Source organism: Humulus lupulus, chromosome 5 (assembly GCF_963169125.1).
Source record: "Humulus lupulus chromosome 5, drHumLupu1.1, whole genome shotgun sequence".
Classification (NCBI taxonomy): Eukaryota; Viridiplantae; Streptophyta; class Magnoliopsida; order Rosales; family Cannabaceae; genus Humulus; species Humulus lupulus.
Window position 1 is genome coordinate 73,664,457 of NC_084797.1, and position 72,089 is coordinate 73,736,545.

Below are 72,089 nucleotides of genomic sequence, written 5' to 3' on the forward strand. Positions count from 1 at the left end.
TATCCCCCAGATCATCTACATCAGACTCATTAGTTCCTGAGGAAGATTCCCCCACTGAGGATCCTCAAGAGACTAAGGAGATCTTTCCCCTTAACAAACAGAGTAAAGAAGCGCAGGATGTTTTAGGAGACAATGAGCCACCAACTTCAGACTTGTTAGTTCCGGTGAAAGAAGAACCTACTAAGAGGCCATCTGAATCTTCTAACTGAATGGTGTTTCCGTTTTGATTTTCATCCCAAGTTTGTGCAGCATTGGTTGATTATGATTTTTTATTTTTTGTTTTATTTTCCCTGCATTTGGGGAGGGTAGGAATGGTTTTGCCGTCAGTTATTTTATGTGTGTAACAATTCTTTTTCATGGTTTGTTTAGTCTGGTTCAGTGTACGATGAATCTGAAGCATATATTTGTCAGTGCTTTCCTTGTTCATGAGTTCATAGTACTTGTACGTTGAAGAGTTTGCAATTTTATAGAAAGAAATCAGAGTAAGAACTTTGAGTAGATTACTCTTGAACTGCGCATGCCATTTCAAATTATTTTCCTTGGGTAAAAAAACGCAATTTTCATATAACCTTTTTGGTTCACCCCCATAATTTGTTCGCATAATATTACTCCTGACATCCAACATCAAATAAGCATTCTAACCGTAATCTTCATAGATTTGATGGCAATAATATGAAATATTTCAAAGTTTTCACTCTAGTTCCCCTAATTAGCACTAGCAAGTAAACTTTCACTTGAATGCGAAATGAATAAGTTTGAGTTTGAATAAGGCATGTTTCCATTCACTTATTTTCGTTTCTAAGCTTAACCCTAAAACTAGAGGGCATGAAAAGTTTGGAGAGAAAAATGAAAAGATGAAAAAAAAAAGTATGTTTGATTAGAAAGAAGATAGTAGAAGAGAAGAAATAGATGGATAAAAAGTAAGTGGACCCCACCAAAAATTGAGTAGAAATTTTTTAGAGATTATATTAGGAAAACTTGATGTTTTATGCATCATAAGATGCCCTATCTTTTTGGTATGCCAACTTTAAAGAATATGACATAAGTATGACTTTTTTGAATAATTAGACAAGATTGCACTTTCGCTCCCTCTCCTTCAACTTCTCTCTCTTTCTCTATAACCACGGCACCGCCACCACCTTCCCACGGTGGCAGTGCACACGACCTCTCCACGCCGCCACTTTCATCGACGCTTCCACCTCCCACCACCATTGAAGTTGCCACCTCCTACCACCATTAAAGTTCTTTCATCAATTTTTTTTATCAAGTTTAATAATGAGAAATTCAATCAAAAATTTAAATCGAAGGAAAGATTCACCTAAGACACTAATTTGTGGATTTTGAACATTTATGTATAATATTTTTTATTTTGTTTGCATTTTTTTTAGATCTAAAACTTAAAATTTCGCAGGAAAAAGATGTTTAACTATGCAATTGCGATGGAGCCTTAAAAACATGGTTTTAGGTCAAAACGATGTCTTACGATCCATTAACAGTGAAGTAACAATGTGTTTGCGATTGTGGCTTCCTAACGATGCATTAATGGTGCATTAACGATGTGTTTGCGATGGTGGCTTGAAAACATGTTTTTAGGCCAAACAATGTATAACGATGTATTAACGATGCAGTAACGATGCATTTACGATTGTGTCTTGAAAACATTATTTTTAGGCCAAAACGATGCTTAACGATGCATTAACGATGGGTTTGTGATGGTGGCTTCTTAACGATGCATTAACGATTTTTTTGCGATGCTGGCTTGAAAACATATTTTTAAGCCAAACAATGTTGAACGATGCATTAACAATGCGATAACGATTCATTTGCGATGGTGACTTGAAAACATGGATTTTAGGCCAAAACGATGTCTAACGATGCAGTAACGATGTGTTTGCGATGGTGGCTTCCTAACGATGCATTTGTGATGATGGCTTGGAAACATGTTTTTAGGCCAACACAATGTCTAACGATGCGGTAACTGTAACACCTTGCGTTTCGAGCACCTACTAGCAATTAGGAACGGGGTGATGAGATATATGTAGGTATTATTATAAAAAAATAATATATTCTTGAGAAGCAAATTTCATGTTTCAAATGTTAGCCTAAGTGTGTAATGTGCGGTTTGGTGACAAACCGAGCAATTAGGTCCCGGACCGAAATTAAAAACCCTAACTAGGTAAATTCTCGAATAATTGTTATTTGAGAAGCATAATTATGGAAAAGTAATATTAGGCATTTAATTATTGGATTAAATTATATTATATAATTTTTTTTTATTTTTGTGATAAAAATCTTTAAAAATGCATTTTTGTGAAAAATGCACATTTTAGCCAAAAGTGAGATTTTGGCTAATTAAATTATTTTGAGTAACAAATATTGGAATATGACCACTTAATTAAAATAGCAAAGTCTATTTAATTTAATTAGCCTAGGTTAAAATTTCAATTAGGAAAAGTAATAAAAAAATGACCATAATAGTAACTTTTTTGGAAAATTACCATTAGACTAGGTTAATTAACTTGAGCTAGATTAATTAGGGAATTAATCAAGAGGTAATTAGGCTTGCGATGGGCGGCAGCTAGGAGGGGTAAAAGAGTAATTTTGTGTTTATTTTTACCACATATAAATAGGTAAAAAGTCTTCATTTGTTACAAACACTCTCTCTAAAAGCTATCTCCCTTCTCTCTAGTTGGCTGAGTATATCGTGTGATTCTCTCTTAATTTCTTTCATCAACTCCCACCTAAACACTCACATCTCATCTCATTCTTATATACACATAGCCTTAGATCACTTGAGTTGGGTTTGGTGCTAGTGAAAAAGCTAGAAATCAAAGGTAAGTCTTAACACTACTTTGTTAAAATTTGAATTTTTGTTATTAGTTGAGTTTGCATGTTAGTGTAAAATGATTTGTGGTATTATGGGGAGTACATAAATGTAGAGAAAAGACTAAGCAAGGGTTTGAAGAGCTAGAAGTCACCTAGAACACAACCAATGTCACCAAGAGGTATATGGTCACCTCCCATGAGTTTTTATTCAAAATTTTGTGAAACCTGCTGTGTTTAATTTATTTGATATTTTAAATTATATTTTGGGACTGAAATAATGTTTATTCACAGGCTGATCATGTATGCAAGAGTGTTTGTATATTTGTTAGAGTTGAAATCCAACATTGCATAGACAAAACTATGATTTTGCAAAAAAAAAAAATATTTAAGTCTTAACTTCTAAGGGGTCAAGTTTATTGTGTATTGATCCGATTCTGGATTTTCTTGTTTGTATGATTAAGTTTGAGATGTGTAGATATTGATAACGTTTAGAAACATGCAAAAATAATTTAAAATGGCCAAGTTATGATTTTTTTACAAATTTTGTGTATAATCTGGGAAATTGTTTTTTAAAAACTGGGTAAACAACCGACTTTGAGTTATATTTTTCATAAGCAAATGATTGATTTTTTTTTCTTCTGATTTTAAGAATGAGCCTTATTTTGTTATTGTTAAATTAGCCTGTAAAATTTCAAAGAAAAATAATGAATAGGGTGAGAGTTATGGGTTTTCAAAGTTAGATAAAATTTCTGGAAATCTCAAAATAGCTTTTGGACAGTCAAGTTTGAAAATATGTTTTATTAAGTAAAAATGGTTCAAATAACCTAATTTTTGGTATGCATAACTTTTAAATATCCTAGTATAGGTCTATTAAATTTTAGACCTAAATAACAAACCAAAATGATTTTATGAACTTCCAAAGTTCACTAAAAAGATTGGTTTTTCTTTAGGCACATTTATAAGGGTTTTTTTTCCAGCTGTGGTCCCCATTCTTTACACTTTGTAACACTTAGGTCTCAAAAGTTGATTTTGTATCAGCTAGGTCCCCAACATTTTCAAATCGTATCATTTATGTCCCTAAATGCTATTTTTGTTTTTTTGTTCTTTGAAAACATAAAAATAATACCAAATAAATGATGAATCATTCTTAAAATATTTAGACGTTTAATTTATGACAATATCAAACATAACATGAGAAAAAAAATATTTAATGGCATTTTTAAAAATATTTAATATTTTTATAAATTAAATAAATTTTTTATTATAAAAATATTCTTACCTACATTATTGTTTTATAATTAATATTAATAACTGTATTATCTCGATTATCTTGATATTATCAATTTTTATTATGTTTATGCTTTTTTGTTTCATAATTTTTTTAAACTTAATAATAGTGTATATAAAGTTATTTATGTGTATATATATGATTAGTTATAAGTTATATTATAGAAAAAAATTACAAAATAAAAAAATAAATATGCACATTATAAATATTGAAAATCACGTGATAATTCAGTTATTAATATTAAAAATTTGTAGATAAATTTTTTTGAATGAAAAATTTATTTAATTTATAAAACCATTAAATATTTTTTAAAATATCATGAATTTTTTTTTCAATATCATATTTGGTATTGTCATAAATTAAGTTGTCCAATTTTTTTTTTAAGATTGATTCACCATTTTTTATATTTTATTTATGTATTTTGAAATAAAAATAGCATTTAGGGACCTAAATGATACGATTTGAAAAGATTGAGACCTAATTTATACAAAATCAACTTTCAGAACCTAAGTGTTACAAAGTGTAATGAATGAGGACTACAACTGAAAAAAAACTTGATTTGTAATAAGATTTTTGAAAATAGTTTTCACCAAGTAAATTTTTTTTAATTTTTAATGAAATTTTGCAAGAAGTTTATTGGATTAGCCAAGTTTAATTCTGAAAAGTTTGAAGATCATTGGAGTTATAGTTCTTAAAATATAAAATTTTAAACTAGGTTACCTACAACTTAAATTTATAAAGTTTATACTTGAGAAAAATAATGGAAAATAATTCTAAGTATTTGGCTAAATGAAAGTGTAGCCTCCCAAAACTTCTAATAAGGGTTTATAGGTTGATTAGTGTGTGGGGAGGGCATAAGTGAAATCATGTGGTTTTAATTAAATATATATGTAATTATGTGAATTATATGAGTTATATTATGATATATTTGAGATATTCAGCATGAGTGAATCCTTTCGCGCATTTTAGTGAAAAAGTCACAACAGATTTACCCGGCTCGGAGTGAGCCAAATGTATTATGGTAATTTTACACATTTCGGGACTTATTGATCAATAATGTGTTTTATGGGAAATAATTGTATTTGATGGAATAGTTGATTAAATTGAAGATTTGAGGTACAATTTGAGGTTTAGAGGGAAATGGAGGCTAATGATGATTTTGCCCTTGGGTATATTTTTGGAGAGGAATTATGGAGGGAGGGCATAATGGTCTTTTGACCATGTGACTAGTGGAATATAGGCTAAGTATCAACAGGCAGTTGCCATTCACGTTCACACACACTCCCTCTTTCCTATGGTTCTTCAAGAACTCTCTCTCAAGAACATATACACAAAGGCTTAGCTCATGGCTTGAATTAAGGACTTTCTGGAGAGAATTGGAGCTATTGGAGGGAGTAGGAGCTGCCCAAGACACAAGTGCATCTAGGAATTTTTGAAATTCAGACGTATCATTGCCTATGTAGTATCCGCTTCTACTTGTAAGGGTATTTTGGCAATTTGGCTTGGGTCAAGGTATTATTGTAGCGTCCCAAATTTGCTAATAAGACTTAGGGCCTTGATTAGCGTGTTGGGAGGGAAATAATTGATTTAATTATGCTAATATGTGAATTAAATAATTATGTGATCAGAAATGCATGTTTAGGTGAATTAAATATGCATGTGGGCCCCATTTGGCTAATATTTGTAGTTTTGGCTAGTTGAGGGCATAAATGTGATATATATTTGTATGTTGTACTTGATACCACAAGAGTGTGGTGATATATTCATAATGTGTGATCTGAGATGATCCTAGGGAGCAGATTAGCTAAATGGTCATAACGGGGTCGAATACCTGGTTCGGGAGGAGCGTAGGGGTATTTTGGGAACATGGATGGTGTTCAAGAATTACCGGGTAATGGGTGGTGATTTAGCGTTGTTTAGGTGTATCGAGGATTAAATGGGGATTTATAGGAACACTCGAGTATTTAACGGGATGTGGCAATTGATGAGTTTGCCCTTGGTGACACTAGAGGATTAGGATAGTCTTGAGGGAATTTTGGACTTTTGAGCTAGGGGATAAACTTAAACCTTAGGCAGCAGAGACTCTAAAGTCACTTGGAAGGAAACAGAACTCTCTCTAAGCTCTCAACATTCTCTATCTCGGTTCTCTCTTCCTCTCTTTGGTGCTTGGAGGCTTGAAGAATTTTTTAGGACATTAGGTTAAGGAATTGAAGGATTGGAGGCTTGAGGTGTTTGGGAGTTAGCTCAGGCCGAAATTATCACAGAGGTAAGAATTTTGTACTGAGTTTTCTAAGTTTTTGCTGTAATTTCTGGTATGATGGCTTAGGTTCAAGTTTGGTTGGACTTTTAGTGTTTGATGAGGGTAAGGAAATTGTTTCTGGATTGTCATGATGCCTAGGCTATGTGGATAGGAAATATAGACTCAATTCTGGGTTTATATGATGTTTTGGGTGTGAATTATGGAGTTAGGCTTGGGGAAAACGTAGAAAAATGCATTGAATTTCTAGGTTTTGAGGCTCGAGTTGTGACCCTGTTCATCAGGAGTCATGGCCCGTTAGAACGCAGAGGCCTGGGGGGCTCAGAAATTTGCCGAGGCGCCGCGGCGCAGGGTATAGCGCGTTGCGGCTCGTGTCCTTCAGCAGAGAGGGCTTGGTCCTCTGACTTGTAGCGAGTTGTGGCCCTAGGGGGCGGGCTGCAACTCAAAATAGGAAAAAAAGGGAAATGAAGGTTTAAAGCTCGAGAACCCAAATGTTAAGGCTCAAGAAGGATTCTACTACCCGATTTAGTAGAATTCAAGGTCCTGGAGGCTAGATTAATATTCTGAAGTTCTTATTTGGTTAAGAGCTTGATGGATGGTTATTATGAATGCATTGTGACTAGGTTTTTGTCAAAGCTCGGACTAGGGGATCGTGCTCGGGATCGCAGTAACCAATAAGCTCAGGACATAGGTAAGAAAACTGTTGTACCCGTAGAGTAGGGCATGGCCCTATTGTTTGTGTTACAAGGTGTAACACCCTACTACCTTAAAGTTGTTACTGTGTGAGTTATAAATGTGCCATTAGCTCGCTAATCGAGATTTTAGGTTAAAAGTGTGACTAAATTGAAATAAAACTTGTTTAACAACATTAATAAAAAAAAGATTTGGACATTCATCGAAATCATAAAAAATTTATACACTTGGGATCCCAAAATATTGTTTAGAAAATGTATTACAACTCAGGAATATAAATATGGTCGACCTAGGCGACAAAGCCGTTCATTACAGTACATTCCCAAAATAACCCTGGCCATGACAGCCAGGTAGGCCGAACATGTACCCGTCGCTCAACGCTCTCCGTACTCATGGTTGGTTGACCTTTCCTTTGCCCTTACCTGCACCATAGAGCACCCGTGAGCCGAAGCCCAGCAAGAAAACTCAACATATAACATATCCTATATCAATCCAACAATATACAACAAAACAGTCAACAGAATAAACACGTAGTGGCCTACGCCGACCCAAGTGCTTTACCAGGCCATGGGTTCGCGGTCTTCACTGAACGGGTGGATACATCACCCTTGGAGGGTCTCACCCTAGCGGCCTGCACTCAAGCATGCTCAACATCGATCATGGAGCCTTGCCGTACCAAGCTTCTTGTCGTTCCCGTCCTTCGCCGTTCTCGGCCTTTACTGTTCCCGGCCTTCGCCGTTCATTCATAAATAGGCATAACACAACATAATATTCATAGATATTCACACATATATTAAACATAAACATTAGTGCCACGCCCTGAAACACAAACAATAGGGCCATCCCCTGCTCTATGGGTACAACTGTTTTCTTACCTGTGTCCCGAGTTGGTTGACTACTGCGATCCCGAGCACGATCCCCTAACCCGAGCTTTGTTGAAGACTTAGTCACAACGTATTCACAATAACCATACATCAAGACCTAAACCAAATAAGAACTTTGGAATATTAATCTAGCCTCTGGGACCTTGGATTCTACTAAACCGGGTAGTAAAATCCTTCCTGAACCTTAACATCTGGGTTCCCGAGCTTAAAACCATCAAACGGTCATTATTTCACATTTGAGCTGCGACCCAGCCCTCAAGGGCCACGGCGCTCTCAAGTCAGAGGGACTTCCCAGGATGGTATAGAATATCACAGTCGTAATCCTTTACCAATTCCAGCCAATGCCTCTGGCGCATATTCAGATCCTTCTGAGTAAAGAAGTACGTCAAGCTCTTATGGTTGGTGTATATTTCACACTTCTCACCTACAAATAATGCCTCCAAACCTTTAGTGAAAATACCACCACTCCCAATTCTAGATCATGTGTGGGATACCTCTGCTCATGCTCCTTTAACTGTCTCGATGCGTAGGCTATCACCTTTCTAGCTTGCATCAATACACACCCCAAACCCTATCTGGAAGCATCACAGTAAACTACTATCTTCAAATTGTTTGACGGCAGACTCAATACTGGAGCGGTGATCAGTCGCCGCTTCAACTCCTTGAAACTATTCTCACACCTATCTGTCCACACATACTTAGTATTCTTACGTGTCAATTCGGTCAAGGGTGTAGCTGTTCTAGAGAATCCCTCAACGAACCACCCATCCAATCCCAAGAAACTCGTAATCTCTGGTACACTGCTCGGCCTGGGCCAATCTCTCACTGCCTCAATATTACTTGGGTCCACCAGAATCCCCTCCTTACCGACAATATGGCACAGAAATGTTACTTGGGGTAACCACAACTCACACTTGCTGAATTTAGCATATAACTTGTGCTCTCTCAACTGTTGTAGTACTAGGCGAAGATGATGCTCGTGCTACGCCTCTGATTGAGAGTACACCAGTATGTCATCAATGAATACGATCACAAACTTGTCCAGATAATCCCTGAAGGTCCTATTCATCAAGTCCATAAAGGCTGCTGGGGCATTGGTTAATCCAAAGGACATGACCAGAAATTCATAGTGTCCATAACTTGTGCGGAATACGGTCTTTGGTATGTCCTCCTCTTTAATCCTTAACTGGTGGTAGCCTGACCGAAGGTCAATCTTGGAGAACACTGTCTTCCCCTGTAGCTGGTCAAACAAGTCATCAATTCTAGGTAGCGGGTACTTGTTCGTAATGGTCAACTTGTTCAACTCTATATAATCACTACACAATCTTAAGGATCCATCATTCTTCTTGACGAACAACACTGGAGCACCCCATGGCAAAATACTCGGTCTGATGAATCCCAAATCCAGTAACTCCTGAAACTGATTCTTCAGTTCCTTCAACTCTGCTGGAGCCATTCTATAAGGTGTCCTAGATACTGGTTCCGCCCCTGGTGCCAATTCTATGACGAACTCGATCTCTCAGTGTGGTGGCAACCCTGGTAGGTCTGTTGGGAACACATTAGGAAATTCACATACTAATTTGGTCTCATCCGGTCCAACCAAAATAACTCTAGAAGTATCCAAAATGTTCGCTAGGAATCCTATGCAACCCTCTTCCATTAGGTATCTAGCCTTCAGTGCCGAAATCATAGGTACTTGCGGTCCACTCACTATCTTCACAAATACAAAGGGTACCTCCCATTCCGGTTCAAAGGTCACCATCATGTGCTTGTAGTTAATCGTCACCCCGTACTTTGATAACCAATCCATCCCCAAGATCATATCAAAGTCATACATCACTAACTCAATCAGGTCCACAGATAAATCTCTATGATCAATCTCCACTGGTAATGTAACGCCTTACTACCTTAGAGTCGTTACTAAGTGAGTTTAAAATGTGCAACTAACTTGCTAAACGAGGTTCTTAGAACAAAAGTGTGATTAAACAAAAAGTCAAGGCTGCAATCTTTGAAAGTACTCTATTTCATTTAAAATTCCAAGTGTCTAAAATTTGGGATCCCTAAATAAGGTTTATAAAATATTTACAACTCAAAATAGGTTTACAGATAACTAACTATCAAAATCACAGTTTAATACAACCATTTCTCAAAACGCCCCCAACCAAAGAAGTCGGGCAGGCCAAACATGTACGCGCCGCTTCATGCTCTCCGTACTCATGGCTGGTTGACTTTCTCTTTGCCCTTACCTGCAACACAGAGCACCCGTGAGCCGAAGCCCAGCAAGAAAACTCAACAGCACATAACATATGCATATTATATGATCAACATATCAGATAATCCACAGATAAACAAATAGTCCATCAGACTAAACAAATATAGCCATGCCATCCCAGAAGCGTTACCAAAGCCTGGGGTCTCGGTTCTCACCGTAAGGATATCCCATGTGTTGACCCAAGATTTGGCCAACTGACACGGAGTCAGAATATGCTTGATATGAATGAATATGATGAGAAGAACGTAATGACAAAAAATGAATAACAACACGATATTTTTATAGTGGTTCGGCCCCAAGGTTTGGTAATAACCTACGTCCACTTAGACTATTATTGATATAGAATCAAAGGGGTGATCAAAGAACAAGGGTTCAATGAGTTTCACTAACCTCTGAAGAACAATATAATATCACTAGGAGAATTACTATAGTCTCAAATAATTCAAAAGCCAAAAGTCCCTTCCTTGAGCTATCTTTTGCTATTTATAGGCTCAAGGGGGATTACAAAAGATTGTTACAGATATTCTCTCCTGAATAATCGGATATCCAGGAGATTGTGCGAGATAAATTTGGGATTCACAAAGATCTTCCCGTAAATGTTGCTTTGTATGCAGAACTATCGACCAGACTGGTCGCAGGTAAGATTGGGCCGCACTGCTTCTAATGTGTCTTCTGGTCGATACTCTAACAGAACGTTTCCAGGTGTCAGCTACGTGTCCAGGGATCACTTGCCACGTCATCAATGCTAATTTTTTGGATGACACCATGTATCCATTGGGGTCTCACCCTAACATTGAGCACTCAATGTGCTAAGTGTTATTCCCGGCCCCACTGCCGTTCTCAGCCCTTCTCCGTTCTCGACTCCTTGCCGTTCCCGGCTCCTTTGCCGTTCGTTCTACTATAACCACATATAGCATAACTCAAACAACATTCAAGCATATAATAATTCAATCCAGGTTACACCCTAACATGTAATACAATCTAGGGCCGTGCCCTGCAACAACATTATGGGCTCATGCCCTGCTCTACGGGTACTACAGTTTTCTTACCTGTATCCCGAGCTTCTCAATGCACCAAAGTCACGAGCACGGCCCTCTAACCCAAGCCTCTTCGAAAACCTAGCCACAACACATATAAAACACCCTTTAATTCTAACCAATCCAAAACCACTTCCCGGGACCAATCCCGTACTCTAGAGACCTCCAATTTCCCAAAACAATGTAACGGAGACATCCCCCGAGCCCTCGGGGCAACAACCCAAAAATGCAAAATTCCACTGTTCTGAAAATAGCCTAGCGTCGTGGCACTACCCTCTGAGGGCCGTGGCGCCCTAAAATTTTCCCAACCCTGATACAGCCTCGCTCCGCGGCGCCAAAGAACAGGGCCGCGACGCCCCTTCGCGAACCCAGAATTCTGGGTTTTCCCCTGCATTTTCCCCGAGCCAAAACACCTCTAATCCAACCCAAACGCATACCTAAACCCCAAAAACAATTTAAAACCCCAAATGAACCATTTAACAACCTATAAACACCAACAACAAGGTCAAACACACTATCACACCCATAATCCACACTTTGATTTCAGATTTCAGAAACTTAGCTTTTAAAACTTAAACCAGAGCTTGAAAAATGTAAACCAGGCTTCTAAATTCTTAAACCACATCAAATTAGAAAATTCAAAGATGTTAAAAACTCTTACCTCAATCAAGAGTTAAGCTTGAACTCTCTCCAATCCCAGCTTCAAGCCACTTTCCCCTTGATTACCAAACTGAGTTTCCATGCAAAACTAGCCATACTATCTTTAAATTTCCACACTTACTCTCTAAAAAACCAAGCTTAAACTTAAACAAAAACAGAGGATAAACTCTTACCTCTGAACAATTTTAGCCTATACTTGTTTTTAGTTGCCTCAAGCCTCTTGATTCTCCTCCTAGGTTCCAAATTTCAGCTTCCTTCTTGTTTCCCTTTCCTTCTAGTTTCTCTTTCAAATTCCAGCATAAACCAATATATGACTAAGTGTTGAACGTGAATGACCCCTTTTCCCTCAGCTGAAGTTTATCTAAACCTCTGCCAAAAGACCATTTTACCCCTCCTTCAAAATCCTTTCCTAACTAAACCTCAAGGGCATTTTTGACATTTCATCTTTCTTACAATTCCACCATTTTCTCATCTAAACTTGTTACTCTTAATGGTCACCATTGGTTACTCAAGTTAATCAATTACCATTAACCATTAACTCACAAACTCAAATTATAAAATTCCCAAAATACCCTTAGGCTCCTCCCGAGTTGGGTATTTAATCTCGTTGTGACTTTTAAACTAATTAGCTCCCTAGGACTGTCTCGGCACGTGCATCACAGTAATGACACCACTCACACGTGGTAATAATCATATAATACAATTATCACATTTATGCCCTCAACGGGCTAAAATTACCAATTTACCCCTAACAAGCAAACGGGGCCCACATGCATATTTATTCCACCTAAACATGCATTCTAATCACATATTCATTTAAAATCATATATTGACATGTTTATTCACTTATTTCCCTCCAGGCACGCTAATTAAGGTCCTAAACCTTATTAGCAAATTGGGGTGTTACAGGTAATGCTCTAACCCATCTCCTAGAGACTACTAGTTCCCCAGTCGGCAACAAAGTCCTAAATCCCCTAGCATACAAATCACTAGGTCTACACAATTGATCTATCACTCTAGCATATACAAATGAATGAGTAGCCCCTGAATCAATCAATGTAGTAAATGAAGAACCGACACTAGAAATCTGACTTGTCACGACCGAGGGGCTAGCCTCAGCCTCAGTTTGGGTCAAGGTAAATACTATGGCAGGAGTGAGGTTGTCGCTCTGCTTCGGTTCTTCTTTCCTCGCTTGTGGGCAGTCCTTCCTCAGATGACTAATGCTCCCACAAGTAAAACAGCCCCTAATCATGCACTCTCCTTGATGTCATCGCCTGCACCGAGGACACACTAGGAAACTCCTCTAGTTGTCTCCCTCGCCCTGACGGCCACTGAAATCACCATATGCCCTCCTATCTGAGCTAGGATGAACAAAAGAATCTAGGGCCTTTATCTTCTGTTCATTGGGGCCACTACCCCGGCTAGATCTAGTAAAAGGAGGCACCATCCTCCAAGCATCGCGCCTAGAGGTGCCCTCTCTCCAAATCTGATCCTCGGCCCCCTTCGCTGTAAGGGCCTTCTCCACTACCTGTGCATAGGTGGTTGTTCCCGGATCCAAAGTTATCTTAATGTCACAGGAGATCATAACGTTCAATCCCCGCACAAATTGATCCCTCCGTGCCATATCAGTAGGCACCAAGTACAGCGCGAACTTCACTAATCGGTCAAACTTCAAGGCATACTTGATAACCGTCATCCGGTTCTGAGTCAGATTAACGAACTTGTCCACCTTTACCGCTCGGACAACAACATTATAATATTTCTCATTGAAAATGTTTATGAATTCTTCCCATGTCATAACTGCCACATTCCTCCTCTGGAACATGACATCCCACCAAATCTGGGCATCCTCTCTCAACACATGAGCGTAGGCTACTCTCTCATTCCCTTCCACCCTCATGAAATACAGGATGGAAAAAATCATATTCATCCACTGCTGTGCCTGTAGTGGGTCTGGGCCACCCTCAAAGGTGGGAGGATGCTGCTTCCTGAACCTCTTGTACAAGGGTTTCCACCTATTTTCCATAACAGGCTGGGCTGGCACTAGTGCCACAGCTTGTGGAACCTATAACCCAATGCCCCGAGAAGGGGCCTGTTGCCTCAACTGTAAAGGCTCTTCTTCTGTTCAATGAAGTCTAGCTTCCATCTCAGCAAACAATTGTTTCCAATTTGGTGGGGCAGGTGGGGGGTCCTGACCCTGGTTGTCATCCTCGACCCTATTACTGCGAAGTCTGATTGATCATTGAGGCATTACTACAATATGCCTACACTCAATGACGCACACATCAGACATGATAACAACATCCAAAACCACCTCCCAATCTCATCAACCAGCCACAATCAACAAATTCACATTTCACACATAACATATAACAGTCAAGGGGCCATGCCCTAGCATCATGCATATATCAACACACTCATCATGCTCTATACATTCAGACAAATAGGGCAACTTAAACCAACAGTTAAGCATATAATTCATTAATTACAAACCAACCCTGAGTCAAGCTTGTCATTGGCAGTGAGCGTAAAAATTCAATCAATCTCCAGGAACCATAAACCTTGGCATGCTATGATACAAAGTTGTAATGCCCTACTACCTTAGGGTCGTTACTATGTGAGTTATAAATGTGCCATTAGCTCGATAATCGAGGTTTTAGGTTAAACGTGTGACTAAATTGAAATAAAACTTGTTTAATGACAATAATAAAAAAACAGATTTGGACATTCATTGAAATCATGAAAAAGTTATACAGTTGGGATCCCAAAATATTGTTTAGAGAATATATTACTACTCAAGAATATAAATATGGTCGGTCTAGGCGACAAAGTCGTTCATTACAGTAGAATCCCAAAATAACCCTAGCCGTGGCAGCCAGGTAGGCCGAACATGTACCTGTCGCTCCACGCTCTCTGTACTCATGGTTGGTCGACTTTTCCTTTGTCCTTACATGCACCATAGAGCACTCGTGAGTCAAAGCCTAGCAAGAAAACTGAACATATAACATATCACATATCAATCCAACAATATACAACAAAACAGTCAACAGACTAAACACGTAGCGGCCTACACCGACCCAAGTGCTTTACCAGGCCATAGGTTCACGGTCCTCACCGAGCAGGTGGATAAAACACCCTTGGAGGGTCTCGCCCTAGCAGCCTGAACTCAGCATGCTCAACGCCGATCTTGGCCCCTTGCCATACCCAACTTCTTGTCGTTCTCAGCCTTTGTCATTCCTGGCCTTCGCCGTTCTCGACCTATGCCGTTCATTCATAAACATTCATAACACAACATAATATTCATAGATATTCACACATACATTAAACATAAACATTAGGGCCATGCCCTGAAACACAAACAATAGGGCCATGCCCTAGTCTACGGGTACAATAGTTTTCTTACCTGCGTCCTGAGCTGGTTGACTACCGCGATCTCAAGCACGATCCCCTAACCCGAGCTTTGTTAAAAACCTAGTCACAACGTTTTCAAAATAACCATCCATCAAGCCCTAAACCAAATAAGAACGTCAAAATATTAATCTAGCCTCCGAGACCTTGGATTCTAATAAATCGGGTTGTAAAATCCTTCATGAGCCTTAACATTTGGGTTCTTGAGCTTAAAACCATCAAACTTCCATTATTTCACATTTGAGCCACGACCCAGACCTTAAGTCATAGGGCAAAGCCCTCTCTACTGAAGGAAACGGGGCGCGACGTGCGATACCTTGCACCATGGCGCCTGGGCAAGTTTCCGAGGCCCCCGGGCCTAAATGTTAAAATGGGTTGCGGCGCCTGATGAACAGGGCCGAGGCTCGAGCCCCAAAACCCATAATTCTGCATGCATTTTACAAACTAACCTTCCTGAAACTCACCAATTTTGAGCCTTAATCCTAGAATTCAGCCTAGGATTCATATCCAAACAACAGAACTGATAAAAGCATCCAAAAACTCAACTAAAACTTGATCACAACCTAAGCTCGACACTTAAATTCAACCAAACTTGAACCTAGGCCATCATACCAAAAATTACAGCAAAATACTTAGATAATTCAGTACATAATTCTTACCTCTATGATAGTTTCGGTCTGAGCTAATTTCCTAAGTCCTCAAGCTTGTTTTCCCCAACAAATCCCACCCTTGAATCCTCAATTTTTTGGGAAACTTCCTTCAAAATTCTCATTCCATTCCAAGGACCAAGAGAGGGAGAGAAAACCATGAGATAGAGAGAGAGTGAGAGTTTCTATTTTCTTCTAAGTGACTCTAGAGTCTTAGCTTCCTAAGGTCTAAGGTTATCCCCTAGCTAACAAGTCCAAAACACCCTCAAGACTAAGCTAAATCCTCTAGTGTCACTAAAGGCAATCTCGTTGTTGATGGTAAGAACTTGTCAACTAAGTTAGATCAAGAAATTTTAGAGTTATAAAAGAAGTGAACTTTAAACTCACTAACTTCAGGCAAACTTCCTTACGATCTCAAGAACATCAAATGTAAATGCTGGAATTCTAGAATGAAAAATGGAGAGAATGTTGAATATCTCTTTTCATTAGAAATAACTGGTTATAAAATTCTCCCAAAATCTCTCCCCCCCCCCCCCTTTCTCAGGTGAAGGGAGGTCATATTTATAGTAGAGCACTATTGGCTCACTGTACATGGTGGTCCCTGGAACATGACTTTGCATATGTAGTCTATAGATGGTAGTGGTGCTAGGAGCGTGGTGGTCGGCTCCAGTACATGCCAAGGGTCTGCGAGATCACCTCCACTTTAGTACCTAGTTGAACCTCCACCATCTGTTTAGTACGAACGTCAGAGGTTGGCTGGAAAGGACCACATCAGGTACCTTACTCGTACGACCACTAGTTGTCTGGCGTGGTATTTAGGGTCAGACACCTGGGGTCTTCATCGCCGTACCCCCGTACGTACTTTATATCCGTATGATCTCTTTGACTCATTCGTAGGTTTTCTTATCCTCACAATGCATCCTACTCTTTTAACCTTTAAGTGTTGAAGTCTTTATGGGTCATCATGGGAGACACAATCGCAATAGGCATGGGAGGACAGAGCCTCGAGATGCCCGTCGCGGGGGGAAGGGCCATGTGCGATGTTATGCCTTGCAAGATGTTGGAGCGTAGCAGGGGCCTGTGGCGCGAGGTGGGGTCGTGAGGCAGAGTCCTGGGATGCGAGACGATGCCTAGCGAGGTTTTGGCACACAGCATGGGCCTGTGGCACGAGATGGGGTCGTGAGGTGGAGGCCTGGGGCACGAGATGGTGCCTCGCGAGGCGTTGGTGCGCGACAGGGGCCTGTGGCGCGAGGCGTTGGCGCAAGGCAAGGGCTTTTGGTGAGAGGCGGGGTCGCAAGGTGGAGGCTTGGGGTGCGAGATGGTGCCTCGTGAGGCGTTGGCATGATTATGAGGTGCGCAAGGCACCTGATGAAGGCCTCACGAGGTGTATCGGTCGGGTGCATGAGGCGCGAGATGAGGGGCCTCGCGGGGTGCATCGGCCGGGAGCATGGTGCGCGAGACGGGGGTCTCATGTGGCTAATGGGGCTTCGCCTGGCGAGGCTGCCCAACACTGATCTAGGGGTGTAGGCACATGTACGTACTTAGGCATTCACGGGACCTTAGGACGAGATATTGGTTTTTAACAAGTGTAGAATTTTTAGCATCCACACTTGCCCCCCAGTCTAGGAGAGGGCCTTTAGGCGCTCTGATAGACTCTTCACCATGGTGTCTTCAAAGCATAGGGGGCATTAGTGTATTTCTTTGCTTTGGTGGTATATAAAAACACACTTTGGAGGTGGTGATCTTCATGATCCCTTGAGATTGAATGTGAGCCTATCATTTGGTTTTGCGGATCCCAATGTAGGTGCTTGGCTTCATTTTTGGCCATAGATCAAGCATTGGATTCAACAACTAGGATGAGTTTTAGCTTCTTATAAATAGGTCTTCTTCTCAAAGATAATTCCTACACTTTCTTTTCTTAGCTTGGTGGTACTTATGTCTTCAAATCTTCCAAGAGGTAAATGGTTCCATCCCTCACAAGGGCACTTTGTCTTCCTTTTCTCCTTTTTTTTTTTATATGTAAATGTCTATATATGTGTTAGGAGTCTAAAACACATTTCCCCTTTCTTTTTGTAGGTGTGTACTTTTGATCCCTAGTATTTCTTCAGCTGCGATGGTGTGCGACTTTACCCACTCAAGGTACGCTTTCACCTTTTCTTATGCTCAATGGGTTTAAATTAGCATTACTTGGGAAGGTTTATCTCAGCCAGAGCTCCTCGTGAGCTAATTAATGTATATGCACCTATTTTCACATATACCCTCCCTTGTACCCCGTAGTTGGTTGTTTCGAGCACTTGTGTCTAGAGGTTTTGAGCTTATTCCTTTGTGTTTTGTAGTACCCTTTCCACCTATACTTGCACCCCTATATGCGACTTTATGGCATGCGAGGGGTCGTCTAGTTTTCCTTCGGGGGTCGAGTTTGTAGACTTATCCTCAGACTTAGGGTTCCCTGAAAACAACCCTTACCAAAACTATGACACCTTGAGGAGGGCCCGTATATGTCACCTTGAATGTATGGCCGAGCTTAGGCATAAAAATTGGGTGGTGGAGAGCGAGATAGATTCAGCTTTGAGGGGTGATGGAGTCCCTTTCTCCTTTGACCTTAATGATCACATTGCAAGCCTTAGAGTGAGCCTTTCTGATCTACAAATGGAGCTGGAGTTCATGGAGGGAAACCTCCCTCCTGAACCTTCTACCTCATTTTCTCCCTATAGTAGCCCCGAGGTCACCCCTGGTTCCCCTTGTAACGCCCCACGTCACTATGGCTGCTTCCTAGAATGAAGACTGACCCTACAAACCAACACGAGTCTTTCCAGCGTGCTTTGTCCTCACTCGCACGCTTCTTGGGAAAACTTCCCAGGAGGTCACCCATCATGAGACTACTCCAGGTCAAGCATGCTTAAAAGACTCGTGTTGGTTTGTAGGGTCAGTCTTCATTCCAAGAAGCAGCCATAGTGACGTGGGGTGTTACAAATGGTATCAGAGCCTTGACCTAGCCGGAACTGTGGCTGACAGGGACATCGAACCCTTAAGGGGGGTGATTGTGACGGTTAGAATCTCATGATCTGCAGGGGGAAAGACTGAGTAAAAATTTGTGCAATCCCACATCACCTGGGACTGGTCAAGTGTGATGAGTCTAAGATTGTGTAGGTGTGGGACTGCACAGTTGAAGAGGGCTTAAATGGATTGATGGGTACTACCTATGCCAACAAGACGCATCTTCTTTTCGGTAGCCCATCACTTGAGAACTCCAAAGTTAAGCGTGCTTGACCTGGAGCAATCTTATGATGGGTGACCTCCTGGGAAGTTTTCCAGCGTGTGTAGAGTCCCATAATGTTTACTTAGCCTAGCTCAATAGTAGTAGTAGTAGTAGTTTTTAGTATTAGTTAGTAGTATGTTAGTTACCGTGGATTTTGGTTCAAGTCGGGACTTAGTTGGAAACTCGTAGAAACAGTTATGAATTTTATAATTTTAACCTATAGTTTAAGAATATTAATTATAATATAAGGTTTGATTGATATTGCTGGTCCTAGATATATTATTTATTATAACCTAAGGTTTAGATAAAGCAAATAAGAGCATGACACTTGTCATAATCATGATTATTAAGGAATTAAGTATTTTTGATTAATAGTTTTAATAAAAGAAAGATCTAGAAGCTCTATAGCCTTCCAGGAGCTGTTAGGATCGTATTATGACTCAGTCAAAGCTGTTTCTCCAATTTAAATTATGCTGAAAAAGTGCAAATACGTGTTTGATATATCTACGTATGCCGATATATCGCAGCATGAGGGTCGATATATCGCAGCATAGGGGCCGATATATCACCTACAGAAGACACAGAAAACACGTTGACTTTGCATGAACGATCGAACAAACCTCAGGAATACAGGGGGAGGCGATATATCGCCTATGGTGGGAGATATATCGGCTCCATGAGTATATTTTTGAAAGTTTGACTTTTTTAATTTTAAAAATACCCTTAACCACTTAGACCTGCCTTTGAACGATTTTGACCGAGTTCTGAGCGTCAGTTGAACAAAAATTCAAATCTTTTTCATTTTATAATCATTTATTTATTCAAATTAAAAGGGTTTAGTTTCACTCATTCAACTCTATAAATAGGACCTAGTACTCAGCCATTTTCTTCATTCTTCAAGCATTTGATCAGAGCCAACGATCCATTTGCATGAAGTTCTCCTTGATACTCACGCTCAAGCTCCGAATCTAATCGCCAAAGTAAGTGATTATGTTATAGTTATTATGTTTATGTGTTTAGCTAACGTTTTAGCCTTATGTTTTTAGTTACAAATGGTATTAGAGCCTTGACCTAGCCTGAACTGTGGCTGACGGGGACGTCGGACCCTTCAGGGGGTGATTGTGACAGTTAGAATCCCGTGATCCGCAGGGGGAAAGACCGGGTAAAAGTTGTGCAATCCCACATCACCTGGGACTGGTCAAGTGTGATGATTCTAAGACTGTGTAGGTGTGGGACTACATAGTTGAAGATGGCTTAAATGGATTGATGGGTACTACCTATGCCAACAAGATGCATCTTCTTTTTGGTAGCCCATCACTTGAGAACTCCAAAGTTAAGTGCGCTTGACCCGGAGCAATCTTATGATGGGTGACCTCCTGGGAAGTTTTCCCAGGAAGCGTGCGAGTGAGGACAAAGCACGCTGGAAAGACTCGTGTTGGTTTTCAGGGCCAGTCATCATTCTAGAAAGCAGCCATAGTGACATGGGGCGTTACACCCCTCAACCCTCGTCCTTAATCCACCCGTGTTCGATGCTTCCACACTCAATGCCTCGGTGGAAAACTCACGCAAGAAGATGAAAATAGAGGGTAAAGTGCCCTATTTTGACCTCACCTTTTTCCTTTGATTTTTCAGACATGTCAAAGAGAATGAGACGAATGGTGGCTCCCGAGAAGCCGGACTCTGGTCCTTCATTGGCGCCCACCATTATTTCCAACGTGTCGGAAAACAGGCTATTAGAGTTGTCCGAGAAGTACCACATCAGTAAAGAGTGCAAGCTGTATGTACCCTCAAACAAGTGTTGGACTAATAATCCCCCCTAGGGCTATGTCACTATGAGCAAACATATCTTGAAGGCGAGTGGAACCATTCCCTTACACCCATTCTTCTTCATGGTCCTGAATCACTTCGACCTTGCTCTGCTTCAGCTGGCACCTAACAACTGGTTGACCTTAAGCTGCTTGTATATGGCATTCGTGAAGCTTAACGGTCACGCTCCAACATCCCAGGAGGTGCATTTTATGTAAAATCTCATGCCCATTCCTAAATCCGAAGGCTTCTACTTCTTACAGAAATCCAACTCTCAAGACTCCTTGATAGAGGGTTCTGTGTCTAACCCGGGTTCCTGGAAGCAGGACATTTTCTTTGTGAAAGGTCCCCTTTCCGTCCGCGAACATTTTTGCTCATCCCCAAGTAAGTACTTCAAGTATTTTCTTTTATATTGAGTTTTCAATTGTGGAACCTATACTCATATTGTTAAATGAGTTGATTGTTCAGAGGGCTTCAGTATCCCCGACGTTCTGAGTCAAAGGCGGCGCCGGTAGATGTATTCCTTGACGCAAACCCTGCAATGAAAATGGCTTCCCATCTCTTTACTGTGGCCAACCTCAATCACTATGGTCTATCCAGGGTTTTGGAGCCCGGCCTGCTATGGCACATTTCTGAGCAAAAGAAGAAGGTAAATCCGGCAGAACCTCACTCGGACGAGGGTGATGTTGAATGGGTGCCTGAGGAGGTTTCCCCTGAATCTAAACGTCTAGCTCGGCTGTCTCCATCCTCCATGGGGTGTCCCTCTTTTTCTCCTAGGGACCGCGACATGGCTTCTCATTCCCGCGGTCCACAGACCATGCAAGGGCGCTTCGTTCTGTCTTTCTCCAATGAATTTGATAATCTTCCATACGTTCCCACTAGTCATGGTCATTCGAGGTACCCTTTGTCCGATGTTCCTGCGCCTCTTCCTCCCTCGGCGGGTGGATCATCTATCCCTACTCACCCAGACGCTCCTGATTTGGAGGGAACATCCTGGGTGGGTCACATGTCAGCCCCTTACGTGCAAGGGTATGCCCAAGTTGCTAAGGGTATTCCTGAGACCGAGTGGAGAGGTCTCAAGAATTTTACCATGGCGAAGCTTGGAGAGACCCTTCTGCACTCCACAACTTGGGTGAGTTCATGTGTCTTACATTGGTCTTTTTTTGTGTTTTGGGTTCCTTGTTTGCTCACTTTTTTCTTCCTTGTAGGCTTCTCTGGTGGCTCAACGCTTCGTGGACTCGGAACATGGCCTATCTTCATCCAACGTCGAAATGGATCGTCTAGCGGTCAGATTTTAGGAGCTCAAGGGATAGCTTGCCGATGTCAACCTCAGGTTGGAGAAAGCCTTAGCGAAAGCCTCTTCCTCGTCAAAAAAGAAGAAGAGAGCGGAAGCTAAGGCTGAGGTGTTGCGGGAGAGGGTCACTCTCCCGGAGGCTAATTTGGTGGAGGTTGAGTATAAGTCCGTAAAGCGCACCCTTAATGGAATGTGAAGGCAGAATCCTAGCTTCGACTTCTCCTCCTTTGGTGACCATGTCGTTGCCAAAGTGGCTGAGTGGAATGCTCGTGGCCGGAGGCCTTGAGATTTCGCTTCTGCAATTTTTATCTTTCACTTTGATTTGGTTGTATGCTTATTCGAACCTTATTATACTGGAGAGGTTTCCCCTGGTTGGTTTTTTTTTCCTTCAGGAACTTTTCTAAGTCCTGCCGTGGTTGATGCCGACTTTATCCTGCAACATTATCACAATTTTCTTCTTTTATATATATATATATGTGTGTGTGTGATCATTTATTTTTGCTTCTTTATGCTTGGGGTCCTTTACAAGGGTCTCTTTTAGGACCCTTTTTGGCTAGATGGCTTAGTGGCTGCTCTAGGCTTATTGGTGGATGCTCTCCCTGAGGCCTTTCCTCTCGTGGAGGTATCAACCTTTATTAGGAGGTTTTTCCTGTAGGACATTTTGACTCTTTTGATGTTCATAAGGGTAGCTAATCCTTGTGAACTCAAGAGATGCTTTGAAAGGTTTTCTTCTATATTTCTCTTTTTTTACAAGGGTCTCTTTTAGGACCATTTTTGGCTATATGATCTGCCCCCCAAGTGGTTGGCGAGATTTATCTCGTCGGACACTTTGATCATTTTGCTCATGCATTTTGATTTAGGACCCCCCCTTCTTTTTTTACAAGGGTCTCTTTTAGGACCCTTTTTGGCTATATGCTCTACCCCTAAGTGGTTGGCGAGATTTATCTCGTCGGACACTTTGATCATTTTGCTCATGCATTTGGATAATTTCAATTGGGGATAGGTACCCGAGAGTTAGATGTGTGGTTACGTAAATGATGAGTGTGACATGCCGATAAGAAATATATCCATTCAAAATGAGGAGAGTACATAGGTATTTATGGCAACAATGTTCCTACTTCGTACCAGGGCATCTAAGTTACCCCTCTAATTCATAGCTATTACACTTAAACTTGCATGTTTAGTTAAATGCCCCAAAATCCCTAATGAGGTATAATGGTTGGATTAGAAGGTCGGGAGGGCCATAATTGATTTATTATGCCATTAAATGATTATATGCATGTTTATGTGAATTATATTATTATATGATGATAAATGCATGCATGTGGGTCCACATTTCATTATAAGGGTATTTTGGTAATTTGGCCCATTGAGGGCATATTTGTATATTTGCACGCATGTTGGTGATTATTGATGAGGCCACATTATAATGTGGATTTGTTTGAGCTATTCGGCATGAGACGATCTTTGAATGCAAGTTAGCAGTTTGGTCATGACAGGGTTAATTTCGAGGCTCGGGGTGAGTCTCGGGATAATTTGGTGATTAGTACATTACCAGGAATTAAAGGGTAATGGGATATGATTTATTAGTATTTGAGAATATTGGCATTAATAGGAATTGGAGGACATTAATTATAATTAACGAGATAGACGGGAAATGACGATTTTTCCCTTGGTGGTTGTTAAGGGTTTTACTTAAGCTTGGGGGTATTTTGGTATTTTGACCTAAGGTTATATGTGAACTAAGTAGAAGGCTATGGAAAGACTTAAGCTGAACCAAAACATAGCTCATCTTCTTCTTCTCACGATCACCATTTTTTCTTCTTCTTTCTTTGGAATATTTGAACTCCAATTGAGGATTCAAGCTAGGGAATCAAGCCTTGAGGGTCAAGGATTGTGTTCTACCATTGAAGAGGGTGTAATTCTGAGCTTGAGGTAAGATTCTAACCATAGAAACTCTGGTTTATACTCTGTTTTCCTATTGATTTTCAGATGGAACTTTGGATTGGATAATTGAGAATTGATGGAAGTTTTTAGTAAACATTGATTGGGTTTTTATACTTAGGACTTGTAGAATAGGTATTTTTGGGTTCATTTGTGAGTTTGGTTGAAGTTTGGAAATAGGTTTTGAAGTTTGGAAAGTGGAGAAATCGAAGGGGGGAAAAACCAGGGCTGAATCACCCGAGTTCTAGCGCTACAGCGCCCAAGGGAGGGCGCTACAACGCTGTCCCGGGAAAAGCATCCCTGCTTGTAGCGCCTAGGCGCTAGGGGGGCATCGCTACAACGCTACCCTATTTTTCCAGGGTCCTATTTTGGGAACTTTTGAGGGTTTTTGTCTCGGGGTTCAATTCCTAAGGCTCGGGATCGAATCTATTAGCCGTTTGAGTACGATTCGAGGTCCCGGGAGTGAGGTTTAGGTCAAGAAATTTCTATTGTTGATTTCATTGATGGAGTTCCATATTTGGTTATGACTAGGTGACCGCTAAGGGATCAACAGATTGATCGTTCTCAAGGGTCGTTCTTTTATTATTTCTCAATCGAACTAGAGGTATGAAAATTGCACCCAGTATGTGACATGCAAGGTTATTGATGTAACATGTTGAGAGCTCTATTTGTATATTTGGAATGCATACCAAATGCTTAGAAATTTGCTTATCTGTGTATGGCACTGACCTATGAGTCAGGAATCGGCAAAGGTCTCAGTATTGACTGTGAAGCTGTGACTCATTAGTCAAGTTTGGCAGTAGTACTGAGCACTGGTTGTATGGTATTGGCTTATGAGTCAATAACGGTTTTAGCGTGTATAACGCAAGCCGAAAAGATTAGATCTAATCGAGATAAGCATTATCGTCATAAGCATGAAATGCTTGACCGACCTTAAGTTCAATGAAAATAAAAGCGCTTGTCTAGTCTAAAGGCTAGTTACCTAGAGCCAGGGCCAGAAGGCCTAGGTGACTACATCATCACATGGCTAAGGGTGCAGATCCCAAGTTCGTGACTCACTCATCAGTCACTTATTTGATTCAAGTTTGTGACTCAATAGTCACTCATCTGGTTTAAGTTCGTGACTTACTCATTAGTCACTTATCTAATTCAAGTTTGTGACTCCATAGTCACTCATTTGGTTTAAGTTCGTGACTTACTCATCAGTCACTTATCTTATTAGGGCTACAAGCCCCAGCATGGTTACTAGAATATTGAAGTGATATTTCACTTATCTGTTTAGGGCTATAAGCCCAGTATGATTATCATAATCATCAATTGATATTGTATACATGCAGTAATGAGTTTTCTTGCTGAGCCTTGGCTCACAGGTGCTATGTGGTGTAGGTAAAGGGAAAGAAAAGCTCACCCAGCCTTGAGTGGAGAGCTTAGGTGGCGATGTGTACATATGTGGCCGCTTGACCACCACGGCCAAGGTGTTTCCTAGAGGAACTAGGGGTTAACCCTATTTTTTCCGCTTAGGTTGGCGGGTTGTAATTTTTACACTGTAATGACCATTTTGGATTGTAAATAACTTGTAAATGTTTTTATGGGCCCATGTATAGTTTTATGTTTTAAATAAAATATATCCTTTCCTTTTGATCAGGACTTTTCACCTTAGCCTATTAATAACACCTAGATGCACATTTATAACCAAATGACTCATTTAGCGAGTTAAGCATGGTTTAAAGTTCACAATAACGGTCTTGGAGTAACCAAGGCGTTACAACTTGGTATCAAAGTGTGCCAAGATTTAGGGTTCCTGTAGACTGGCTGGGCATGTACACTCGCCACTAAAGTCAAGCTCGACTCATGGTTTGGTAACTATTTATGTGGTTATATATTTAACTGCTTAAATAAAGTATAAATGCTTAACCTGTCTACATGTGATATATTAATAAGGCTGGGCCTTGACTACTGCATCATAAGCAAGAACGTGCTTATTAGTACCGATATTGCTAGAACATACTTATTAGAATTGTTCATTGGTAAATTATTAACTGATACGTGTTATATACTAAATGTTATGATCATGTAGCCATTTGTATATCTATATAATTGTGGAATATGGGTGATTATCTGTTGATCTTGGACCGTGAGGCGGCAAGAGGTTTTGTTATCACTGCCTAACTGGCAGCATTGACTATTGCAGCAAGGTTTAAGTTATAAGAATGAGTCCAAGACATACAGATTCACAAGCTGGCCAGGAAGATCAAGGCCAGAATAACAGAAAGGGTCAAGAGAATGACCAGAATCAGATTCCACAGCCAGCTCCTGATAACTGGCAGTAGTTGTTTAATGACTTGTAGGCTAGAGTATTGAGGCAGGAAGAAGAAATTTGCCTCCTGAGACAACAACAGGTTCCTGCAGGGAAAGTTTTACCTAAGGCGCCACCTGTATCGGTGCCAACAGTTGAGCAGCTGCCTGACGTTGGAAGCAAATGGGAACCTCTTTATGAAAGGTTCAGCAAACAACAACCTCCAGTTTTTGAGGGTAGTGCAGATCCTGTTAAGGCTAAGCAGGGGATGAGTATGATTACCACCATCCTCGACTTCATGAGGGTGTCTGGTAATGAGAGGGTGGCCTGTGCCACTTACATGTTTCAGGATGATGCCCGAATTTGGTGGGAAGTTATATCCCATACCAGAAATGTCAATGCCCTGAGTTGGGAAGAGTTTTAGACTCTGTTTAATGAGAAGTACTACAATGATGCCATCAGGTTTGCTAAAGCTGAAGAGTTTATCAAGTTACTTCAAGGGCTTTTATCAGTGACTGAATATGCCCTGAAGTTTGATAGATTGGCATAGTTTTCCATGGAGCTAGTGCCCACTGATGGGACCAGAAGGGAGAGATTTCTCCAGGGGCTACAACCTAGATTAGCTCGGGATATTCGTATCACCACTGTGGCTAGAGTTACTACTTATGCATAGGTGGTGGAGAAGGCGCTCACAACTGAGAGCACAGAGAACAAGATCTGGTGGGACAATGCAGCCAAAAGAGAGTTGAGGAGGACAAGTCCTCCATTTGTGGGTTCAGGTAGGGGTGGAGGCCCCAGTGATCAGAAGAGGAAGGTCCCTGATACCTTCTCAGCTGCAGCTCCTGATAGGCGACCGCGTGGTATTTCAATGGGCTGCTAGGGTGGTAGTGAGGCCTGGAAGACATATCCTGAGGGCACTAGGTGCAAGAGGCGCCATTTGGGAAAGTGTATGGCAAAGGCCTGCTTCTTATATGGAGTAGTGGGTCATTTCAAGAAAGATTGCCCAAAAGCAAGAAAGGAAGAACCCAGAAAGGCGGACAGCTCGGCCCCAGCTCGAGTGTTCGCATTGACTCAAGCAGAAGCTAAGGCTTCACCCTCAGTAGTCACAGGTCTGCTTCTTAGTAATGGAACCCCTTATACTGTTTTGATTGATTCTAGTGCTACACATTCTTTTGTTGCTAGTAGAATTATTGATAGACTGTGTAGACCATGTGATTATTATGCTGTGGGGTTCGGGACCTTATTACCCACTTGGGAGTTAGTGGTATCCAGGAGATGGGTCAGATTTTTGCCAGTGACAGTGGAGGGCAGAGAGTTATTAGTGGATTTGATATTGTTAGTTATGACTGACTTTGACATGATTCTGGGTATGGATTGGTTAGTGAAGTATGGGGAAACCATAGATTGCAGAAGGAAGATGGTCACCTTTGAGCCTGAAGATGAGGATCTTTTTGTGTTTGTTGGTACTGTGCATGGACCTCATATACCTAAGAGATCTGTTTTGAGGGCTAGAGATCTATTGGAAGGAGGTTGCATTGGATTCTTAGCCGGTGTGGTTGACACCACTCAGGTTATGTCAGTGAGACCAGAAAAGACTAGACTAGTCTGTGAGTTTCTGGATGTGTTTCCAGAAGATTTACCAGGGTTGCCACCACATAAAGAGATTGAGTTTGTGATAGAACTGGCACTAGGGACGGAGCCAGTGTCTAGAGCACCTTACAGAATGGCCCCAACAGAGTTAAAAGAATTAAAAGTACAGTTGCAAGAGATGTTGGATTTGGGTTTTATCAGACCTAGTTTCTCACCTTGGGGTGCACCAGTTCTGTTTGTGAAGAAGAAAGATGGTTCTCTGAGGATGTGTATTGATTACAGAGAACTGAATATGTTAACAATTAAGAACAAGTATCCTCTACCCAGGATAGGTGATTTGTTTGATCAGTTGCAAGGTAAAAGGGTATTCTCAAAGATAGACCTTCGTTCTGGTTATCATTAGTTGAGGGTCAAGGAGGGAGACATACTAAAGACTGCTTTTCGCACTAGATATGCTCATTATGAGTTCTTATTCATGTCCTTTGGATTGACTAATGCCCCTGATGATTTTATGGATTTGATGAACAAAGTGTTCAAGGATTATTTGGACCAGTTTGTGATCGTCTTCATCGATGATATCCTAGTTTATTCTCAGTCAGAGTCAGAACATGAGCAACATCTGAGGTTGGTTCTACAGAGACTAAGGGAGCACAGATTGTTTGCAAAGTTCAAGAAATGTAAATTATGGTTATCTCAAATATCTTTCCTTGGACACATTGTCAGTAAGGAGGGGATTAAAGTAGATCCAGCCAAGATTGAGGCAGTCAAAGATTGGCCAAGGCCAAAGAATGCTTCAAAGGTGAGAAGTTTCCTTGGGTTGGCAGGCTATTGCAGACGTTTCGTGGAAGGGTTCTCTAAGATTGCTACTTCATTGACTGAGCTGACACACAAGAACCAGAAGTTTGTGTGGTCAGACAGGCGTGAGAACAGCTTCCAGAAACTGAAACAGAGGTTGATTACAGCTCTAGTTCTGGATCTTCCAACAGATCAGGAGAAGTTTGTGATATATTGTGATGCCTCACATCAGGGTTTGGTTTGTGTTTTGATGCAGTCAGGGAAGGTGATTCCTTATGCTTCACGTCAGCTGAAGGAGTATGAATAGAGATATTCCACTCATGATTTAGAGTTGGCAGCTGTGGTCTTTGCATTAAAGGTATGGAGGTATTACCTTTATGGGTAGAAGTGTGAGATTTATACTGACCACAAGAGCCTGAAATACTTCTTCACACAGAAAGACCTGAACATGAGACAAAGGCGTTGGCTGGAGTTAATAAAAGATCATGATTGTGAGATCTTGTATCATCCAGGAAAGGCCAATGTGGTAGCTGATGCTTTAAGCCGGAAGGGTCCGAGACAGATTTACAGTGCGAGGCTGATATCTAGAGAGTTAGCAGAGGATATGACCAGAGCTTGTATAGAGTTGCTGGTGGGCCAGTTGGCCAACATTATGCTACAGTCTACACTGTTGGAGAGAATAAAGGAAGGCCAGTTGGGTGATCCACAACTGACCAAGATTAGAGAGGATGTTTTAGCTGGAGTGTCCAGAGATTACACAATGTCTGATTTGGGTTTGTTGAGATACAAGGGTTGGATATGTGTTCCGTTAGACACTGCTATGAGACGGGAGATTCTTGATGAATCTCATACAACTCCTTATTCTTTGCATCCAAGCACCACAAAGATGTATCAGGATGTGAGATCATTGTATTGGTAGTCGGGGATGAAGAGGGATGTAGTGGAATATGTGGCTAAGTGCTTAACATGTCAACAGGTTAAGGTTGAGCACCAGAGGCCAGCAGGGTTATTGCAGCCTCTAGATATCCCAGAGTGGAAATGGGAGGACATGACGATGGATTTCTTGGTGGGATTACCCAGGACCGTGGGTCAACATGATTCAGTATGGGTTATTGTGGATCGCTACACAAAGTCAGCTCACTTCTTACCAGTGAGGACTACTTATACAATTGATCAGTATGCAGATCTCTATGTGAGAGAGATCATGCGCCTCCATGGAGCACTGAGGTCGATCGTGTCAGATCGGGATCCCACTTTCACTTCCAAGTTTTAGGGGAGTTTACAGAAGGCCATGGGGACACAATTGAAGTTTAGTACTGCTTATCATCTTCAGACAAATGGACAATCTGAGAGGATGATCCAAATATTAGAGGACATGTTGCGATCATGTGTGCTGGACTTTGGTGGATCCTGGAGTAAGTATCTACCTTTGATAGAGTTTTCCTACAATAAAAGCTATCAGTCGACCATTGGGGTGGAACCTTATGAGATGCTGTATGGTAGGAAATGTAGATCTCCCATTCATTGGGATGAGACAGGAGAAAGGAGATAATTGGGTTCTGAGGCAGTTCGGTGGACTAGTGAGGCCACCGAGAAGATTAGAGCTCGGATGCTTGCTTCTCAAAGTAGACAAAAAAGTTATGCAGATCCCAAATGCAGGAACGTGGAGTTCCAAGTGGGAGACTACGTCTTCCTTAGAGTCTCTCCATGGAAAGGGGTGAGAAGATTTGGGAAGAAGGGCAAGCTGAGCCCTAGATATGTAGGTCCATTTGAGATCCTAGAGAGGATTTGTCAGGTGGCTTACAGGTTGGCCATACCACCGACATTGTCAGCTCTTCGGAGGTATGTATCTGATGTGACTCACGTCTTGAGTTACAAAGATCTGGAGCTTGAGCCAGATCTCTCCTATGAGGAATAGCCAATCTAGATACTTGACAGAAAGGATGAGGTCCTCAGGAATAAAATGATACCTTTGGTTAAGGTATTATGGCGGAACAACAAGGCCGATGAAGCGACCTGGGAGCTCGAGTCAGATATGCAGAATCAGTATCTCGAGCGGCTCAAGTAAATTTCGTGGACGAAATTTCTGTAAGGAGGGGATAGTTGTAATGCCCCAAAATCCCTAATGAAGTTTAATGGTTGGATTAGAAGGTCAGGAGGGCCATATTTGATTTATTATGCCCTTAAATGATTATATGCATGTTTATGTGAATTATATTATTATATGATGATAAATGCATGCATGTGGGTCCACATTTCATTATAAGGGTATTTTGGTAATTTGGCCCATTGAGGGCATATTTGTATATTTTCATGCATGTTGGTGATTATTGATGAGGCCACATTATAATGTGGATTTGTTCGAGCTATTCGACATGAGACAATCTTTGAATGCAAGTTAACGGTTTGGTCATAACGGGGTTAATTTCGGAGCTCGGGGTGAGTCTCGGGGTAATTTGGTGATTATTACATTGCCGGTAATTAAAGGGGAATGAGATATGATTTATTAGTATTTGAGAATATTGAGAATAACGGGAATTGGAAGATGTTAATTAAAATTAACGAGATAGACGGGAAATGACGATTTTGCCCTTGGTGGCTGTTAAGGGTTTTACTTAAGCTTGGCGGTATTTTGGTCTTTTGACCTAAGGTTATATGTGAACTAAGTAGAAGGCTGTGGAAGGACTTAATCTGAACCAAAATAGAGCTCATCTTCTTCTTCTCACGATCACCATTTTTCCTTCTTCTTTCTTTGGAATTTTTGAACTCCAATTGAGGATTCAAGCTAGGGAATTAAGCCTTGAGGGTCTAGGGTTGTGTTCTACCATTAAAGAGGGTGTAATTCTGAGCTTGAGGTAAGATTTTAACAATAGAAACTCTGGTTTATACTCTGTTTTCCTATGGATTTTCAGCTGGATCTTTGGATTGGATAGTTGAGAATTGATGGAAGTTTTTAGTAAAGATTGATTGGGGGTTTATGCTAGGACTTGTAGAATGGGTATTTGGGTTCATTTGTGAGTTTGGTTGAAGTTTGTAAAGTAGAGAAATCGAAGTGGGAAAAACCAAGGCTGAATCACCCTGGTTCTAACGCTACAACACCCAAGGGAGGCCACTACAATGCTGTCCAGGGCAAAGCATCCATGCTTGTAGTGCCTAGGCACTGGGGGGCAGCGCTACAACGCTACCCTATTTTTCCAGGGTCCTATTTTGGACACTTTTGAGGGTTTTTGGCTCGGGGTTCAATTCCTAAGGTTTGTGATCGAATCTACTAACCATTTGAGTACAATTCGAGGTCCCAAGAGTGAGGTTTAGGTCAAGAACTTCCTATTGTTGATTTCATTGATGGAGTTCCATATTTGGTTATGACTAGGTGACCACTAAGGGATCAAGAAATTGATCATTCTCAAGGGTCGTTCTTTTATTATTTCTCGCTCGAACCAGAGGTAAGAAAACTGCACGCAGTATGTGACATGCATGGTTATTGATGTAACATGTTAAGAGCTCTATTTGTATATCTGGAATGCATATCAAATGCTTAGAAATTTTCTTATCTGTGTATGGCACTGACCTATGAGTCAGGAATCGGCAAAGGTCTCAGTATTGACTATGAAGCTGTGACTCATTAGTCAAGTTCGGCAGTAGTACTGAGCATTGGTCGTATGGTATTGGCGTATGAGTCGAGAATGGTTTTAGCGTGTTTAACGCAAGCCGAAAAGATTAGATCTAAATGAGATAAGCATTGTCGTCATAAGCATGAAATGCTTGACCGACCTTAAGTTCGATGAAAACAAAAGCGCTTGTCTAGTCTAAAGGCTAGTTACCTAGAGCCAGGGTCAGAAGGCCTAGGTGACTGCATCATCACATGGCTAAGGGTGCGGAGCCCAAGTTCGTGACCCACTCATCAGTTACTTATCTGATTCAAGTTTGTGACTCCATAGTCACTCATCTTGTTTAAGTTCATGCTTACTCATCAGTCACTTATCTGATTCAAGTTTGTGACTCCATAGTCACTCATTTGGTTTAAGTTCGTGACTTACTCATCAGTCACTCACCTGATTAGGGCTACACGCCCCAGCATGATTATTAGAATCTCGATATTATCTAATTAGGGCTACTGGCCCCTGCATGGTTACTAGAATCTTGAAGTGATATTCACTTATCTGTTTAGGCTTATAAGCCCAGTATGATTATCATAATCATCAATTGATATTGTATACATGCTGTGATGAGTTTTCTTACTGAGCCTTGGCTCATAGGTGCTATGTGGTGCAAGTAAAGGGAAAGAAAAGCTCACCTAGCCTTAAGTAGAGAGCTTGGGTGGCAATGTATACATATGCGGCCGCTTGACCACCATGGCCAAGGTGTTTCTCAGAGGAACTAGGGGTTAGCCCTATTTTTGCCGCTTAGGTCGGCGGGTTGTAATTTTTACACTGTAATGACCATTTTGGATTGTAAATAACTTGTAAATGCTTTTATGGTCCCATGTATAGTTTATCTTTTAAATAAAATATATCATTTCCTTTTGATCGAGACTTTTCACCTTAGCCTATTAATAACACCTAGATGCACGTTTATAACCAAATGACTCATTTAGCGATTAAGCACGATTTAAAGTTCACAGTAACAGTCTTGGGGTAACCAGGGCGTTACATTTAGACAAAGCAATAATATTCTTGCCTCAGACATGGAGGTCTTACTTATAATATTTTTTTAGTTGCTCTGCGTTCCACGCTCTGGATACCATGGTATCATCCAAAAGTGCCAACTTGTAGGTGTTAGGGGCACCACTTGGGCAACTTGGCAGGGTCCTTCCCAGTTCGCCCCTAGTACACCCGCACCCAGGTCGCGAGTATTTGGCTGAACTTTCCTTAACACGAGGTCTCCGACCCTGAATGTTCTCTCTCGCACCCTTGAGTTATAGTATCTTGCGGCCTGTTTCTAGTACATTGCCAACCTTGTTGTGCCTTTTCTCTTCTCGCCTCCAACGGTCCAATTTTCAGCCAATGTTGCGTTGTTATTCTGGTCATCGTATGCTTGTATACAGAAGGAGTTGACATTCATTCTATTGGAAGAACAGCCTCGCACCCATAGGCTAAGGCGAAAGGCGTTTCTCCAGTAGTGGAACGGGGGGTGGTCCTGTAGGCCCAAAGCACATTGGGCAGTTCTTCGACCCAAGATCCTTTCAACTTCTCCAATTTTGTTTTTAGGTTCCTTTTTAGGATCTTGTTGATGGCCTCCACTTGCCCATTTTCTTGCGGGTGTACTACCGCGAAGAAACTCCTCTTGATCCCCCTTTCTCTGCAATATTCGTCGAATAATCCCCCTTTAAACTGGGCCCCGTTGTCAGAAATTATCTTGTAGGGTACTCCATACCTGCAGATGATAAACTTGTTGAGAAAGGTGGTGATTTTCTTAGCCATTATATTGACTAGAGGCTCTGCTTCTACCCATTTAGTAAAGTAATCGACTGCTACAATTGCGTACTTTGCTCCCCTTCTTCTTGTTGGTAACGCACCAATCAAGTCGATCCCCCACACAGCAAAGGGCCACGAACTGGTCATGATCACCAGCTCATTTGGTGACTATCTGGGGTAGTTCGCATGTCGTTGGCACTTGTCGTATCTTCTCGAAAAATTGTTCGCGTCCTTTTCCATGGTAGGCCAATAATACCCCTTCCGTATGGCCTTTTTTGCCATGGATTGCCCCCCCCCCCCCCCCCCCCCCAACATGATTTCCACATTCTCCTTTGTGTATCTCTTGCAGAACCTTTGAAGCCTCCTCCTTGTCTATACATAGTATGAGCGGGGTGGAGAAGCCTCTTTTATACAAGACTCCATCTACTAGGGTGTATTGGGCGGCTTTGTAAATTATCTTATGGGCGTCCTTTTTATCCAAAGGCAACGTTCCCTCACTTTAGTACCTCAAGATGGGTGTGGACCATGACTCCTCGGGAGTATTGACCATGTGAACCTCTTCTTCTACTATACTTGGCCTGGAAAGGTATTCGACAGGGATGGACTCAAGTGTATCTTCGTCTCGGATAGAGGCGAGTTTTGCGAGAGCATCGACATTCGTGTTTTGCTCTCTTGGGATCTGTTATATGGTGTACTTTTCGAATTGATCCAAATACCCTTTTACTTTGGCCAGGTAGGCAGCCATTTTTGGGCCTTTAGCTTGATATTCGCCCTTCACCTGAAATACTACTAATTGTGAGTCACTAAAGACATGAAAATGTGTTACCTTCAGCTCCTTGGCAACTCGGAGGCCAACCTGGAGTGCTTCGTATTCTGCTTCATTGTTGGAAGCTCCAAATCTGAATCATAATGCACAATACATCTTATGTCCCTCAGGACCTGTCATTACTATGCCAGCGTCGGCTCCTCCTTCGTTGGACGCCCTGTCTACATGGAGGCTCCATTCGTCAGGTTGTTTTTCCCCTCCGCAAGTTAGTTCATTCTCTTCTATTTTTCCCTCCTCATGGGGTCGGTAGGCAAACTCGACTATAAAATCTGCAAGTACCTGCCCATTGATCGAGGTTCTTGGGGTATAAATGATGTCAAACAGACTTAATTCAATTGACCATTTTAGAAACCTTCTTAAAATCTCTAGTTTATGCAAGACTTGACGCAAAGGGGTGTTGGTGAGCACTTCAATAGCATGAGCGTGAAAATAAGGCCTTAGCTTTCGCGAAGCCACTACCAAGGTATATGCTAACTTTTCTATTTCTGGGTATCGAGTATTTGCGTCTACCAAACGCTTGCTGACATAGTATATGGGCTGTTGATGCTTATTTTCTCCTTTGACTAGGGTGGCACTTATGGCATGCTCTAACTCTGCTAAGTACAAGTACAATCTTTCCCCTTTTTCTGGCTTAGCCAAAAGGGGCAGTTTTTCGAGGTGTTCCTTTAGCTTAGCGAAGGCTTCCTGACAATCTTCATCCCAAGCGAACCTTTTGTTCCCTTTTAGGATGTTGAAGAAGGGGAGACACTTGTCGGCGGATCTAGAAATGAACCTGTTGAGAGCTGCTACTCTCCCTGTTAGGCATTGTACCTCCTTCTTGTTTCATGGTAGGCTCATTTCAAATAATGCTCTGATTTTGTCAAGATTGACCTCGATACCTCGGGAATTCACCATAAAACCAAGGATTTTCCCTGACGAAACTCCAAAGGTGTACTTGAGCGGGTTTAGCTTCATTCTGAATCTTCGGAGGGTGTCAAACTCATCAAGGTCACTTGTGAGCTCTTCTACCCTCCTTGTCTTTACCAACATATCATCTACATATACATCCATATTTCTTCTTATCTGATTTGCAAACATTCTGTTTACCAACCTTTGATAAGTAGCACCTGCCTTTTTTAACCCAAAAGGCATCACCTTGTAGCAATAAAGCCACTTGTTTGTTATAAACGAAGTGTGCTCCTCATCAGCTAGGTTCATGGGTATTTGATTGTACCTGGAATATGCATCCATGAAGCTGAGTAGCCCGTGCCTAGCTGTGGCGTCTACAAATGATCTATCCTAGGAAGCGGGAAGTTGTCCTTGGGGCAGGCTTTATTGAGGTTAGTAAATTCCACGCAAGTCTTCCACTTTCCATTGGGCTTCGGGACTAAAATTGGGTTGGATACCCATATTCGGTAGAATGCTTTTCGGATAAACCCATTTGCCTACAACTTGTCAACTTCTTCTTTCAGGGTCGCATATCTTTCTTGATCTAGCGCCCTCATTTTCTACCTCACAGGTCTTGCTTTTGGGTCGATGTTCAAGTGATGGCACATGATTGATGGATCTATCCCCACCATGTCCTTGTGACTCCAGGCGAACACAACGAGGTTAACTTTTAGAACTTCTACCAACTTTACCTTCATGATATTCGAAAGGTTTCTCCCTACCTTCAACTTTCTCAACGACTCATTCATAACTGTGACCTCTTCCAACTCCTCTACTGGCTTAGCCCTGGGTTCCTCTATGTCCCGTGGGTCCAATTCATGTGGGTTTATGCTTCCATGTACTACCATTGCCATAGGCACTGGCATTTTTATGGATATGCGGAGGGATGTGTTATAACATTCTATCGCTTCCTTATACTCCCTTTTTATGCTCGCTATCCCCCCAGGAGTCGGGAATTTTATGGCCAAGTGATATACTGAGGTTATCACCTTCAATTCTCTTAGGGAAGGTCTCCCTAATACCGCATTGAAGGTCGAGGCACAGTCTACCACGACAAAGTTTGCCATTATGATGGTTTGTCTAGGTTGTTCTCCCACGGTGAGGGCTAACTCAATTGCGCCTATGGGCTGTATCGAATCTCCTGTAAATCCATACAGGGAGGTATTGCATGGCTTTAGGTGCTTGATGTTTAGTCCCATTTTCTCTAAAGCTGGGCAATACAGGATGTCTACGGAGCTTCCATTGTCCACCAGGACCCGATGCACCCTCATGTTAGCAAGTTGTACAGTCAACACCAAGGGATCGTTGTGAGGAAAATGCACACCCTGTGCATCTTCTTCGGTGAAGGTTATCAAGTAGTTCTCCTCCTTAAAAATCTTTGGGGGGCATTGCTCCAAACTTAAGACACATGGAGGTGCCTGGCTTCCCTGCCATACTTATCTCGCCCCTTCCTCGATTCGCCTCCAAACTCTGGCCCTCTGAAGATTGTCCTAACTTCTCCTTGCACCTCTGGGGCTACATCTCGTGCCCGTGGTGAGGGTACTCCTGCTTTCGGTCTTTGGTTTTCTTTCCGGACGTATCTACCCAAGTGATATCGCCCAATAAACTCCTAAATGATCGCAGTAGTAATCGGGCTATGTCGTATCCACAGAGAGGTAAAATACAAGTAAAAGAAAGATTAGTAAATTAGAAATAATAAACTTTGAAATAATATAACTTTGAAAAAGAATATATATTTTTTAACACTAAATAAACAAAATTGAGGAATTTGAATCAGAGGGAAAATATGGAAGACATAAGTTTCATTCATGCAAACATATATATATTTTAATAAAATTGATTCATTCTACTCAACTATAATTCTATACTATTAATTATAGTTGGAAAATATATATAATAAAGCTCACCTTAAAATATGTTCTTAATTAAATTATACTAACTTCTAATTTTAAAAACCTATCATATTATATACCTTAGAGCGACAAAATACCAATGGCAGAATGCAGTAAAAAGTATATAATATAACAAATATCCTAAATTAAATCAAGAGCCTAAATTACATAAGAAGAGCATGACTAGACTTATGTAAAAGACACTAATAAATTTAGAATAAAAATTAGAAGAAAATAAATTTAATTGTAACAAAGATATAGAAATGAAGAACAAAATAAAGAATCAATATATTAAAAATATAATGTGAAACATGAACTTCACTCTAGCCTTTCCACAAGAGAATTTAGCCTAAAAGAGGCATTGTTTTCACTCAAAGAAATGTAAAAGAAATTAAAGAAAAATAGGAAAAAGAATGTTTTTCTCTCTAATTATACTCTCCACCTTAATTCCACAATCTGATCCTTTTTTCTTACATTTGGCTCTCTATTTATAGTGGAAATATGACCCAAAATGTGTTAAAATCGTGCACTAAAGAGTGGGAAAAATGGCTGGAAAATTGGTGCAAAGTGGGACAAGTGGGAGACAAGTGCAGCAATAAAGGAGACACGATGGCCACGTGTCACACACCGATTGGCTCAGCAGTGGAGTGCGTCAGGTGCGTGGGAGACAGCAGTCAGGCGAGTGGGACAGGTGGCGTCTCCTGGTTGGTTCGGCAAGTGGTGTGGCAGGCGCATGTCAGGCGGCTCCGGCTGGGCTGGGCTGCTAGTTGCTGAAGACTTTGGGCCTGAGCCGTCTTGGGCCTAATTTTTTCAAAAATGTCATTTTCTTCATGATTTCTTCAATTTTAATTCTTTATTTCTTCTTTCTTTTTCTTTGTGTCAAAATACATTTTATTTCCTGGAAATTAGCCACAAATTAAATTAAAATTAATATTTTCAAATAAAAAATATATGACAATAAATCCATGAAAATATTAATTAAAACTTGATTAATTTTAAACTTAAAGACTAATAAAATGATACTTTTGAACACTAATCACAAACTCCAACCAGCTTATTGCCAGTCTCTAGCAATTCAAGCACAATAATGAATGTCAACATGATATATTTCCGGTCAAAAATTATAAAAGAACTTAAGTATTAACACATAATGTTAGTAACAAGTCAACAAGAGTTATCAAAATTACTTTGAATAAATCTAGAGTTGTAAGTGTGTGCACCAAACTTGAACCTTCTTACCACAAACCATAGCACATAAATCCTTCAAAATTATGCCAAGTAAAACTCTCAACTCCATTAACCTCTCATGTAATTGAAAATATTTAAAGTTAAGGGTTTCGCTCATGGAGTTGGAAATAAAGAAGTAAGCACTCATAAAATGGATATATATCTAGGACAAACTTTTAAATAATCATTGAAACGAAGATAGGAAATAAACTATTTGGACAGCCACCATAAAGAGTACCACAAAACCAATTTTTTGGGAATTCTAAGTTTAATAGACAATCTTTACATTTATTCTAAGAGCCATAAAATAAAACATGAAATTAATAAACACTTTTTTTTGACACAAGAGACAACATAATTGAAAATGATAGAACTATTGCTCTTGTGTTTTTCTTTTTCTTTTTTTCTATTTTTTTCTTCTTTTTCGTCTCTTTTTTTATGAAGAACATAATAAAAGGCTCTCTAATAAGATTTGTCTATATAAAATATTATCCCTAAAACATCTTCCATTCATACCACAAAACATTGTCCAAATAATTATAACCATTTCTAAGAATCAATAAAAAAATTTAAAGTTGTTTTCTCAAGTCTCACCTCTCACAGAAAAGAATGAATTCTTAAACATGGAAAATTTCTAAGCAAATATGTGCTAACAACCATCTTACCACAACGTTTGGCATGTGCATTAGGTAACTCTAGAGAAACTCTTAGTAATACAGATAAGAAAAATTGACTCAAAAGTGACATTTTTCAAGAATAAATAAGTAATTTTTAAAAAAATTGACCATGAAAATATTAATATGACAAAAATCAACATACGACCATGAATATGCTCACCACCCCCAACCAAAATCTGACAGTGTCCTCAATGTCTCAATATATAATAAATGTAAAAGAGCAGGGAAAGAGAACATCTAGATAGCTAGCGTCGAGTGATAGAGCGAATATTGATTCTCTAAAACATGAAAAAATGAAAACACAAAATGATAACAAATAAAATAAAATGACAAAAGGGAAATAAACAGAAAACAAACCTATGTACAAACAATTTGGAACACTACTCAGACTTGGTAAACCGGTTCCATGAGAGTGACTTCTTCAGGCTGGGTCACCCTCTCTATGTAGTATTTCAGTCGTTGGCCATTTACTTTGAATTCTCTCCCATCAGTTGGGTCTGTGACCTCAACAACACCATTGGGAAAGACGTATTTCACAACATATGGGTTAGTCCACCTTGATCTCAGCTTGCCAGGGTGGATATGCAGATGAGAGTCATAAAGATGCACTCGTTGGTTTGGCTCAAATTCTTTTCTTAGGATCTGCCTGTCATGGGCCGATTTCATTTTAGCCTTGTAGATCCTAGAATTTTCATAAGCATCATTCCTTAACTCTTTAATTTTTGACAACTAAAGCTTATGATTGAGTCCTGCCGCCTTGAGATCAAAATTCAGACTTTTAACTGCCCAATAAGCTTTGTGTTCTAGCTCAACAGGAAGGTGGCAGGCTTTACCATAGACTAGCCTATAAGGAGCCATATCAAGCTGAGTTTTGTAAGCAGTGCGGTATGCCCAGAGAGCATCGAGAAGTTGTGAGGACCAATCTTTGCGGTCGGGATTAACTGTCTTTTCTAAGATTTGCTTAATTTCTCGGTTGGCTAACTCAGCTTGGCCATTTGTATGTGGGTGATAAGGCAATGCAACCTTATGAATTACACCATATTTTTGCATTAAGGTCTCAAAATAATAGTTGCAAAAATGGGTGCCTTGATCACTTATGATAGCACGTGGTGTGCCAAACCTAGATAACACATTTTCCTTTAAGAATTTCACAACAGTTGTGTTATCATTATTTCGACAAGGCACATCTTCCACCCATTTTGAGACATAGTCTATGCACCTAATTTATGACACCTTTCACTTGATCGACATAAATTATTAGTGTCTTTGAACAAAGTGGGCCAATAAAGACCACACTGTAAGATTTTTGCAGCAGTCTTTTTCATAGAAAAATGACCACCACAAGCTTCATTATGACAAAAGTTCAGGACGCTAAAAATTTCATCATCTGGAATGCAACGTCTCATAATTTGGTCGGGGCAATACTTGAAAAGATATAGATCGTCCCAATAGAAGTTACGAACCTCGACCAAAAATTTACGTCTTGTGCACTCCCTGCAGTTGGAAGTTCGCCAGTCACTAAGTAATTAACAATATGAGAATACCATGGCAACTTAGTGACTGCAAAGAGATGTTCATCAGGGAAATCATCTCGAATGGCTGGGCCATTAGCGGAATCAGAAAATTCAAGACGAGATAAGTGATCTGCTACCACGTTTTCAACTCCTTTCTTGTCCGTTATGGTCAGATCAAATTCCTGTAACAAAAGGATCCACCTAATTAAACACGCCTTAGCATCCTTTTTGGAAAGGAGGTATTTTAAGGCAGAATGGTCAGTAAAGACTATGATAGGTGAACCAATTAGGTAGGAACGAAACTTGTCAAGTGCGAATACTACAACAAGTAACTCTTTTTCAGTAGTAGAATAGTTCATCTGAGCACTGTTAAGAGTTATACTTACATAATAGACAACGAAGGGCTTCCCTTCCCTTCTTTGACCTAAAACAGCCCCTATAGCATAATTGCTAGCATCACACATGACTTCGAATGGTAAGTTCCAATCTAGTGGCTGAATGATAGGGGCGGAAGTGAGTTTTGCAATGAGCATTCAGAAAGATTCCTCACACTTAGGTGTCCAACTGAACACAACATCTTTTGCTAGGAGGTTTGACAAAGGGCGAGCAATTTTCGAGAAATTTTCTATGAACCTCCTATAGAATCCTGCATGCCCAAGAAAAGATCGAATGTCTTTAACAGTCTTGGGGGTGGGCAGCTTTGATATGAGTTTAGTCTTTGATTGATCGACCTCAATTCCTCGTTCCGACACGACATGCCCCAAGACTATGCCTGATGGCATCATGGAATGACATTTTTCCCAGTTGAGTACCAAGCCTTCCTCTTTGCAACATTTAAGCACAGACTCTAAATTGAGAAGGCTTGATTCAAAAGAATCTCCAAAGACTGTCAAATCATCCATGAATACTTCCATACATTTCTCGATCATATCACTAAATATGCTCATTATGCATTGCTGGAAAGTGGCTGGAGCATTGCACAGGCAAAATGGCGTACGCCGGAAGGCAAAAGTATCAAAAGGACAAGTGAATGTGGTCTTATCTTGATCTTCTAAGGCAATCTTGATTTGGTAATACCCTGAATAACCATTGAGAAAACTATAGAAAGGATGACCTGCCACACGTTCCAATATTTGATCGATGAATGGAAGTGGAAAATGGTCTTTGCGGGTGGCTGCATTTAATTTTCTATGATCAATGCACATGCACCACCCAGTTGTGACCTTGGTAGGCACAAGTTCCCCTTTTTCATTTTGTACCACTGTTACCCCTGATTTCTTGGGAACAACTTGAGTTGGGCTGACCCATTTACTATCAGCAACATGATAGATTATGCCAGAATCAATAAGTTTCAAGACTTCAGTCTTAACTACTTCCTTCATCATTGGGTTCAATCTTCTTTGAGGGTCACGACGTGGTTTATCCCCGTCTTCCAATTGAATGTGATGGGAGCAAATTAAGGGACTTATACCTTTGATGGCAGCTATCGTCCATCCTAATGTATCTCTTTGTTCTTGCAACACATTGATGAGTTGGTGCTCTTGTGTGGCATTGATCTTGGAGGATATTATGACAGGAAAAGTGTTGTTAGCTCCCAGGAAAACATGTTTAAGACCCTCGGGAAGTTGTGCCGACTTTGGTTGAGGAGCTTGTTCAATGGAGGGTTTTGGTGTTTCTCGATCTTGAGGGAGTTCCTCAAAGATTGGATTCCAAAACATGGTTCTTCTAGCCTGTGAGTGTTTGAATATTTCAGGGTTGATTTTAGACTCATCGGGTTCAGAACTTTATGAAATTTGGAAGAGGTGATTAAAATGATTAGATGTGTATTTCGCTTCGACTTCTTTCGAAATAAGTGTATCAATCAGATATGATTGGAAACACTCACCGTTATCAAGTGGTTGTTTGCCAATGTGGAAAACATTCACTTCTAGAGTCATGTTCACGAAAGAGATTTTCATGAGACCATTCCTACAGTTAATGAGTGCATTTGCTGTTGCGAGGAAAGGTCTTCCAAGAATGATGGGAATTTTGGACTCTATACTCACTTCAGATTGAGTGTCCAAGATGAGAAAATCAACAGGGTAATATAATTTTTCAATTTGAATCAGAACGTCTTCTACTATTCCCCGAGGTTTCTTGACTGATCGATCAGCCAGTTGTAGCACCACAGATGTGGGCTTGAGTTCTCCTAGACCTAATTGCAAGTATATTGAATATGGCATGAGATTTACACTTGCTCCTAAGTCTAGAAGGGTTTGACCAAATTCATGTTCCCCAATTTGGCATGAGATGGTGGGACAACTAGGATCTTTGTACTTAGGCGGTGTCTTGCAGACAATTACTGCGCTAGCTTGTTCTGCCAAGAATGCAGTTTTCTTGACATGGTGCTTTCTTTTAACAGTGCACAAATCCTTGATAACCTGGGCATAAGCCTGCACTTGTTTGATCACATGAAACAATGGCAAGTTGATCTCTACTTATGTTAAAAGGTCCAAGATTTCACCATGATTTTCCAGTACCTTTCCGGTGGATTTCAAAGCTTGAGGAAAGGGTGCCTTTACTGGAATGCTTATTGGCATATCATCATCTGGAGCGGGCATTGGCGTACTCGTTGTCTTAGTTAGTGGTGAAACCATACTTTGACCACTTCGAGTAGAGATGGCATTAACCTCTTTGAAATTTGTATATGTAGAGGAGGAGGTTTGTGCCATGTGTTGCCCTCTTTGATGGATTAGAGGGTAAGCGGGAAGTCTACCATGCTCTTGAATTTCCAAAGTAGTGTTTAGCTTCGTCATTTGGATTTTTATGCCTTTCATTTCCTCTATCATTTGTGTGAAACAAGATTGGAGCTCTTGAGTTGAAGCTATTTTTGTTTGCACAAGCATTTGCAAAGTATTCTCAAGAGAATTACTTGACTGCATGTTATTTTGAGGAGCAATGTATGCTTTTGACAGTCGTTGCTGCTCAGGCCTCCATTGGCTCCCAGATGCTTGGTTGGAATCCTTCTAGCTGAAATTTGGATGGTTGCACCAACTGGGATTGTAAGTGTTTGAGAAAGGTTTATAAGGCTTCTTGTAATCCCCTAAAGCATTGCATTGTTCCTTGTTTCCTCCTCTTAACTCACCAAGAGTTGGGCACTCTTGCGGTTGATGTTCCACCCCTCCAGAGATGAAGCATGGATCTCGTGTCTCTACCTTTGCAGCCATGTGGATTCCTCTGCCTTCTTGAGATTTGAAAGCCTCGAATTGTTGTCTCAATGATTCAATTTGGCTTTTGGCGTTGTCATCTTCCCTTAATTGGTAGATTCCAGTTGATTGTGGCTTGTCCATAGGGCTCAGTCCATTCCATGTGTAGGATTTTTCAGCGAGATCGTCGAGGTACTCGAAAGCTTCATTAGGATCTTTTTGAAGGAATTCGCCATTGCACATCATTTGTACAAATTGTCTTTTTTCGGTTGTGAGACCGTCATAGAATAGCTGATTAGATGCCAACTTTCGTATCCATGATGTAAACATTGATTTATCAAATCTCTAAACCTCTCCCAGACCTGATGGAAAGTTTCATGGTCTTTCTGGATGAAGATAGAGAATTGCCTCTTAAGGCTGCTAGTCTTGTGGGGAGGAAATTATTTGGCAAAGAATGCTTTTGTCATTTTGTCCCATGTTCCGATAGATCTGGGCCTTAAGGAACACAACCAGCTTTTTGCTTTGTCTTTGAGAGAGAAAGGAAAAATTTTCAATCTCACAATGTTGGTGACATCAGCTCGGTTGTTGAATGTAGCCACCACCTCTTCGAATTCCCGTATATGCACATACGGGCTCTCATTTTCCAACCCATGGAAGGTTGGTAATAGGTTAGTCATGCCGGGTTTGAAATCAAAATTTGGCATACTGCTGGGATACATTATGCTTAAAGGTGTGGCTGTACGCGTAGGATGTAAATAATCCTATAGCGTTCTTGGTTGGACTTCATCTTGATGAGCCCTCGTGGGTGGTTCAGGAAGTCTCGGTGAATCGGGAGAATTTGAACGAATGGAAGAAAACAACGAACTAGGAGAGTTTTTGAAAGCTTCTACTTGTTGTCTCACGAATCTCCCTAGTGCGTCTCTATTTCGTGGCATAAATATATATATATATATTTTAAGTATTATAAGCGCAAGTGTGTAATAGTGTAATAAGTATACACCAAAATTGTTCCCACGCCAATTGGGAAGGCTGCCAAGGTACCACTTTAGGCCCAAGAGCTTTTCTAGAACTCCCTGAGGTTCTTAGAAAAGGTTGGAGGGTAACGCTAACACAGACCTTATTTAAGAACCAATTTTTCTAAGACAGAACAAGTTTGGTTTTTTACTAATTTCCAAAATTACACAAATGTTCTCAATACTTTGTTTTTTTTTATGATTTAAAATTTTATGCTTTTTTTTGGAAAAAAAACCTAAATCTAGAAAATAAATTCTAAACCTAAAAGTAAAATAAATAAAATAAAACAATAACAAATAAATAAATAAATGAATAAATAAAAAAAATACTAAGGAAAAATAAAATAAAAGAGAAATAAACAAAAAATTATACTACTTTGTTTTTTTAAATAGAAAAAAAATTAATTTACTATGCAAACCTTTAATTGTAGAATTACCTCCCCGACAACGGCGCCAAAAATTGATATCACCCAATAAACTCTTAAGCGATCGCAGTAGTTATCGGGCTATGTCGTATCCACAGAAAGGTAAAATACAAGTAAAAAAGAAAGATTAGTAAATTAGAAATAATAAACTTTGAAATAATATAACTTTAAAAAAGAATATATTTTTTTAAACACTAAATAAACAAAATTGAGGGATTAGAATCAGAGAGAAAATATGGAAGACATAAGTTTCATTCATGCAAACATATATATATTTTAATAAAATTGATTCATTCTACTAAACTATAATTCTACACCATTAATTATAGTTGGAAAATATATATAATAAAGCTCACCTTAAAATATGTTATTAATTAAATTATACTAACTTCTAATTTTAAAAACCTATCATATTATATACCTTAGAGTAACAAAATACCAATGGCAGAATGCAGTAAAAAGCATATAATATAACAAATATCCTAAATTAAATCAAGAGCCTAAATTACATAAGAAGAGCATGACTAGACTTATGTAAAAGACACTAATAAATTTAGAATAAAAATTAGAAGAAAATAAATTTAATTGTAACAAAGATATAGAAATGAAGAACAAAATAAAGAATCAATATATTAAAAATATAATGTGAAACATGAACTTCACTCTATCCTTTCCACAAGAGAATTTAGCCTAAAATAGGCATTGTTTTCACTCAAAGAAATGTAAAATAAATCAAAGAAAAATAGAAAAAAGAATGTTTTTCTCTCTAATTATACTATCCACCTTAATTCCACAATCTGATCCTTTTTTCCTACATTTGGCTCTCTATTTGTAGTGGAAATATGACCCAAAATGTGTTAAAATTGTGTACTAAAGAGTGGGAAAAATGGCTGCAAAATTGGTGGAAAGTGGGACAAGTGGGAGACAAGTGTAACAATAAAGGAGACACGTTGGCCATGTGTCACGCACCGATTAGCTCAGCAGTGGAGTGCGTCAGGTGAATGGGACAGGTGGCATCTCCTGGTTGGCTCAGCAGGTGGCATGGCAGGTGTGGTAAGCGCATGTCAGGCGGCTTCGGCTCGGCTTGGCTCGGCTCGGCTGCTGGTTGCTGAAGACTTTGGGCCTGGGCCGTTTTGGGCCTAATTTTGTCAAAAATGTCATTTTCTTCATGATTTCTTCAATTTTAATTCTTTCTTTCTTCTTTCTTTTTCTTGTGTCAAAATACATTTTATTTCCTGAAAATTAACCACAAATTATATTAAAATTAATATTTTCAAATATAAAATATATGACAATAAATCCATGAAAATATTAATTAAAATTTGATTAATTTTAAACTTAAAGACTAATAAAATGATACTTTTAAACACTAATCACCAAGTGTCCCCTGCGTATAAGCTCTTCGATTTCTATCTTCAAATGACTGCATTCTACGGTGGTATGGCCAATGTCTTTATGATACTGAAAATATTTACTGGGGTCTCTTTTTGATTGATCTTTATTCATTGGCGGGGTCTCCTGAATGGGACCTGATTCTCATTCATGACGAAGATATGCTCCCTAACGCGCATTAGGTCAGTTTAAAAGGTGTAGGGGGTCTGTCTGCGTTCATCCATGTGTTGGGGCTTCCGAGGCCGATCATCTCTTGAACCTTTGTAGACCCTGTTTTTCTTTGCCCTACTTAGGACTTCACGGATTGAGGGTTTTGGAGGTGACCTGCCTTTTCCAGCCTTAAGGCTCTCATGACCATCCTCGACATGGATGTATTTCTATGCTCGTTCGTAGAAATCGTCTAAATCAGTGACCTCCCTCTTAAGCATGTTATCCCACAGCTTACTACCCAGGTGCACTCTGACCATAATGGCCAATTTTAACTCTCCACGGGTCAAGCTTCCTACTTTGGCTGCCTCCATATTGAACCTGTGGATATAGCTCTTTAGGCTCTTGTCTTCTCCTTGTTTTACATTAGCGAGGCTGGAACCTAGCATAGTGTAATCACGCACAGCGTGATGTTGTTCGAGAAATTCATCAGAAAATTGTTGCCAGGACCTGATGGACCCTGGCCGGAGCCTTTTGAACCATTTGTACACAGGTCCCTTTAACGTGACAGCAAAGCAGTGGCATTTGGCTCTGCTATTAATTCCTCTCAATTTCATTAGGTCGTTGAACGCGTCCAGATGGTATTTGGGATCCGTATTTCCCTCATAAGGGGTCATGTGAGGCTCTTTGAAGTTGGATGGGAGCCGAACGACTTGGATTTCCCTAATGAAGGGTGATTTGTAATCGAACTTGTCGTCGACAGCATGCCCTCCAGATGTGGTGATTATCTTTGCTCCAGAGGCTCCTCATTTTGGTATCTAGGTCTTGTCTCCTTTTGTTCAATGAGTCTCTCAAGTTAGATGGGTTGGCCTTTCCTTTCCTTTTGTCTTCCTTGGGAGACATAGGAGGTGTAGTCCTCTCATTCGTCCTTTTCTTGTTGAGTTCTTCCCTTAAGTCTGAGGGTGTTTCCCTTGAAATGACTTCAACTTCATTATGAGTGTTAGTATTGTTCTTCCACTCTGGCCTCTTGGGTTGCTTCGCCTGTCTAGGATGTTTATGCTACTTTGTCCAAGGGGTATTACTAATGGAGAGTCGAGTCCTCCCATCATCCACAGGGAGTGTGGTTTCTCCACCCTCTTGGCCTTTCTCCTTTTGTCTAGGAAGAGCCATGCTTGATTTTACCTGTAGCAGGCCATTCAACACCTCTTGCATATTCTCTAAGGTGGGTTCTAGCCTTTGGTTCTTCCAATGTAATTCACGTATTTCCTCTTCGTAAAATCGAGACCAAGAGCTCGAGCTTATGGAATGTACTCGGGGACTCTTGTCTGGCCTGCGCATTGATGGACCCGGATCTTGTCAACCGTAGTTCGGCACCTGCAGTGGCCTTGGGGCCAGAAACTCTCCGGCATCTCTTGTGAGGGCAGCCGCTGGTCTCGGACGGTTCTCATCAGGCTAGACAGTTGGGAACGAAGCCTCCCTTTCATCTTTAGGAACCCTGGGCTCCTTTGGTGCATCCACATTTTTGGGTGGCGGAGGATTCTTCATGGAGGCCTTCAGCTGATCTCCGTCGAGGTGGACCTCAACCTCTCGTGGTTCTCTCAGATGCTTAGAACATCGTGGCATCATTCTCTGCCGAAATCAATATTCGAGAATATGTGGCGTGGGGAGATGTGAAGGTTATGCAGATTGCATATGAAGACAATCACTACAAGAAAAAAATGCTTTTAAGAAGACCAAAAATGTGTTATCAAAACATACCATAACACTTTTGGACGTAAGACAAACTATGTTATCGTAGGTCAGGGTACTTTACATAACACTTTATCATTGTTATACAGATGAGTTATTATACTGTCAACGATAACACACTTTCTGTGTTATTTTGATAAATAGATAAGTGTTTAATTATATTATTTATAGTTGATTATATAACACATTTCAATACTTATAAATTTGTGTTATACTACACTTTAGTATAACACATTTTTTGTGTTATATAATAAAGTTTGCATAACAAAATTCTTTACTTAGAAAAAGTGTTATTGTAATAGATATTATAACACATTTTTTGTATTATTTTAATATTTAGATAAGTTTAAATTCTCATTATATATTCATTTATATAACACTAATTTATTCTATTATATTTTTATTTATATAATTAAAATTAGCTTTCTAATATATACTAGCATCATCAAATGAACTTGATTTTCAAATAACAAAAAGTAAAAACATTCAACATTATATTAACAATCCACAAATTAGTTTAAAACATTCAACACTGTCATCAACAACAAAATGTTCTTTAAGTATTCAAGTAGTCTTAAATATTCAACATATTGAAAAGTTACTACTTTCATCACAAAATATTCTACAGCTGCCCAACACAAAGCCTTCAAAATTAAGTATCTTTTTCTATTTCGCTTGTCATATTTGCAGAATAAACAAAGAAATATTTTATTGTTATTATCTAGCATAAAAAATTACTTCAAGAAAAATTCTATGGAAATAACTTGGTCCTTGATAACTTGGGATTGTGAGACCAAATTAATAACAAGTAGACCATTTTCAGAAAGATTCTTCTTTACAATCTGCAGAAACTGGAGAAGATAAATATTTGGCAGACAACATACTTACTACAAACAATGAAACATGAAGCAGAGAAAAATTACCTAAGCAAATAAGTGACAGGTGCAGAGAAAAATTTGACATAAGACATAATTAGTTTGTCCATTTACTCTACATATTCAACACGCAAGGGAATCAACTCAAATACAGCATATGTTTTCCTTGTATTAACAATAAGCTCTTTCAACCAATCAGAATCCTAGCTCTCACTCTCTTCTAAAAAATGCATGCACCTAGATAGAAGCAAGGAGCATGAAAGTGTTCGAACATTTTAAAAGACTCGAACCATTGCAACAAAATCTTTTGTTAAGCAATGCACTTATACCATAACTCATCATTATTGAATTCAAGAGCAAATTTCATTCAAATTTTCATGTGTAGTTATCATTTTTTTTCTAAGAAAGTCAACCTCATAATTATTCATATATGCTATCCAATTTAGCCTTATTTTAACTAAAACAAATATTGCTTAACTTCTGAACAACATTTTGTTGCTTGATACCATCACCGGCTATCATAAACCTGCAAAAGTAATAAATGCATAAAACCACATGTGATAATCATTGGATCACATCCAAACAAAAAGTGTGTTACTGAATCTCGTTTCCAAATACCATGGAGTAATAATGATTCCTTTTCTTTTCAATAAAAAGAAAAGCATGCAAGTAAAAAACTATGTTAACAAAACCATTTCATAATAAATGCTACAATATTAAATTTAAATCTATTAATAGAATTAATATCTAAGAATGTTTTATTAATGTTTAATTTTGTGCATAAAACATGACAAATTTATATCTAAGAAAAAGTACTGTTGAAGATAGTAAAAATTCAGAAAAGCATAGAAAACCATAAAAAAAGATTTAGATGTTTTAACAACTTCTTGACTACTAATATAAAATCTAATTTGCTTTTTACTAGTCTTAACCATACCTATGCAATAGCCACCAACTAAACTCCAATACTAAAGAAACTAATTGCCAAGTGAAATCTCAAGAAGACTAGGAATTTCAGAAGCTACCTACAGTGGTACTTGCAATGTTGTGCTTACAACAAATGCAAGATGCTCCAATAAAATCTGAGAACCAGCAACTTTATACTATACTACTATCTGCTAGCCATATTAAAACCAAAAAAAGAAACACATCCATTAATACTAACCAATAATTGAGGAGATAGCAGAAAACTCACCATCTCCATCCTTGTCAAAAAGACAAAAAAGCTTCTTTAAACTCAACAATCTGTTCCTCACATAGTACATTTTCCATGTTATTTCCCATGAAAACTTAATCAGAACACTCAACCATTTAGAGAGAAAGACAAAGAGGATAAGGAGAGAAAGGGTAATAGTAATAGTATATGTTATGATATTGTTGAGTATAGTTAAGAATTTGATTTTTTACTATTTTTATATAGAAGGAACAATATTCAAAGCAGAGTTATCGAAAAATAACAACATCTATTTTCCTCTCTTTAAATTGTATCCTAATTCAAGTATTCAACCACATGCAGAGTAAGATATTTAGGGCTTGGGGACCAAAATCCCATAATCATAATCATCATATGCAGCTGATATAATGTAGATGAATTATAGTATATATAAAACGATCTTTGATTGATCATTATCTAGATATGAACCATGCAACTAACCTCTTCTCAAATTCCATAAATAATATACAAACCAGATCAACAACATAAAGACTTTTAGCAAAGAATTTGTTTTAAATACAAATTAGGAAAAAAAACAAAAAGTACCAATAATTGGATTGAGTATCAAGTGTTTCACTTAGAAAATACAAACAAATCAACATATATCTAAATGCCAAAAACAGAAAGAAAACTTCATATTCGGAAAATTATAAGTAAAAAAAGGGAAAGTCCAAAAAATTTAACAGAAGAGAACATAATGCTTTTAGTTTTTTTTTAAAAATATCGGCAAACAAACAAAATTTGTACATTTGAACGGAGAAAAGCAATACAGAGATAATCAGTAGAGTGATATAAAAACCTATTGCCATTTTTCTTCAACCAAACAATCTTTAGCTAGTTTGGCATCCGCAAAGTTAACAAAATATCGTAATAAAAAATTATGTTTCCTTATATACCTGATGTATGTTCTCTCTGACTGCTTGCATATGCCCAATTAACTTTAATAGGCTGGCCATACCTAGAATAAAAATAAGTTCTTAGCTTAGAATCAAATAAATATTAATTTTACAAGATAGGGTCAACGAAAAAACCATTTAAGATTTTTACTTACAGAAGCCTAAGTTATAATAGCAAAAGGAGATGATCTGCGATCGAAGTAGTAAACGAAACCATAAGAAGACTGCATAAAAAGTAAGAGCCACATCAATGAAATCAAATGCAAATCTATCAAAACTAACTAATTTATCAGGAGATAAATTGACCATATGATAATTAGTTCAGTTACGCTCTTACAAGATGAGAAGCTGTTGCTGACAAAGACATTGACAAATTTGAAATTGGTTTAGCATCTTATTAATCTATCAGCTTATTCATCTAAAACAGAAAATTTGACAGCACCAAAATGGCTAATTGTACAATTACAAATAAGAATGAAGAATGAAAACAAAAGAATACTGATTTTAACTCAGACTTTTCCTCAAACAGATGGTATGCAACAAAACTTTCAGTATACTTTAATGACTTAATCGATTTTTAATAAATACATCTTCTCACCAATTTCCAAAAATAAACTACCACTAACTATTATTATTTTACTTATGCCAAATACATAAACCAGCAAAAGGAGCATGTGCACAAACTAAAAGTAATTCATAACAACTGTAAGGAAAACAAGTGGTTGCATACTTCTTTGTTTTCTCAATCATCAATGCTCTAGATAAATCTGTCACAATTTTGCCTGTGTTCGACACTCCTAGCCAACTAGCAAAGACTGTCTACTCAAAACAGGTTTAATTAATTAGAATTTGTAAAGGTAATGTCCCCACAAAATTAAAGAGCTTCAATCAAAACATTTAAAATTATGATTATTTTATACAAAGTTAAGTTTTGAGAGAACGCTGAGTTAATGCTAAATTGATGATAATATCATCTTTTGTTGAAATCATATATGTACACACACCATCAAATCCAATTATACTAGAAAAATAAATAGAAGTTCCTATAATTCATTGAAAAGAGAAAGACAAACAAAGAAGGAAAGTCGCTTACTAAGAAAACAAAATCTGAGTCCTCTTCCATAAAAACTTATTGAAGAAACCCATTCAGTTGCTTCCTTCAACGTCGTTTTGATTTTCAATCTGATTTTCAAAGAAGAAGAATAAGGCAGAAAAAGAAAAACAATTCCATCTCAAGAATTTTCTTTGTCTCAATTGCAACCAAATATCTAAAAGTCACAATACATATGTAAGTATTCAAAAATCAATTAAACTCAATAGCCAATATGAAATTATTCTTCTTCATTGATATAGTCTTATTCCCTGCTTAAAATATAGAACTCAAATTTCTACCAATTAACACAAATTTAATTGCATTCACCATGTCTAAATATATTCTGAGAAAAAAACTACTAGAGATATGTCCGAACATAGCAAACAAGCAGACAATGAAGAAGAGGAGAAAAATAAAGCAAGAAATCAAAATAGAAATGTAATACGTGATATGTACTAAAAACCCATTAGTAAAAAAATAAAAATCTTCAAATATATATATATATACTAAAATAGGGAGGCAAATTACTTTGCTAGTTCATATAACCACCAAAATTTTCTTCTTCTTTCAATTTAGTTTTACTCCTTTCCCACTTCGCAAGTAACCATAGAAAAATCATTATTGGATACATATATAATATATGTATATAAATATTCATACGTATAATTTTATATAAGCCAAAGTGAAAAACACAAACTGATTTCATTTCAATAAAAAATAAAGCAAACTCAGTTTTTGACAGCTATTGTCGTCTCCAAAAATGAGGACCTCAAAGTTCAAACACATACCATGTATTGAAACTCAAAGAAATCAGAGAAGCATGTGGCCCTCGTAACTCATCATTGTCATTTTTTATCTGGGTAGAGGCCAAAATAACATTAAAATACAGAAGAAGAAAAAACAGAATCCATTTAACAAAATAATGATTAGAGTCAGAAAAAAACCATTAAATCCCACAGCCCCATCTAACCCAATAGAACAACTTATGAACCTTTCTATTGCAGTGAATCCCATCACCTCTGTCGAAGCCCATCTGTGCCAAGTCTGCTGCTTTCAATAAGAAAAAAGTTGTGTGTGAAAGATAGAGAGAAGAGATGATCTATGTTCTTCACCTAACGAGCATCTAGAGTACTGGATACAGAGCTACTGTGGGAGCCAACGAAGATGAGAAACCCCCAAAGCTCCATAAAACCATCCATGTAGTTTGAGATAAAAAAAAGTTGAGGTTGAGAGTTAGTATGAGAGAGAGAAAGATAGGTTACGAGTAGAATGAGAAGGAGAGAGAGAGTGTGAGTTTAGGGTTGCAGCTAAAAGCTTCAATACTATGCTAAAAATTTTAAATCCTTTTTACAATTTACCGGGGTATTCACAAAAATATACCACCTCTTTTTTGCATTAATTTATTATGGTACTTTTCCCATACTTTTATTCTTTTAAGATACTTTACTGTTTTTAAACAAAGAAATTATAATACTTTTTAATTAGTATTATAGACGTATGTTGGGAGTCTATTTTGGCTTGAGTAGTATTATATATCCTCTTGTTTATTAGGGAATGCAAAATGTGAGGATTATTTTTACTGCTTTTATTATTCTCCAAATGTGCATGCTATGGCAAATCCTTAGCAGTTTTAATTAAACCGTTTCAGCAAATCCTTAGCAGTTTCTACAAAATCTCTTAAGAACATTAAATAGTCTTGGCTTGATGTGCCCATATGAAAGTCAAACTTTATTGACCTCAAGATTTTTATCTAAGACTACAATTATGGTAAGTTGTTTAGAATATATCCATGCTCTAAGTTTTTTATCAATGTCTAAGATTTTTTAAGCTTGTTATTTAAGTTGTAGTCTTCATGATAGAAAAACTCACACAAACTCTTTTATACAAATTTGAATTGACCAAATCTGTGCAGAAATGTGTCTTACAAAAACTTAGCATGTCTCTTGTATATTATCAGGATTTTCTTTGTTTAGTTCACAAATTTTTCTTACCATTAATTGATATTACTTGTACTCTTTTTTTCTATTTAACTCATCTTTACAAACTGGGATTGCAGATTATGTAGTTGGGCAAGCTAGGGCCATAATAGAAAGAAGAGCATAATGAATCATGGAATAGATGGGAGCTATCTTCAAACTTTTATGTGTTTTGATTATGTTTTGTTGTTCACTTTTTAAGTAAAATATGTGGAGGATTAGTAGTTTGTTGTGACTTATGTTAATTGTAAAACTTCACCTAATAATTTTATTTAGTGGTGATAGTTATGGTTTGAATTGAATATTATATTAGATTTGAAAAGCATTATAAATACTTCCTGTAAGCAATTTTCAAATGTTATAAAAACTGCTTTTTCTTGTAGTGATTCTAGATAAAATCTGACATCATTTCCAATATAAAGGTTACCTAACCATCTATGAATACCAAGTAAAAAAATTCAAACAACACACAATAAGTTTTCTTCCTTATATCTCCGCAACACACAAACAAATTTTCCAAAACCTACTTCTCTAAGACAAACAAGTTTTCAACCTTTCGTTATCACCACAACACACAATTTTAATCTCAGAACCTACTTCTCTACGAATGAATATTTAAGATATTCAAACTCCTCTAACATTTGTATGATATTAATAAAAGAGTTAAGAGAACATACTTCTGTACCTCTTGCAATTAATAATCAAGTTAATTAATTTTGCAATGCTCCTTGCCAATTCGATCCACAACCTAAATAATATAATCAATACCTAAAAGATTAATACAAAATTAAAATTAAATGATACAATAACTAAAAAAGTATCAATATTAACTTTAAGAATCTTGATCAAATCAGAGAGTGAGGTAGAGTTATTAAAATTATCATTAATAATTACAGGGGACGAGATTAGAGAGTAAATAAGAGCTTAATTAGTGGTTGAAGGAGTAAAGAAAAAGCTTTTTCATCTCAATTGGATGCAAGTTTCCATTAAAAATAGTGAAAGAGATATGGATTGAGGAGATACACATTGTATGCCTTTAAAAAGAATATAAATAAACCAAAACCTATTTTTTCCAAACATGGCTTTTTCAAGAATGTGCATTTTTATGCATATTCTTTTAGGGGAAAGGGAAGGAGTATAACTTTTTTCTTTCTTTCTTTATTATTTTTTTAAAAGGAGAAAAAGATAGATCATGTTTACAAGCACAAAAACATTAGATTGAATCCTAAGTCTTGTAGGAGACATTCAGCATCCAACAACCCACGTCCTATTGAAACACTAGAAAACCCAAATTGTAATCACATGCATAGCATAGGCACAAATAAAATGGCTTTCAATAACTCAATTACTATTTCCCCTGGTACCTAAATCCTAGCTGTAGATATCCAACATAAGAGATCTACCTATGACCCTTTCCTTTATGTCCTAGAAGAAAGAAAGAGCATGCCCGCAAGATTCCTACTCTTGAAAGGCAACCCAGGATATACAAAAGGAAAACAACTAATAAAAGCACCCCCTTTTCTGTTTGAAAGTGTGGTAAACGATTAAATTTTAATGGTAGTTCTGGAGTCTTAAACAGACAATTGGGGATAAACACATGAAAAATCTTGCTCTAAAGCATCTAACTGTCAGCCTTAAATAGCCTATTGTCAATCCAAGAAAAACTGCACATGATCATTCTAAAGAAAACTAAAGGAATAAGAATGTACAAATTGATCATCAAAATTCAAAAGCATAATCATTAGCTAGAAATTGAAAATCTTTTACGAAAGTATATTGCACTGCACAATCAAGAATATTAACTAGTACATCTGACCAAGAATCACGTTCAAGCAAGACAGCTAAAATGCTACAAAAATAAAAATACAATTATGCTCCATCTCTATATATACATTTGGATTTTCAAAAGTTAGAAATTATTGTTTTTATTCCCCCTTAGTCCTTGGTACTTGCGGGGCTTTAAAAAGTAAAAAATCTGCAATCACCAACACTCAATGCTAGAAAATGAAATGAAATGCAGCACAACATTATGAAATCTGTTGTCGTACCTCTTACAAGTGGACTGCCAACATAGTGTCAGGGGACAGGGCGATCGGGAAAATAACCTGCAAGAAAAATGGAAAGATAACATAGATTTGGAATGACCAAAAAACAAATACACCAGTCCTTTTGAGCAACATTTATCTAAAACATCTACCAGAGAATCAAAGTCCGTCATTTAGTTCAATGATCCACAACACCGGAACAGAAGAAAAGATTGAAAAATCTAGTTGTGGCCATAATTGTACCCTTTCAAGTCTCACAAACCTATATGTGAATCATCATTCATGCAGGATGCAACCTTTGCATAAATTCACCATCCAAACAAACATATCATATAGTAAAGTCTCTACTAGTAGCAACCAAACATGTGTGCACCATACTAAGAGAACCACAATATAAAATAAGTAGAATCGTACCTTCTAGAACAACAGTTGCAAGGAATCTTTTTCTCATCCAAAGGAAACTTGTAGTTATATGTGATTTCATCACCAGCTGCTATGTGGCGTTTAGCGTAAATAAAAATTTTCTTTTCACCCTCAGCACTTATAACTTTGGTGTAGCAGTTGGGCTGGCACAAAGGAAAAGAAATCCTACTCAAGGACAAAAATAATATATAACCTTAGGTACATTTGATAAGAATACTTATTCTGTCTACCTCACAAGAATGGTTTATAAACCTAGCAATCCCACCACGTTTTGTTGCATCAACCTACACATAATTCAGAAAGTTAATATTAGACATAATCAGGGACAAAGTCTTATGTAATTTTCAGTGGGGACCATTTCTAATAATATTTTTTTAAAATACTAGGGTAATTGTAAATATACTTTCATACATGAAAAACATTATATAAGACATTTTGAATCAAAATATACATCAGGTACAATAGTCTTTAAGGAATCAAAATCAAAACAATGCAAATTTATTTACTCATGAATTATGATATAATGAAAATCATAGGTTTATAATTATACTAAAACAACTTAATAAAAGTCAAAGTTTGACTCTTTTGTAGAATATACATTTAGAACTATTGCTGGAATGGTGTATTATCAAGTCATGACTGCATTGCATGCAGCAGCTTGCTTGGTCTAAAATTGAAGTTTGCCTTTTTCAGTAGTATTCCAGGTATTTAAACGGCAAAAAAGACCATGTATGTGGCTTTGTGTATGACAACATAAATAGAACCAACAAAGTGGATTTGCTACATGCCACACTAAGAAACTTCAGTTATCATTTCACTTGATTTTGTATTAAGCATGTAGGAAACAAATGGGAAAAAAAAGCCAAGTAAAGATAGCTTTGAGGGCTGGTTTACTCACCACATAACCATCATCAAGCCTAAATAGATAACTGCTACCAAATCCTATTTCTCATAATGACGTTCCCGTATGTCAGATATATGTGAAATCATATACCTAATAAATAATGGTCGAAAAAGGACAAATGATAGCTCTCCAGAGAGGAGGTGGGAGACAGAGCATAGAACTACAACTTGAAAGCAGACAGAACAAATAATAGAGCAAATTAACAAAAAATTACCTGAGGACGAATTAGCTCCCCAACATATTCAATAACGAAGTCCTAAGCCTCAATTGGTTCCAAGGCAACAAGACCCCAATCATGTATCCATCTTGTCTAACAACTCCTGAACCTCGTCGGAACCCGAGGAATCGTCCTCGGCATTAATAGAAGCAATGGCCTCGGCAACACTTGCGTAACCTTTAAAACCATAAGTACAAAAAATGTTACTTGGCGAATTCAGCAAACAAGGTTGTCCTAAAATGTTATCCAGAGATGATATTATCCCAAATCGACGAAAACTCAGAAACGGAAACCATGAATTCTCAGTAGCCCGAGTTGTATCTGGCCTATATTTTCTAAGAAAATTAGTATCTCTAGGAGAACTGGAAGAAGAAGAATAAATATGAGAATCGAAAAAGAGCTTAAACTTCCTTGAAGTAGCTCTCTTGGAAAAACTCCTCCGCATATTTATGAAAGAAAAGGGGTAGAATTAAATGATCAACTGAAAGTGGAGAATCAGGGGCAAATATATCATATTTCTTGGCAGCTAAAGAGGAATATTTGGAACATATTGAGAAACAAGAGATTGGAGAGTACAATTGAATTTTGAAGCGAAAGGGAGAAGAAAAATGGAAGTGGTAATTTTTTCTCCAATCACACTTGGTCACCATGTGGAGAGAGTGTACCTCTGGCGTGGTATGCTCCAGCAGCTCACGCGACGGAGAGAAGGTAGAAAGACTCTGGGAGAGAGAGAGCGAGAGAAAGATCGATGGAGAGGGAACTGAGAAACCAAGTGTGAAAGAAAGAGGCAGAGGCGTCATTAGGGATTGTGTTTAGAGAGAATAGGGCTAGGTAGAAACCGAGTGGGTTTCCCTCCATTTTAACTTTACCCAGCCATTTTTTTTTTGTTTCCCTCCCTTTTAACTCTAGAGCTTTCTAACTTTTTAAGTTACCTATTATAATACTTTTCCAATTAGCTTATAATATGTATTATAGAAAGAGGTATTTTGTGTAGTGAATCATGCAGATCCGTTTACAAAGACACTACCAGAAGCTACATTTGGTAAGCATATCAAGGAAATGGGATTAGTAGAATTAAGGCATTAGTTTCAATTAGTGCAAGTGGGAGTTTTTTAGGGTTTTATGCCCTAATTAAAACTCAATTTCTTTGTAATCTCATTTATTATCAATAAAATAATACAAATCATTTTTTGACTTGGTCAATCACTTTGCTCACAAGTTTTATTTTCATGATTATTTTCTTAATATAAACTTCTATTAAATCCTGAACATATAGCTAATCGTATTTATAGTGACGTAAGCACAGTGGAATATAAATATGATTATATGTTCAAAATAAGTTAGTCCTAAGATTAGTCAGTGCACATGATTTACACTGACTTGTGAATCTATGATATGATCTACTTACACATTTTAGCGCTATGTTCTTTCCAGAAAATTAGCAAAGTAGATAAGATCGAATGTATTTGTTACATTGGATGGGACCGATATTGACAGTTGATAGGATATGTAAACATATCGTTATTATCTATTCTAGTCATATCATATAGTTGACCATAGGTCAATGCAATTCTGAGTGGTTAGTATTCTAACTGATTGTATTAATTGAGTTCTTTGACTTGTTCGTTATCAGCTTACCCTACGGACTAGCCCATACTTACATCTTGGGAACTCGATAGAATAATTGAGTGGGAGTGTTAATCATAGTTGTGAACAACTATAGCTTCTAATGAAGAAGTGAAACGATGGTTTCATTTTAGTTTGGTTCAAGGTGCTAAATGATAGAGATCTCATTTCAGTAATTAATATTAGTTTACTTACAAGGAACTAAATGTTTTAAGGATAAAATATAATGAGGGGTAAAACGGTATTTTAGTCCCATCTCTTTGTAGGGCGTCTATAGAGGATTGAGTGACAATTATGGTTGTAACAATGGATAATTAATAGTGCATAAATATTTGTTATAGAATGCTCTATGAATTCAAGAGTGCAATTCTGAGTCTTTAGTGGAGTCACGAGGAATTAATAAGTTAGTAAATTTATTTGTTAGATTTATGATAACTTATAGTAGCTTGATTTCATAGGCCCGTGGTCCCCATTGTATCTTGGATAAAATCATCTATATAGTATCAATTAATTGATTTAATTATCAATTAGAATTATCAAAGTTGATCAGGTCAATTTTGGATAATTTCACAGTGTTATGTAATTTAGAGAAGAAAAGATAAATTAGGACAAATTTATTAATTAAGATAAATTTGTATCTAAATTAATAAATGAGTTTAAATCAAGGTTCAAATTATAAATAATTAATTTGATAAAGTATTTAAATAATTATTTTATTATTAAATCAATAGAAAATAATACAAGCCTTGATTTTAAGTCCAACGGGCTTATAATCAAATGGGAAATTTCACGGGCCTAAAGCCCATGATAATTTTGACCTATGGCTGTTTATTGGCTATTATTTTATTGATTTTTTGATTAAATAAATGACCTAAATGATTCTATAAAAGGAATGTTAAGTGAGAGTATAAATCAAATGACAGACACTGATTTTCTGATAGGTTTTAGATTCTCTCTAAACATAAGTGTTTTTCTAAGCCTTATTGTTCTTTTCTCTTCTTCTCTCTGTATCTATCTCATGTGTTGAGAATTTCCCACTCTAGTCTAGGTGGTTCTAAGGATAATTTGGAAGGCTGTGAAGAAAATTGAAGATTGGTTCAGTTTCTTAGTAATACTCTGCGACAGAAAGGATACAAGGGTTAGAGAAACTGAAGGAATGACTCATTCATTCTGCTGCGTATAATGTACGTATTTTTATCATTATTTCTCTTTGAATTAAATTTTAGAAATATGTTCTAGGTTATCTCATATTAATTTGTTTAATATTAGAGCTACAAGAAAATAAATAAAGATTATGTATAAGTTTCCCAACAGTCACATGGACAATAGAGGAGTCATGACCTTATGTTGTGTTATAATGCATATGTTTTATATAACCTTATGTGTATGATTATGATCTTATGTTGTATGATTATGATTTACGTTGTTAGGGATATCACCTGATGTGACATGGACAGTAGGGGCGCCATGATCATATGTTCTGTGATTATGCTTATGTTTTATATAACCTTATGTTAATGATTACGATCTTATGTAGTATGATTATGCTTATGTTTATGATTATGATTATGATTTATGTTATTATGGGTATGATTCATATGCCTTATGTTGAAAATGTTTGCTATAAGAAAATATGTTAAGAATTTATGAGATATGTTGCTTATGCTTTTATGTTGTGTTATTTTTTTTTCCTTTCTTGTTTGTACTTCCTTACTGGGCTTTTAGCTCACCCGTTACTTTTCCCTTTCACGTTGTTGTACGAATTTTGAGCTACACAAGTATACGCAATCGTAACAAGTAATAAAGTGATAAATCAAGTATCGTTCCCACGAAGACTGTTATTAACTACCAAAAATTAATCTTTAACTCTAATTGATTCGACAAATAATGAATTCTGAATTTATAAAACTAAAGGAATAAAACAATAAAACATTAAAATAGTACAATATAGAACTCAATACTCAATATAGAACTTCATCAACTATCCACCTATGCCTCGGTAATGTGAATTTAAGAATTCCTATCTCTATTGTGGTAGCAGATTACAACGGTAAATTATATTCTTACTAGGACATATAACTCTCTACAATAAACAAATCTCCTACATCTCTGTGGTAAATTAACATATCGCAGGCATTGAACATGTAATCCCTAAGCTACACAAATCATATAGGTACTCTCGTCCAATAACAATTTATGATTATTTGACTATAGCATATTTATCCTTCACTTCTTAGTTCTGAGAACAAATAATTCAATATATTGATAGAGAATACATAAAAACTTCATTAGATAATCATAAGGTTTCAAGAAGAAGAATCCACTAACACCCTAAATAAGAAATTAGTTCATTGTGAACATAATCAAATCCATTAAACTAAATATAAACTTTACTACAAGAGAAAGTAAAAGAAGAAGAAGAAAAAGAATGATAGAAACTAGTTGATCTCCAAGCTTTTGCCTCCACAGAGTATTTCCTTGAGTCTTTCCTTAGGGTCATCTTTCATAAATCGTCATAATGCTGCTTAAATATTAGTTTGTGCTTTGAATGTGAAATTTCTCTTTTTCTCCTGCTTAAAATGCCTTAATCCGCACATTGACCGCCTCAGGCGTTGCAACCCCATAAGTGTGGGCCACGACCCGTGTCCTCGACTGCAAAACTCACTGGTCTTTGACTTAACCAGCGGTGCGACCCTACTATGTCTGTGTCGCGACTCTAGTTCCTCAATTAATAGTGGCGTGGCTCAAAAAGGTTGCATTGCAGCCCTCGCTTTCCCAGAACCTTCAGCTCTCTGTTTCATCGTAACGTCGCAACTCAAATACTCAGTGTTGTGGCTCTAATGCCTTTTTCTCACCAAATCACATCTTTTCGAGGCCAAACACAATCATTTATCAAATTTTCCAAAAATCCCGAAATATTAACAAACAAAGGCAACAAAAGTGTCGTACTGCACAAACATATCTAAATAAGCTCAAAAATTCCCTAAAATTACCCTCTAAAACACTATAAAAACTACTCTATCGAACTCCCCAAAACTTAACTTTTGCTCGTCCTCGAGTAAAACTATTGACATTTCTAAAACAACGAAAAACAAATATGAATCAAGTTATAACCTAGCAAGTCTCAACCTCAAAAACACCATGTAATACAAGCTCGGAATTTTCAATTACGTTTCATCCAGAATTTCAGTAAAATTAATTCAATAATCAACTTTAATCTTTGCTACACCAATCAGCCTTAACCAATAAATAACACACAATCACAATACCATATACATGTCAAATCTTCAATATCATTCCATGAAAAACAAATATTTCATATGCTTGCATAATTCATCAATCTCCCCTAATATGATAACACATTTTCAAGAATCAAAATGACTTTTTAAGCTTATAACAAAAGGCTTAGGCTCAGGTAGGTAAATAAAAAGTCATTTATCCTGAACTATACCATAAGCATACAACTCAAGCAAACCAATCTTTCTCAACTTGAAAACCCACAAACAATCCCAAAATTTCCTACTTTGAGAGAATTCATACTTCTGAACTTGTTTTTTTTCTTTTTATTTTTTATTTTTCTAATGATACTACACTCCCCCAAACTTATTTCTTTCTATTCTTATTTGGAGTATAGTTCATTTTCAATATATATTTTTTCTCTCAATTTTTATTCTTCTATTGACACAAATTTCCAAATATAAACTCCATTACAAACCATCCCTGTAACGCCCTGGATAACCAAGAGCGTTACACTGCATGTTTAAAATAGTGCAGGACTTGCTAATCAACTCATTTAAATGAAAATGTGATCCTAAAGTCATAAAAAAAGTTAGGTTTAAAAGGTTTTGGTCATAAATGGATAATTTTCATTAAAATAAACGTTTAGTACATGGGATCCCAAAAATAGGGCTTAAAGAACATATTTACAAAATTTCCAAAATTTATAAACAATTGAGGCCACTCTAATGGCAAAATACACATTTTCGGTTTCCGTCCCTGTACATTCCCTTGACCATGGCGGCCGAGCAACTTATAATGTACACCTCACCCCTAGAGCTCTCCAACCTATGGTTGATCCATCTTACCCTTGCCTTTACCTGCACCATGTAGCACCCGTGGGCCAAGGCCCAGCAAGAAAACATATTACAGAGCATTTTCAATAACCAATAATCAAATAATTCACAAATCATCAATCAGATACTCTACAGACCACATTGTTCACAAAATAAGTGATATCAATCCGCAAACCAATAATCATTCATTCGGGTAATTAACATGCCATATTCATCAGATTAATAACAGTAAACATACCATACAATATCCAGGGTCGACGCTCTTAAGCCACAACCTCTATTTACCCCACTGACTCCGACTCGCTTAGGCCAAGCTCACTGATTATATAATTAACTTCAGCTACTAGTGGTCGAGCTGCGTCCTTGTGCGCCAATATTAATTCCAGCACTCTTAGGCCGTTTATTTCATGTTCACATGGTATAATACCATCATATGACATTGCATACAAGTATAGGGAGATCTTAGTCCCAACATAACCACATAACTGGGTGCAGTTTTCTTACCTTTGATTTTGAGCGGAGAAGGTGAATTGATTCCGAGCACAGTCCTTAGCCTCGAGCCTCAACGATAAACCTAGTCACAAAGGCCATGGATATTTATTAACTTCTAATTAGAAACAAAATACCTAGGGGACAAAGCTAGCATCCATGACCTCAATTTCTACTAAACCGGGTAGTAGAAATTGTCCCGAGCCTCTAGGTTAGAACCCCCGAGCCTTAATAATACTTCGAACTCTTCCAAGACCAAACCTCCCAGGCGAGTCGTGACTTGGCTCAACAAGTCGCGACTTGCCCCAAGTCAGAGAGCAAGCTCCCATGCCAAAGGGGAGATGGGTCGCGACTTGGCCAGGCAAGTCGCGGCGCGCCTCAAAATCTGATAGCACCCAGGCCAGAAGGGCCACACGCGCCGCGGTGCCCCCTGCCCAGGTCGCAGTGCGCCCCCTTCGACGCAGAAAATTCTGGGTTTCCTCTTCTTCTTCCCAGCCACGAACTACTAAGCTCACACCCAGAATTTTCTACCAACAACCACCCAATCTCAATTAAACTTAGTTGCAAGTTAGAATCTCTAAGTCATAAATTTTGAGTCCAAAATCCTAGCAATTATACTGAAACTATTGCTCCAAATCAACAGAAATTCATCCCTCAAAATTAGTCTAACTCTTCCCTAATCAATCAAAACCCTTCAGTAATGATTAAAGCTTACCATAAATAACTGTTAAATCCTCAGCCACAACCTTCAATTGATGAGCTGAACCCTCCTAAGATCCCAACTGAACTCCCTGTATGATTACTTCAGTTTTCCTCAAGACTTCTCAACCAAAAATCAGCCTAGGTCCCAGCTGGTTTCTCCTTAGCTTGGTCTTCTAGTTCTTCAAGCACCCAATAACCTCAAGAGAGAAGAGGTAGGAATCGTATAAGAGAAGAGGGTGTGAGAGAAGTGTACTTATGAGAGAAAGAGCAGGGAGGTTCTACCTCTTTCTGCTTTATTCCAAATAGTCCAAAACACAACCTTACTATGAAATAACTATTTTACCCTCCATGGTTTTCTAATTCTCAAATGGCCCCTAGGGGTAAAAGGGTAATTTTACTCCCAATTCCCGCTAATTCATCCAGTGTTCCTAATATTTACCACTTAAATCCCATCATCAAATTATTCACCAATTATTTTCCCCAATGTCTAATAACCCTCTATTATAATTTTCTAAGTTCCCATAAATACCCCCAGGCTCCCCCGAGCTGGGTATAAATCCCCACCGTGACTATTTCACCAAATCACTCACTAGGACCGTCTCGAGCCATATCCTGCAAATATATCCACATAATAATGTGGTCTCAACAATTTGTCACACATAATTATATTTATGCCCTCAACGGGCCAAAATTACAAATATGCCCTTAAAAGCTACACATGGCCCACATGCATATATAATACTCATAGATATGCATTTAATCATTTCTACATAATCATATAGTCATGCATGCCGCATAATCATGCATTTATTCATTTAATCACATAAATACCAATTATGACTTTCCAACACGCTAATGAAGGCTCTTAAGCCTTAATAGTAATTTTGGGTCGTTACAATCCCCCAATCACTTTTCATATGCTCATGGTATATCAAAAGGAAAGATAAATAACAAAGTTTCAATTAGGCTCAAAATAAATGTCAAATGACAAAAAGATTCACATTAAGCTCAAAATTGGGTAACTAGGGATTTAATACATCAATGTTGGCTTGAAAGGCTCAATCGTTCCAAAGAATTGCCTAAATCATCTTCCTAAGCATGCATCATTCCAAGTTCAGCTCAATCAACAAACTATGCAAGTTCTAGAATGTTTTCAAACCTCGATCCAGAAATCCACAATCCTACTTAACATGCATATATTAAAGGGTTGTAAGAAATTTATTGATTAAGGCTTTCATGGCAATTAAAACTCAGATCAAAGCTAATCACTAATTTAATTTCACCAAGAACACAGATTCACATAGTTCTAAAAACATCATTCACATCACATAGTTATAAGTATCATTGGCTTCAAAAAAACTTGATTAATAACTATAAACAGCTAAACACAACTAAAAAAAACTAAAACAACTAAACCAAGTTCTAACGCCCTGAATAGTCAAAACTGTTACACCGTCTGTTAAAAATAGTGCTTAACTCGTTAAGCGAGTCATTTGGACTTAAAAGTGTAATTAGGGTTCAAATATAAAATGTTTTGGTCAAAAGTTGGACTTTTCATTTAAAAGGCTAAGTAATTACAGGGGATCCCAAAAGTTTCAAATAAATACAAGTTTATCCAAAAATACAGACTTAGCCGACCTAAGCGGAAAGTTTTCAATTAAAGACTCATGTTCCCCAAAATATCTCGACTGTGGCGGCCGAGCAAGCTAAGTATGTACACACCGCCCATATAGCTCTCCAACTCACGGCTGGTCCAGCTTTTCTTTGCTCTTACCATCACCATGAAGCACTCGTGAGCCAAGACCCAACAAGAAAACCTGAACGAATCAAATAGATATCTAGATAGACATTAATATGTAATGCATATTCTATAATCACAATTGGTTCACATAGATTTTCCAAACAACATACAACTCATGTTGAGTAGAAGGACATTCCATATTCATAATGGCCCCGCCATTGTGGCGGATACTGTATCCGCGTTATGGCCCCACCACTACGGCATACATTACACATGTAATGTCGTTAACGGTCTCCCAAACAAGCAATCAGTACCAACAAGTATATCAGCATAAATTCAAACACATCTCACATTCAACTATAAATGGTTTTGTGACGTCGTCATTCCCGTGCCCTATCCTTGGAGCGCAAGCCCTACAATTGGTGCAAGAGATAGTTTTCTTACCTTGAATCCTCTGCGATAGGGTAATGCGACAACGAGCACGATCCTTTCCTTCCCAAGCCTTATGGTACCCCTAGCCACGATACAATAATGGATAACCATCAAGAACTAAATAAACTAAAAGCTTCAAGATTGAATCCTAGCCTTTGGGACCTTGAATTCTACTAGACCAGGTAGTAGAATCCTTCCTGAGCCTTTAGGTTTGAGTTCCCTACTCAAAAACCCTATTTGACCAAAATCCCCAATTTGAGTCGCAGTTCCCCTCACAAGTGCCGCGACCTTGTACAAGTCAGAGAGCCCCTAAGCCATTTCCCTTGACACGCGCTTCGGTGCATCCCACAAGGTGCCACGGCACTAAGGTGATTCAAGGAATCGCCCTAGTTTCTGGGTTCATGCAGGCCGTAGCACTCCAAGAACAGCGCCTCAATGCAACTCCGTGAACCCAGATTTTCCAAGACTTTCATATTGCTAAAGTCCCCAAAAATCATCTGAAACACGATTTTAATACAATTAGACCAAAAATGTGGTCTCAGCAGCTCATAATCAACAAAACTTAGCCCATTAACCTATAAAAATATCATCCAAACTCAAAATTCAAAGCAAACTCTAAAAATCAAAAGAAGCTAAAACATAGAACTTTAATACTTGAATTGACCTCTGATTAAACTGTTTTCTAGTTGCCTCTTTAAGTTGTATGTTTCCAATTTCCCACTAAGCTTCAATCCCTAGCAAACCTTGCTTCCAAAACTCAAAGATTCAAGAGTTCCAATCCAAAACTATGAGAGAGAGGGAGAGAGAGCTAACGAGAGAGAGAGAGAGAGAGAGAGAGAGAGAATAGACTGAGTGAGGTGTTTTTTCTTTTTGGGTTTCCTTCTGCTGAAGCATTCTAGTGACTAATTTGCCACATTTCCCGCTAAAGCTCAAATTCCATTTAAAATCCTTAATTAATCTTGTTTACCCAGATGAGATTTACCTGATGACATGGCAGAATTAACAAGCATGTGGGATACACGTGACCATTTAAGTGAGTACGATCTATTCGGCCATCGACCAGAAGAAAATTCACTTAGCAGGTAGCATATTTTATGGGTGACCAGTTTGGTCGTAGCATTTCAGATATTTCCTACAGATATGTAATTTCGCATTTATGTAATAATTGTGATTTCCATTTTTATTTAGATACACTTGTATTAAATGTAATTAAGGCATATTGGCCCATGAAGAATTCCTTGAGCCTATAAATAAGACTCAATGGGCTCAAGAGAGGGAACTTTTCAGAATTTTGAGAGAGAATTATAGTGTTTTTATCAGCCAAAATTGTATTCATCTGGAGGCTGGTGAAACTCATGAACCCTAGTTCATTGATCACAGTTTTTGGGATTCTACATTAATAAGAACACTAAGTGGACGTAGGTTATTACCATTTTTTGGAGCCGAACCACTATAAATCTTTAGTATCGTTTTATCTTTTTGTCTTGATTTCATCTGGTTTTTATTGTTTTACTTGACTCCATGTCGTTGACCAAATCAAGGGTCAACATTTTGGTGCTTTCATTGAGAGTTGAATTCAAGACCTCCAAGAAGATCAAATGGCGAAAACAGCTAGGAAGACTGGGCAAACCTCTGATACTTCACGAACCCAGCCTCCTCTGCAAAATGTGGCTGAGGATGAGCCACAAGTTGAATTGGAATAAGAGGAAATGGATTATGAGACTTTGAGGATGACTCTGATTGTGTTACAGGAGGAATTAGCCAATCTGAGGGCTAATCAAGAAAATGTGGCTGAAACGATGGCGTTGCAGCAGAGAGAGATTAATAGGCAATGCCAAGAATTGAATGAGCGGCAGGCTGACATGGATCGCTGGCAGAGGGACGCCACTGCCACTCTGGAGGCAACCATTCAGTTGGCCCAAGGACAGCCTGCACCGGCTTCCCAACCGGATAAGCCACCTAGTACACAACCACAACAAGGTCCACATTCAGATCATCCCCAACATCACCACACTCCGCCTCAATCGGCAAACCCTTAGAGGCTGGAGCAACCCCATGCAGCTCAACATGATATACCGTTTCAAGATCTTGAGCAGCAACCACCCTCTCGGGCTAGTCGAGATAATCCCCAGCAGCAAAGGCGAAATAAGGCTGGGCAGCCTTCCCGAAGCCCTATACGCCAGACTGCTGAGGAGCCAAACCCACCGAGCAGGGGACAACGTCCTTCTACAAGCAGAAGGCAGGTTGAATCAGGCTCTGCAGTCAGGGGTCCTCCTCGACATAATAATGCTTGAGGACCCACCGACCAACACAGGCCTTCACCTGTCAGTCGGGACATGCCAGCAAGGGGAGGGGGAAATAGTGTGAACAGCAAGTTGCGCCGTAATCGGTCACAATTTAGAGATGGCCATGACTATGATGAGGTGGATTCTAGCAGAGGAAATGTTGGTCGACAGCAAGAAGAGAGGGGTGGAGAACAGAGCCCTCCACCAAGAGAGAACCGACCAATTAGCCAGAATGTTGGGGGGCAGCCTAGATAGCCCAACATCTTTGATTGACTTGGCACAAGCGAACAAAGGCATAGGGAGGAGGATTTAAGGGATGTTCTCAATGACAGAAGAGAAAGACACAACGAGTATGCCCCTCCAGCACCAGTCGCTCCAATAGTACCAGACGTTGTGCAGACCCAGCTCGATGCTTTGAATCAGGCCATCTAGCAACTAGTAGGGAGCCAGCATCCCACATTGAATTTGACTAGAGAAGGGGTACTCCGTTTGTGCAAAGAATCGTGATGACCGAGACTCCAAGCAAATTTAAGATGTCGGTCTTGCCCAAATTCACTGGATTAGAAGACCATGTATCTCAAGTGAAAAAATTCAAGATCTAGATGGACATCCAAAAGGTGTCAGACGACGCTCGGTGTAGAATCTTTTAAGTCACCTTGTGCGACACTGCTCAGGAGTTGTTTTTCAAATTCCCTCCAGCATAGCGTCTTGGGAAATGTTCCTGAAGGAGTTTTATGAACATTTTAATGCTGGTCGAGTACATCCAACCGAGGCCAATCAGCTAGTCGATATACGCCAGAAGGAGGGAGAAACCCTGAAGGGGTATGTTCAATGTTTCATGCGAGCCACTGCTAAGGATGAGACGGTTGGCGATGAAGGAAAGATGATGGCTCTTACTGCTGGAGTACGGCGCCATTCATCCCTCTGGAACAGTTTACAAAAGAATGGGGTCAAGAGCACCCAAGAATTCTAGACCGAGCAGACAAGTACATCAAGCTCAAGGAGGCCATTTCCAATGAAGGGAACTCACCCACAGACGGCCAGGGTCCGAATGAAGATCCCACCAAATCCACCAATGGGTCGGGGACACCCAATGGCAACGGCAAAAATAATGGGAAAAATGGAGGGAAAAAGGCAAACCATGAACCATCAACATCTGAGAACAAGCGCCCTAAAAGTAACAGATATGAGCCGAGGTTCACCAATTATACGGACCTAGTCGATAGTAGAGCAGAAGTGTATCAGGCAACTCACACAACTGTTCCCTTCAGGCGACCAGCCCCAATAAGGAAAGATATCTCCAAGAGAGATACAACCAAGTTTTGTCGTTTTCATAATGACTATGGTCATGACACCAACAAGTGCAACCAGCTCAAGGATGAGATTGAGTGCCTTATTAGACAAGAACACCTGAGGAGGTATGTGCGAGCGACTGGAGGTTCTCAGCGAGAGGCTCAAGGAGGCAATGAGCAGGCACCTGTACGCCAACACTTGCCCCTTTTACAGCCAGCTCCAGTTGTTGGTACATTGCTGACCATCCGCGGTGGCTCACACCTGGTGGGTGATAGTGGGAAGGCAAGGGAAAGGTACGCCCAAACCTTACGTCATGACCAGGACATTGAAATGCTGAATGTAGAGGAGCGAACTCCCAAAAAAGCTCAAACAAAGGAAGAACGGATAAATTTCTCTGAGCTTGATGATCACCATGTTCGATTCCCCCATTCGGATTCTCTGGTCGTGGATGTCCAGATCACT

General features: G+C 38.7%; 1 protein-coding gene, 2 long non-coding RNA genes and 1 other non-coding gene across 5 annotated transcripts in view; 3 read left to right on the top strand and 1 right to left on the bottom strand.

The window, feature by feature from the left end:
- Nucleotides 1–511, top strand: part of LOC133777444 (uncharacterized) — a 7,793-nt gene extending 7,282 nt beyond the window's left edge. For both annotated transcript variants that reach the window (XM_062217031.1, XM_062217032.1), the window contains exon 6: nucleotides 1–511. This exon is cut by the window's left edge and continues 211 nt beyond it. In XM_062217031.1, the coding sequence (XP_062073015.1) occupies nucleotides 1–209 (209 nt within the window). In that variant the 3' untranslated portion in view covers nucleotides 210–511.
- Nucleotides 512–2,673: 2,162 nt separating this feature from the next.
- On the top strand, nucleotides 2,674–55,716 carry LOC133780460 (uncharacterized). Its single transcript, XR_009869333.1, has 3 exons — nucleotides 2,674–2,834; nucleotides 18,049–18,111; nucleotides 55,478–55,716. It is a non-coding gene; the product is annotated as an uncharacterized LOC133780460 (long non-coding RNA).
- LOC133781122 (small nucleolar RNA R71) lies at nucleotides 44,931–45,037 on the top strand. Its single transcript, XR_009869917.1, has one exon. It is a non-coding gene; the product is annotated as a small nucleolar RNA R71 (small nucleolar RNA).
- A 2,144-nt stretch (nucleotides 55,717–57,860) lies between the features above and the next one.
- On the bottom strand, nucleotides 57,861–58,838 carry LOC133780461 (uncharacterized). The gene is made up of 3 exons (XR_009869334.1): nucleotides 58,764–58,838; nucleotides 58,096–58,149; nucleotides 57,861–58,008 (listed from the first exon to the last, which is right to left on the bottom strand). It is a non-coding gene; the product is annotated as an uncharacterized LOC133780461 (long non-coding RNA).
- Nucleotides 58,839–72,089: the final 13,251 nt, after the last annotated feature.